We start from the raw sequence: 72089 nt of genomic DNA on the forward strand, positions 1-72089 counted from the left end.
AATAAGATTCATTCTCTAGGTTAAAGTAAAGTACTTCAGAACTGTATGGGTAAGGACTTACTAGGACCTTCGTTTCGGAACCTTGTAGAGCTGAGTGAACCCTAAGATAGGGAAACCCACTGAGATTAGTATCTCACCCCATTCCTATTATTATTATTTTGCAGGTGCTTCATCTCAGGATAAGGGAAAGAGCAAAGCGGTGTAGTGACGGGCGTGATGGATGTTTCGTGAAGCTTTCGTTGTAGTCTTTTGTTCTTTTAGCTATTTTATGTTTATGTATTTTGGTTAACTAGTGTTGTAACGAATACATAACTATTGGCCATTTAGGCGTATTGTATGTTTCAATACCATCTTTTGACTATGTAATACATTATTCTAGACATATGTTTTGCATAGTTGCTACAATTGGTATCAGAGCAGGTCGATTCTCGACCCAATCATGAAACATCAATAGTTGAGCTTTTCCACGCTTGTGTGTGTTGCTGTTATATGGATTCTGTCATATTACCTAGTATTGAGCCTGATTAACTCGATGTCTATGTATGTAACAGGAGACTTCATGTCTGAGCAACCAAGGAGGAGGGGAAGGCCGAGGACTAATGCTGCCCAGAATCAGAATGAGAATCCTGAAGGAGGAGCCGGTGGTAATCAATGGCCACAGTTGATGCAAATGCAATAACAACATCAACTGCAGATGCAACAACAACAACAACAACAACAATAAGAGTTTATGGCACAGATGATGCAACAGATGCAGGGTGCCCACCCACCTCCTCAACAGAATGATGGGAGTAAGGGGTTTCAAGAGTTTTATCGTATGAATCCTCCCGAGTTTCATGGTGACCTTGACCCTCTCAAAGATCATGATTGGCTCACCAATGTCGAAAGGATCTTTAAGGTAACTCCGTGTTCAAAAGAAGACAAAGTGGTTTGTGCTACTCAGATGTTGCGGGGACCAGCTGCCCGGTTGTGGACAAGTGCTTCTGCTAGAATGACTACCTTAGGAATTGACAAGACTTGAGGCCACTTTAAGGCCGCCGTGTTAGAGAAGTACTTTCTAGATAGCATGAGAACTCAAAAGGAGTTAGAGTTCCAAATGCTACGCCAAGGATCTATGATTGTGGCTGAATTTGCGGCGAAGTTTGAAGATATGGCAGCCTATTCAAATCAAGCTCTTTATGCCTCAAATGAACGTTGGAAGATTAACCATTTCAAGATTGGACTCAGAGGGGATATAGATTACTGTGTGGGGCAGCAACGTTATAACACTTATTTGGAGATACTTGAACAATGTTATATTGTTGAGCAAAGCCTGAAAAAGATTCAGCTAGAGAAGGAACAAGACAAGCCAAGTCAGGACAAGTATAAGAGGACAAGTCAGCACTTAAAACCAAGGGGATCACCATCTAAAGGCAAGCAAAACCAGAATGTGAGGCCATCACACCCGCCTCTTTGTAGAAGTTGCAAGCGAAACCACTCCGGGAGTTGTAAGACCGGCGAAGGGGGTAAGTGCTATATATGTAACAAGGAAGGACATTTTGCTAGGAGCTGCCCAAACAAGAATCGCCAAGGAGGGATTACAGGAAGGGTGTATACACTTAATGCAAGGAAGGCAAAAGGGAACCATGAGTTAATTGCTGGTACGTGTTGTGAGGGCAAATGTGTATTTTCATGATGTCAAAACATTGTGAACTTGATCAAATTTATGTGCAAACAAAGGAATCAAGTGGATGCATTAAGGAAAGGCAATTTTGGAAAAATTCAGTCAACAGGTCGACGCACCAGCACTACAGGTCGACCTAGTGGTGGACTTGAGAAAAATTCCATGTTGAGGCAGAATGCGTCGACGCATTGCCTGTTCAGGTCGACGCATGGCATTTTGAGGAAATCTCGGGTATGAGCACGCCGACCCTACAGGTCGACGCATGGAATTTTGGGGAAACCTCGGGTATGCGCATGCCGACCCTATAGGTCGACGCATGTGTCACATTTGATCCAAAAACAAGTTCAGGACTGCAATAGGTCGACCTACACAGATGGACAGGTCGACCTATCGCTAAAATTACTGGTTTTTCTGCTGAGTTTAAGTGGCTTATGCAAAGGGTGTGGTATATATTGTCTTTGATCATTCTCAAGCAAAATTAACAAGAAACGTGAAAGATAGACTCAAGCTTCTTCTCATTTTCAACCTTTCTCTTATTGATCGAAAATCTCACATAATAATCTTTTTCGATCGAAGTAAGGAATGTACGTTGATAAGGTTCGACGGTAGACTATTGTCTTGTTCGAGTGAAGATTGTTAAGGGTGTTTCTTGTATAAAACCTTAGGGTTTTTCCTTCTACATCAAGGGTTTGATTTGAAGGTTTTTGACGATCGCTTCGCTTTGGGTTCAATTCAGCCGAGCATAAGGAATTGAGGGATTGAAGATTCGCTCATCAAATTTGCTACAACCGGAGGATTTAAAAGGAAGGATCGGGGTCTTGATCGGTGAAGATCATTGACATTGAGTTGGTTTTACTTGAATCAAGGGGAGGAAAGAATTGTATTCAATTTTACTGCATGTGTGTAGTTGGTGATTGGTAAACTCTTTCCTTGTTAAACATTTTGCAATCAAATAAAACTTTCCTAATTTCATTTGAAATTAGGGGAAGACGTACTCCTGTGAGGACGATAGAGTAACTGCCTTAACAAATCTCGTGTTCTTTATCGTCTTTAGTTTTATCTTTTCAATATTCGTTTTCGGAAAAAAATCATAGTTGAGCAAAAATTGAAGCTTGGTGAAAAACGCTCACCAAGTGTTTGATAAAATTACACATTCAATTTTTGGTCAATTTAAGTTTAACAATTCATTGCGAGTAAGACTCTTTTAAGTGTGTATGCTAGCCAATTGATAATTTCGTTAAAGCGAGTAATTAAAATTCACGGTTTTCATCTGTTTCGGTTACTGCACATATCCGGTCCCCGATAACTTGATCATTCAAGACGATAAGTTTGATTCCGGGGAATCACGTTTCAAAAGCTAAATTTTTCTTAAGTCGGAAAAAGGTGGTCTATTCACCCCCCTCTAGACCATCCCTATCGTCTAACAAGTCGTATCAAGAGCGCCGGTTTATCTAGTGCTTGGCATATAACTTTTTAGAAAATGGAGAACGGTCAAAAAGGGGCACATAATAAAGCGCATGTTTTCACCGGAGAAAACTATAGTCATTGGAAAGACTGTATGTGCATTCATATCAACTCCGTTGATAGAAAAATCTGGGATGTCATCGTCAATGGTCCTATGGCTATCACCATAACCAACGATGCTGGCGTTACCAGACCTAAACCTCAAGCACAATGGGATGAAAAAATTGAAAAGAATTATGCATATGATTGGAAAGCTAGAAACATGATTATAGCTTCCTTAGGGGTTGATGATTACTTTCGCGTATCACATTGCCAAACGGCTAAGGCAATGTGGGATGCATTACAAATCGCCCATGAAGGAACTAATGATGTTAAGCTAGCTAGAATCAATACTTTGACGCAACAGTTTGATCTCTTTCACATGAAGCAAGGTGAAACCATTGCGGAAATGCAAAAGAGATTTTCTCATATTATCAATCGTTTACACACTTTAGGACACATTACTCCCAATGCTGTAGCTACTAATAAAGTTTTGAGATGTCTTAGTAGGGAATGGCAACCTAAGGTCACGACAACCAAAGAAGCCAACGATCTCTCTACATTGGATCTCACGGCTCTCTTTGGAAAGCTTGAAGAGCATGAGCAAGATCTCATGAACCTAAACAAGCACGAAAAGAAAGAAAAGAAAGAGAAGTCAAATGACACCGAAAAGAAGTTTATTGCTTTAAAGGCTTCAAGTTCAAAGTCATCCACCAAAGATGCGTGTGATAGTGAATCTAGTGATGAGGATGATAGTCCGGATGAAGATATGGGTTTGTTCGTGAGAAGGTATAATAAGTATCTTTGAAAGAATGAAATCAAACACTCGGACAACAATCTAGTCGACTATAGACGTCAAGCAAAGCCTAACAAGCAAGATGAGAGTAAGAAAACTAAACCTAGAGGATCTTGTTACAATTATGGTAACCTGGGTCATTACAAGCCGGATTGCCCCTCGCTTAAGAAAGATAAGGCAAAGAGCAAACCTCAAAAGAAGCAAACAAAAGGAAGAAGAGCCTATATCGCTTGGGAGAGTGATAGTGACTCATCTAGCAAAGAAAGCTCGAGTGATGAAGAGGAAACGGTCAACCTATGTCTCATGGCACATCAAAAGAAGAAAAAGATTGTAAGTCATGAAAAATATAATAATGTTGATGCTATGTCTTATTTTGAATTAAAACATGCCTTTGATACTTTACATCATGAAGCTAGGGAAGCCTTTCAACGCTTAGCTTCAAATAAAAATATTTTCAAATACCTTGAGAAGAAAGTTTCCGATTCCAAAAAGGAAGTAGAAACTCTCAAGGAATCTATGATTGAAAGTATCAAAGACAAAAGCGAAGATGACAAGAGTTCTTGATTTAGATGGGGAGGATGTGAAACTTGTCACATTTGGCAAAAAGAAGTTAAAACTATCAAAGCCAAATTAGAAAAGGCTTCACTACCCAAGATTACATATGCCATTGATCGATCACATTTCAAAAATAGTATGATAAATCCCTATCAATGATATACTTATGTGATAAGAGATCAATCTAGCAAATGTAATGACCATCCAAACTCAACATGTCTATATTGTTGCAAAAGGGGTCATACCATTAGGAAATGTCGCTTTAGGAGATTTTTGGTTCCCAAAGGCATTTTCAAATGGATTCCCATGACCAAACTTTGTTTCACTCACACACGAGGACCCAATGAAAATTAGGTACCTATTTCCCTTGTTTAAATTTATAGGTGGAATGTCTTGAGCCATCCGAGAGAAGATGGTTTCTAGATAGCGGATGCTCAAGACATATGACGGGTGACTTATCTTTATTCTATGACTTAGTGTCTAAGAAGAAAGGATTTGTGACCTATGGTGATAACAACAAGGGTGCAATACTCGGCAAAGGTAGTGTAGGTAATCCCTCTTCTACTACTATCTCAGACGTCCTTCTAGTTGAGGGCCTTAAACACAATCTTATTAGCATCAGTCAATTGTGCGACAAAGGATACTCGGTATCGTTTTCAAAGTAAAGTTGCACAATTAGAAACGATGATAAGAAAGATGATGTGTTCAAAGGCCTGAGGGTAAACAATGTTGACATGCTTAACCTAAATGAGGTATCTTTTACCGAGGCCAAATGTCTAGCAACTACGAGTGAAGACTCATGGCTTTGGCATAGACGTCTGGCTCATGTCAACTTTGACTTGCTTAATAAAATCGTTTCAAAAGACCTAGTAGTTGGCCTACCCAAAATTAAGTTCTCCAAAGATCACTTATGTGATGCGTGCCAAATGGGGAAGCAAACAAGGATCTCGTTTAAACCTAAAAACATTGTATCTAAAACGAGACCCCTTGAACCTCTTCATATGGATCTTTTTGGACCATCTAGAATAAAAAGTCTAGGTGGTAACTATTATGGGTTTGTCATAGTTGATGATTTCTCTAGGTATTGTTGGACGATCTTCTTGGCAAGCAAAAGTGACACCTTCTCCGCATTTGAGAAATTTGCCAAAATGTTTCAAAATAAGTTGAACACTAGCATTGTAACCATCCGAAGTGATCATGGGGGTGAGTTTGAAAATCATCTTTTTGAAAAGTTTTGTGGAAATCATGGCATTAATCATAACTTCTCCGCACCACAAAATCCACAACAAAATGGAGTAGTGGAACGTAAAAACCGTGTTTTGGAAGAACTAGGGAGAACTATGATTAATGAACATGGACTTCCAAAATATTTTTGGGCCGATGCCATAAATACGACTTGCTTTGTTTTAAATAGGATCTTGATACGACCTATTCTAAACAAAACACCGTATGAACTCTTAAAAGGAAGAAAGCCAAACATATCCCACTTTCACGTATTTGGATGTAAATGCTTTATTTTAAATAATGGAAAGGAAAACCTTGGTAAATTTGATGCAAAAGCGGATGAGGGTATCTTTCTAGGACACGCTCAATCTAGTAAAGCTTATAGAGTATACAACAAAAGGTTACATATTGTTTAAGAGTCCGTACATGTTTCGTTTGATGAGTCTTGTCCGAAAGTAGTCGGAAAAGGTAGTGTTCTTAATGGTGCAGGTATCTCAACTGAGAGCATACTTAAGGATCCGGATGCTAATCTTGAGAAAGATAAAGATTGCCTCTCACCCGAGAATATTAAAGAGGAAGTGGATCAAGCACCTAAAGAGAAAGTTGAAGATCAAACAAGTGACAAAAATGATCTTCCTCTTGAATGGAAATCTTCTAAGGACCATCCTATGGAGAACATTCTAGGAGACATATCAAAAGGAGTAACAACACGGTCAAGGATAAGTAACTTTTGTTTTTATTATTCTTTCGTCTCTCAAATTGAGCCTAAAAACTCCAAAGATGCATTAGTCGACGAGCATTGATATTTAGCTATGCAAGAAGAGCTAAACCAATTTAAGAGAAATGAGGTTTGGGACCTTGTCCCTCCTCCGCGAGACCATCGAGTAATTGGCACTAAATGGGTGTTTAGAAACAAACTAGACGAAAACGGGATTATTACTCGCAACAAGGCCCGTCTTGTTGCTCAAGGGTATAGCCAAAAGGAAGGGATCAATTATGAGGAAACTTATGCTCCGGTCGCTCGACTCGAAGCCATATGCTTGTTAATTGCATTTGCATGTTCACAAAACTTTAAGCTATATCAAATGGACGTTAAGAGTGCTTTTCTAAACGGGTTCATTAATGAAGAAGTTTATGTATCTCAACCTCCCGGTTTTGAAAACGTTGATTATCCCGACCATGTTTATAAACTTAAGCGTGCTTTGTACGGTCTTAAACAAGCTCCAAGAGCTTGGTACGAGCGGCTTAGTAATTTTTTGATCAATCAAGGTTTCTCAAGAGGGAAGGTGGGTACCACTCTATTCATTATAAGACATGAAAAGCATTCTATATTGGTTCAAGTGTATGTTGATGATATTATTTTTGGGTCTACTAACATGACTCTTGTCAAGGAGTTTTCTAAGCTTATGCAGGGAGAATTTGAGATGAGCATGATGGGTGAACTAAACTACTTTCTTGGACTCCAAATAAAGCAACTAAAGGAAGGCACATTTGTGAGTCAAACTAAGTATTGTCAAGAGCTTATCAAACGCTTTGACATGGCAAAGTCAAAGGCCATTGACACCCCAATGCCTACCGCGGTCAATCTTGATTGGGATGAACATGGTAAGCCGATTGATGTAAAAAGGTATAGAGGTATGATCGGTTCCCTACTTTACCTTACCGCTTCTCATCCCGATATTATGTTTAGTGTTTGCATGTGTGCAAGATACCAATCATGTCCTAAGGAGTCTCACTTAAAAGCCGTTAAGCGCATACTTAGGTATCTTGTTGGTACAACTAAGCATGGCTTATGGTTCTCCAAAGGTAGTGATTGTTCTTTGGTTGGGTATTCTGATTCCGATTTTGTCGGTTGCAAATTGGATAGGAAAAGCACTAGTGGTACATGTCATTTTTTCTCAAACTCCTTAGTAAGTTGGCATAGCAAGAAACAGGTTTTTGTTGCTTTGTCAACCGCCGAGGTGGAATATGTGGCGGCCGGTAATTGTTGTGCTCAAATCTTATGGCTCAAGCAACAATTACTTGACTTAAATGTCAAGCTTGATCATATTCCCATCTTTTGTGATAACACAAGTGCTATAAATTTAACTAAAAATCCGGTCTTGCACTCTCGCACTAAACACATAGAAATTCGACACCATTTTCTTAAAGACCATGTGGAGAAAGGTGATGTAGTGTTTGTGCATGTTGATAGCAAAAATCAACTTGCTGATATCTTTACAAAACCACTAGCTACCGAGCCTTTCTTTCACATTCGTAGGGAACTTGGTGTCCTTGATATATCGGATAGGTTGCAACTATGAGTGGTTGCATGTGCTCTATTTATTATTATTATCATTATCTATGCTCTCATAAATGTGTTGAAGTGTGTATTTAAGATATGTGAGGGCATATTTCTCTATCTCCCATGTGTAAAGGTAATATCGTTTCAATCTTATACTCTTCTTAAAATAATGCGTTAATATGGTAAACTTGCTACTTGTTCATAATTGTGTATGTGTCATGCATATTTTGGTAGTCTCATGCATACATACATACATTAAATTTAACTATTTTTGGAAAAATGCCAAAAATAGGTCTTTCCATTAGTCGACCTATTGAAAGAAATTTTTTAAAGTTTTAATGCTAATGCGTCGATGCATGACCTGCATAGGTCGATGCATCGGTCGCAAATTTTCAAAAATAGGTTAAATTTAAAATGGGTGAAGGGCAAAATCATTTCCTCCTCTTTCTCTCTGCGCCGACGACCTCTCCTATGCAAACCCTAATTTCCCAACTCAAATTTCTCTCAAAATCATCTCAATCCTTCATCCATGGCATCACACAAGTCTTCAAGGAAGAGAGCTCACAAGGGGGACTCCTCTTTTCAACAACCTGAATCGGTAACTGCCCTTTCTCTTGTTCCTGATGAACTAGTTGAATCCTACTCCTCTAAGTTTAGCAAGAGGAAGATTATTAAGCAATTCATGTTGTTTAGTGGCACCCTACGTAGATTACATCTGCAAGAGATTAATGATTTACTGGCTGTTCAAAAATTGGGTACATTTTTGGAATTGAGTCATGACTATAATGAGGAATTGGTTCGGATTTTCTATAATGGAATGGAAGGAACATTCAGTGGTAGTTCGTTTAGTTTTCAGATGGGCACTACTACATATGTTATTACTGACAATACGTGGAAGCATGTAGGTTTATTTCCGCTAAGTGATGATGCGGTAACCGTGATTGACACAAATGTGATAGCTAAATTTGACTACAATGTTGCCTTGAACAATATGTTGAGGCGCCCCCATGCTGATCATGTTGTTCGGAGCAATTTGTTTCTGAGAACTACCACTACTGGATTGCTGAAAATAGTTGATAGAATTTTGCAGTGGATTGTGGCACGAATTATCCGACCTAAGCAAGGTGGATACTCTCGTGTTGATCAACAAGAGGTATATTTGGTTTGGCTGATCAAGAGCAGAATTCAAGTGAATTGGCCTCACTTCTTCGCAAAGAGGATGTTGGAGTTGAAAGAATCCGGAAGGGGCACCGCACTTTGCTATGCCTCATTCATCCAATGGGTACTGAACAAGGCAAATATTGGGATTCAACATCTTCCCATGGTGACCATTCCAATGACCAAGAGTTCACCAAGAAAATTCTGAACATGATGGGATTCTTCTACGATCATACCTCGGGATCCTACCGAGTTGTGCCTCGAGATGTAGGACGCCACCAGCTGAGATTCGGTGAACACTTCTATCTCCTCGGCTCCGATATCCTCGGCGAGCCATAGGCCTGCAAGGAGTGCTTCACACTCTACCTGGTTGTTAGAGGTGGGGAACAATAGGGAGAGCGATACTTGAATCAGGGTTCCTTCTCTGTCTTCCAGGATGATGCCCGCTCCGCTTCCAGAGGAGCTTGATGCTCCGTCCACGTATATGATCCACTTCCGAGCGTTGCTCGTGGTCGTCTCGGCGAAGGCCATTTCGGCCACAAAATTTGCCAAAACTTGTGCTTTTAGTGCATTCCTGTCCTCGTATATTATCTCGAATTCTGATAATTCCAGCGACCAGCGGAGCATTCTCCCGGCCATATCTGGGCGTCCGAGCAACTGTTTTACGGGTTGCTCGGTGCACACGATTATGGTGTGTGCCAGGAAGTAATGTCTTAGCCTTCGGGCTGCGTTGATTAGGGCCAAGGCGACCTTTTTGATTTGCTGGTATCTGATCACGGGGCCCTGGAGTGCTTTGCTTGTGAAGTAGATCGATTTTTGTCCTTCAGGGGTTTCCCTTATGAGGGCGGCGCTGACGGCTTCCGTCGCGACTGCTATATATAGATAAAGGGTTTCCCCGGTGTCAGGCCTCGAGAGGACAGGTGGGGGCGACAGGGCCTGTTTGAGGTGGAAGAGGGCTTGTTCGCACTCGTCGGTCCATTCGAACGCGTCCTCTTTTTGCAGAAGTTTGAACAGTGGGAGTGTGTGCTGGGCGGACTTGGCTATGAATTTGGACAACGACGTGAGCATCCCATTCAAAGACTGGATGGATTTTTTTGAGTTTGGCGTGGGGAAGTCCGAGAAAGCCCTGCACTTTTCTGGGTTTGCTTCGATTCCTTTTTCTGTCAAGTAGAAGCCGAGGAATTTACCAGCTCGAACTCCGAACGTACACTTTTCGGGGTTGAATCTCATTTTGCACATCCGAAGGTGGAGCGCGTGATCGGTATCTTTGTGGGATTTAACGATCATGTCGTCCATGTATACTTCGAGCATATCACCTATTTCTACTCGGAATACTTTGTTCATCATTCGTTGGTACGTTGCCCCAGCATTTTTTAGGCCGAAGGGCATTACATTGTAGTAATAGTTGTCCAATTCGTTCATGAAAGCCGTGTATTTTTTGCCAGTTTTAGCCATGGGTATTTGGTTGTATCCCGAGTATGCGTCCATAAATGATAGTAATTTAAAACCGATAGAATTATCTACTAATTTATCTATGTTTGGAAAAAGATAAGCATTTTTGGGGCAAGCTCTATTAAGATCAGTGTAGTCAATGCACATTCGCCACTTCCATTAGATTTTTTCACAAGTACAATGTTGGAGAGCCAAGTAGTATACTTGGCTTCCAATATGAATTTAGCCTCTAGGAGGTCTTTAACAGCTAATTCTGCCGAGATTGTCTTTTCTGGGGATTGCTTCCTCCTCCTCCTCTGAGCAACGGCCTTGTAAGTCAGGTCGATCGTTAGATGGTGACAGGCTATTTTTGGGTCTAGGCGGGGCATTTCAGTTGTGCTCCAAGCAAATAAGTCGGTGTTTTCCTGGAGGCAAGCCTTGAGTTGTTTTCTGGCTAGTTCGGGCAGATTGATGCCGATCTTGACTCCTTTGTTCGGATCCTCTCCCAACGGTACCAACTCGAAATCGCTGTCGGGATAGGGCGCAAGCTTTCTTCAGTAGCTCTCCTTGCCTCCTCTTTGCCCTCAGTTTCTCTGTAGAAGCGGCTGTCCAGATCGACAGTGTCAATGCGCAGCAGGGGCTTCGGGACTTCCGAGCCGGCGGAGGCCATTGGCCTGTCTTGGGGTTGAGAAGCCATCTTTATCAAGTTGAGGCCCCTGGCGGATGCCTCAAAACATCTCCGACAGCTTCGATGTCTCCGTGGAGTGTGGCTACTTGCCCCTTTGTTGTATAATATTTGAGTTTGAGGTGGACCGTGGAGGGAACAACTATCAACTCAACCAATGTAGGTCGTCCCAAGATGCATTGGTAGATTGACGGGCAATCAATAACCAGGAACTAGACTATGACACCCCTGACCGTTTCTGCAGCTCCAATTGAGACAATCAACTCGACGAATCCCCACGGCTTCGTTACGGTGCCGTTGAAGCCTTGTAGGTCAGAGCCTACGTAGGGTGCAAGGTGGCGGTTATCCAGCTGTAATGTCTTGAATATATGGGAGTACATAATATCTATCGAGCTTCCTTGATCGACCAAAATTCGGCGCACGTCGAAGTTGGCCATTCGAGCTCGGATGAGGAGAGGGATGATGGCATTAGGGGCACCACTCGGCAATTATTCCCGGTAGAATGCAATGAGGGAGGAGCCGCCTTTGGCAAGGTCTAGCGTCGTTGATTTGCTTGAACTGGCTGAGATCAGCTCCTTGAACTTCCGCTTTACGGATCCAACTGTGAGCTTGCTGAATCCCCCTATGGAAATAACCATGACTGAGGGGAAGAGTTCCCCAGGCTATGTGAGGAGAGGTCGGAGGAGCTTTTGGCCCAACCAGGGAGATATAAATCCTATGGTCGTGTGACACTCAGGGCCACCTGTATGGCGGGTGTATCTTCTGCAGGTTTTTCTTCAGCAACGGATCTGGTTTCCTGTGCGGCTTCTTGTTTTTTTGCGTACTATTTCAAGTGCCCTTCCCTGATGAGTATCTCAATCGCATCCTTTAGGTGGATGAATTCTTCAGTATTGTGCCCGTGGCCCTTGTGGAAGCAGTAATACTTGGACTTTCCATGTTCGGCCGGGTTGGCAAAGATTTTCGAAAGCAAACCTTGCCCGCTTGAAACTTTGCGTTAGAGTTGCGGACTGTATGGGCAGCGTCCTTTTCTTCATAATGTATATATGCTTGGGCTTTGAGGAAAAACGCGTCCAAGGTGGGCGGCGTTTCGATTCCCACAGCTTTAGGGAAGCCAGAATGAGGTCGAAGGCCCCGTTCGAGCAGAAAATTTTTCATGTCGAAGGCCCCGTTCGAGCAGAAACCTCTTTGTTGAACCTCTCTACATAGGCTCAGAGTGATTTATCTTTCCCTTGGATGATGGCCTCTAAGAAGGCTTCTGACTTCGGGTGCCTGCGGGAGGCCGTGAAATGTCGTGAGAAAAGCTTTCCGAGCCCTTTCCACGATGTGATGGACTTGTCAGGAAGACTCTTGTACCATGTCATCGCGCCCATGCGCAGTGTGGTCGGGAACAACCGGCATTTGATCGCGCCGGAAACTCCTATGTAATCTAGGAGGGCATCGATGTTCTCAATGAGCTCGTCAGGGTCGATCGTTCCGTCATACGTGCCCAAAAGAGGGGGCTTCTCTAGACCGATCGGTAGAGGTGCTTCTAAAATGCCATGGGACAAGGGGCCCCGACGCTCCTCTTCATCATCACTGAGGACCGGGGTGAAGGACCGACTATGATTTCGTCTGTGATGTCTACGATTGTCAACGTGCCTTGGAGGAGGTGACTTAGACCTTCTTCTTGGTCGGGGAGACGGTGAACGTTGTCGGGAGCGATGGCCGTTATGTCCTTTCTTGGAAGTGGAAGAGGGGCGCTCTCTCTGGGAGGGAGACCGATGGCACTTCTTGGTGGCCATGGCCTCGTGCTGGGAGCGAGGGTGACGCTCGGGAGGAGTCTTAGAACGTCATTTCTATTCCAGCGCTCCAATCCGATCATTCTGTTGTTGGATCAGAGCGTTGGTCTGCACAAGGGCGGCCAACACGAGAGCCATGGTCTAGTTCGGGGGGGTTGGACCCTTGACCAAGAAAGGGTTCTTCAGAACCGTCTCTTGATGGTCTTTACCGCTGGTCTCTCCATGGTGGTGCGTAGTGTTGTTACATGCATCTTCCGAGGAGAGAGACTCCGTGAGACCGTCACGAGGATGAGGAGCAGTGTTGCTGGGGGAGGAACGACGAGATTGATGTTGTTTTTGTTGGTCATTGTTGCGTCTAAAGAAGGGAAGTCTTCGTTATTGCCGGCCATGAATGATTGTTGGATGAGAGCTTTGGTTTCTGAGTTCTTGTAGATGCTGGAAAGGGTCGAGAAGTGCAAGAAAAAGAATCGGGGAAGCAACTCTTTCCCACAGACGGCGCCACTGATCTCGACGATCAAAACAGGTGGCCAACAACGGTCAGGCTTGAAATTCGGGACGGTTGAGAGAAAAAAAAAGGGTTGTACCTGCAAGGCACTCCGATGCCAAAGTAAGTGTTTGAACAACGAGGTACAATAGTAAGAGATTTTTGGGTAGAATTGTGATTACCTTGCCCTTTAGGGTTAAAGGGCTATTTATAGGACAGCCCTATGCGAATGGACTCCATCTTTTGAAGGTCCACGCGTGGTTTACGGCCAGGAAACGCGGATAACTAGCCGTTGCCGAGCACGAGGCTTCAGTGTGTTCGGTTATGTCTTGCGTTTGCCCCGGAGCAAGTCGGGGAAGGCTGTCGCGCGTTTGGGCCAGGATGCATTGGGCCTAAGAGTGGATTGGGCCAATTGGGATAATTGGGCCAGTCCGGAACAAAATTCATCACAGTAAAAAATTATCTATCATACCTCAAAATCATCAAACCCAATTTCTAATCTAAAAACCCTAACCATAAATTAGTCCCTTTTCATTATCAACACCAACAAAATAAAACCCCTACATTTTCCGATTATCTATTTTTCACTTAATCATACCTTTCTATTTTACCTACAAATCCTTTGTTGTTGTTGACGGCGAAGAATGTTAGAAACCTATAGATTAAACCTGAAGAACCTGAAAAAAAATAGTGAAGTTAAAAATCAAATGGATGTTCTAAAATAGAGAGAAGAAATAGAGAAAAGAAAGAAGAAAGAAAAGGAAAAGAAAGAAGAAAGAAGCATGTGGAAAGAGAGAGAAGCAAAAGCGTACAATTTAATTGAAAAAGGTTTGTAAAATAAATATGGTTTTGAAGATTTGTGCAATAGATTTGTTTATGAGAAAAACTTCATGTGTTGGAACATGTGACAACAATAAATGAGGGCACGTAGAACACTGATCTAATATAAAAGAAATGTTACATTTTGAAAAAAAGAAAGTAGTACAAACAGAAAGAAGTGATCTTTGAGTCATAGAAGAAAAGCAATGGAAGCTTATAGTCTTAGAAAACAGAGGGGTAAAATTTGATTTTTAAGAACATTGAATTTCTTATATGGTAGATAACACATAATTTTCACCGTTTATTTTAACTTACATTTTCATATATATATATATATATATATATATATATATATATATATATATATATATATATTTATTATATATATAATAAATATATATATTTATTATATATATAATAAATATATATATTTATTATATATATTTTAAATATATATATTTTCTTTCCAAAAAGATCAACAATAATAGGATTAATACCCGTTGGCATCGCGCATGCGTTCTTTTTCCATTCCTCCCTTCCCCGACCAAACACGACAAAATAATACTCAGACCCCAAATCCCCCGTGGCACCCACCAAATGCGTAGATTCCTCACATCATTTTCCTCCCCAGTCTTCTCAAACTCCTCTACAACAAAATGATCCTCCATGCTCCCTCCTGAAACCCAAGAAAAAACAAAAATCACCATTCCCAAACCAAATCCCAACCCTTCTCCCATGGCTCACCGTCATCTCATCGACTCACTCACCTCCCACATCTCCCTCTACCATTCCCAATCCCCAAACCCTAACCCTAACCTTAACCTTAACCCTAACCCTAGATCCTCCATTCTCAAATGGTTCTCCTCTCTCTCAACTCACCAACGTCTATCTCATCTCACAATTCTCCATTCCAGTTTCGTCCAGATCCTACTCCAGATGCTGTCCAAGCTCCATTCCAACAACAACCACGGTTGCTTCATCCTCCTCCCTGATCTCCCCTCCCGCGATCCGCCTTTTCTCCCTACTCTCTGCTTCAAGAAATCTCACGGCCTCCTCGCTCGAATCGCCGATTCTGACGCTTCCGCGAAGCTGATCTTCGATTCGGTTAGACTTTTCGAGTCACGCGAAGGCGAGGATGGTGTCGCCGGATGCTCTTGCTCGGTAAGGAATCTCGACGCGGTGACGTTTTCTGTTGAGCTTGTGGAGGATGTGGAGAGATTTGTAGAGGCTATGGATAGGATCTCCGGCGGAGGGTTTCTTAGAGGGGAGGAAACCGAGCTTGGGGAGGATTGGATGGAGTTGAATTGGTTGAAATCGAAGGGATACTATGGGATTGAGGCTTTTATTGCGAATAGGATTGAGGTTTGTTTGAGGTTGGCTTGGTTGAATAGCTGTGGTGGGAAGAAGAGAGGTGTGAAATTGAAGGAGAAGTTGAATGTGGCTGGGGTGGCTGCTAATGTGTATTGGAGGAAAAAAGGTTGTCTGGATTGGTGGGGGAATTTGGATTCTGTCACAAGGAAGAAGGTGTTCGACACTATCATCATGAAATCCGCTAAAACTTTGGTATGCTTTCAATTTTTTGGGAATTCTTGCAAACTTTTGATTTTTTAGTTATATGATAAGATTAGAAATGAAAATATTAGAGATAGTGTTGAAGCCGCACCAATAGTAGAGAAATGGTGGAAAATAGGCTTAGGTAGTTTGATGATATAGAGAGAAGACATGTAGATTCAGTGGTAAGGAGAGTAGATCACACGGAGAGAAGTCAAACAACCAGAAGAAAATGAAGACCTAGAAAGACTATAAGTGAAGTTATTAAAAAAGATCTTGAGATTATCGATTTGGATAGAAATATGGTCCTGGATGGCGATAGTTGATCCTTATTGACCCCAGACCCCTTAGTGGGATAAGGCTCAATTGTTTTTGCTGTATAAGATTGGTAGACATTTTTCCATTTTGGCAAAATGAAAAGAGTCTAGTTTTTTGACACCCTGTAAGTGTAATTTACACTTTCAGTAGGTTAAAGCCAAACATTTCTTATAATATAAAGATAAAGATTATAATCATTGACAGTGTAAGAAACCATTACATCGACTGTATTAGATCTAGTCACACGGTTCACAATTCATCTTGGTACGTACGTGGTACGAATTTAGGTACGTGGTACGGAACTCTCAAAAAAGTAGGTATGTGAGGGGTATACATAGTCGATATGTTATTTAGGTTCGTGGTATGTTCAAATATAATATTTGGTACGTTATGATTAAAATAATTTAATTATTTTAAGATTAAGATGGAATGAGTAGTTGAATTTATACAGCTTATATTGAGTGAGAGATAACAGAATTGTCTAACATAATATATATAGCTGAGTCCCACATCGAATATTTTCTTAATATTAAGAGCCAGTATAGCTATAAATATAGAACACTGCAGCTTTACTTTGCAACTTACAAAGGCCTACTTGAATTTGTACCAGCACTCCAATTGAGCAAATGGTAGTTTAATAATTTTTTTTTTTACCTTTTTTAGTGGTTTGTGAGTTACTGTGGCATGCTTACGTTAGCTACCGAAAATCCCGTTGAATTAGTTTAATATTTTATAACTAGCTGCAGTGGTACTCTGGTTCGCTGGTTTATTTGAATTCCTAGAGAATTGTGGTGACCCAGTTCACAAAAGTACCTCGAACCGGTTCGCGCAAACAAATTCGCGGTTCTTTAGGGACCTGGCGAATTATGTGACTAGATGAATTAAATCCAAATGAAATCAAGAAAAGATGTTAATTTGAGAGTGACTTTGGTGGGATAGTAAGGGGAAATTGATTTTGGATGTTGATGGATGATTTATAGTGTAAAAGTTAATGTCCAGTTGGATAACGTAACATGGTATTATCATTATGTTGCATAAGTTGTGGACACATCATAACTTGCTTATAAATATTAACTTTAGTGGATTTACTATATATGTACATTGTCAAAATTTTACTACCTGCATAGGTGTGTGCGAGGGAGTCTAAATTTATTATCTGTGCACATTAAGTATATATTAAACAAAAAGTGAAGCATCATTACAAGTGTAGTACGCGATTGTGCATTTTTTGACAATTATATCAGAAAGTAATTATGATTTTACTAGATTCTTAGTACTTTTGAATCGGGTTTTTGCATTGTTAAGGATATGAATTCAATATAAAACTGACATATTCTGCAGTAATCTTCGTTATTTGAACACATGGTTCTGAGAAAGCAAAAATTTTTCCTTTCCCTTTGTGTTAAGCTTAAATGATGTGCAGACATTAGCGTAAAGATGCCGATCATGTTTTGTTGGCAGCGTTAATGTCTATAATGAAATAGAGAGAAGAATTTAACTGAATTGTCACTTTTTGCTAAATTGAAGTAAAATTTTGGGGGTGGGGGAATGAGGGTGAAAAAGTACTAGTCAATGGTTATGTATACCTTTATTTTTGAAATAGGACATGTTTCAAACAGTGGCTACATATTGTGGTACTTTGATTTGGCTAATAGATTAATATTATTAAAGATAGATCATAGGGTTAATGGGTGATATTGTGCATACATTAAAAAATAATATACTATTTCTTATTAAAACTTAGGTTTGTCTTGTAGAGTTTTATACTCCCTCTGTCCTACCAGTGATTATTTGTAAACAAGAATTGCCACAAAGTGAACTAGCCCTTTTAATTTTCAATATAATATTAATGAGAAAAATATATAACGATTCAGACATGTTTGTATTAAAGAGTAATCAGAAATATATATATATATATATATATATATATATATATATATATATATATATATATATTATCAAGAATAGTAAAAAATTGAATTTATTGGAGAGTAATCAGAAAAATATAGAAATATTATAATGGTTCATACATGTTTGTAATAAAGAGAATATTCAGTAGAAAGAATACACTGTTATAAAAGGCTTGGAAACTCCCATTTTCTAGTTTATCAAAAAGGAAATGATTACAGATTTTCCAAGATCAATAAACTATTCTGTAAGTGTTGTATTTGACGTTTCAAATCAGCTGCACAGTGGGTAAAACTTGGCTCTACCAATTTGTTGAGTTCACAATACAAGGGGAAAAAATTGGTTCCATAAATTGTCAGATTATTATATTTTTGAGGTCGGCTCTAAGTAATAGACTGACTTTTGATCCATAAGTTTTCAGACGAATGAGATTTTGAAAATGGCCAGCAGTGCCTCCAAAGATGAAGTTTGGCTATACAGTAGTGGGATGAGAGTTGATGAGCTACTTGGCTATAATTGTACTGCATCTTCTCAAAGGACCATCCGGACATTTTGCGATGATACAGAATTTGGCAGAATTATTACACCAGTCAACAGTTGTAAAAGGCCTGCAGCTTTAATCAGAGTCTTTAATTCCTTATCTGTGCTTCAAGACATTAACATAATGTTAACATCAAGTATTAATAGTGAATATGATATAGGAACTCTTTTCTTTAGTTCGTTGGGTTCTGTCTCTACAATATCTGATTGTATATTAAGAAAATTGAGAGGTTTTCTGATGGTTATTTCACTTGACTGCACAAAACGTGAGCTACTAGAGGAGGAACATGGCAAATCCTCGTCGGGTAAACCTAAGGAAAAGGTTGGTCTTTCTAACCGTAAAAAGAAGGGACGGACCCGCAATAAAAAGCAAAATCCTGCCCCAAAAACATCTGTGAGTGGTATTTCATGCGAAAATCATCATAAGGTATTAAATAATCTCTTTCATTTCACAGATGGCTGGAATAAGTTTATTGCATAAATGCTAGAATTTACAATTCTGGTTTATTCCATATGTTATTACAGGACATTGATTGTGTAATGGACAGTACAAAGAAGACTGATTTAACAAAACCTGGGGAACTTCCTCTGGGAAAGGATACTTCTAAGGGGAGTTCGTCATCAACTGTAAAAATTGTAGTAAGTCATTTTTTAAAAATCTGGATCATATTTCTTGCTAAAAATTTAATTGGTTTATAATAAGCCACTTGTCATCAGGATAATACTCGGGAATCAAATATTGGCAAACCTCGAACTACACCAAGAAGAAGTAGGAAAGAGAAAAATAAAAATAAAAGCGCCCTTATTGACAATGCAGTTGAAGATTCTCTTGACTCAATTATGCATGCTGCCTCTACCACTATTATTTCTAAAGGTGAGGTGGCAATATGCGATAGGTCTTTTGATAGTTCTACCATTCAGAATGTCAAACATGACGATTCAATTGGTAATGACACCCTTGCTTCAAATTCAAGCCTTAGTTGTTCTTTTAATAGACTTACTAAGGAGAACACCTCTATTGGGAATGTTGAAGGAGAGACTGTTGACAATCTTGCTGAAAGTTGCGATAGTTCAGGTTCTCCGTGTTGTTCATTGCCAAATGAACGGAAATTATTGTCTTCTGAATTAAATACTTGCAACGTAGAATGTGAAGCTATAACACCGCCTGTACCTGCATTGGAGCATGGTAGTTTCTCCAGCAATGACAATACCTGTTCTCTGAACACAACAGGTGCTGCCAAAGCTGATGTAAAGTCAACTATTCATGACAAACCGATTCGAGAGGTTAATGTAAAAGAATTTAGTAAGTTAAGAGAGAGAGATAGATGTCTATTTGATAGTAGAAATTCTGCTTTCTCAAAATGCAGTCCATATGAATGGCCTGGTATACCCTCTATCTATTTTCCATCTTTTAACTCACATCTCCCTCCCGCGACTGACAGATTGCATCTGGATGTTGGGCGCAATTGGCATAATCACTTCTGCCAACCATTTGTTCCCACATTACAGCAAACAAGAAATACACCAATTGAAGGTGGATGCAACCAAATCCTGTCTCGTTCAATTCCTATGAGTTTTGACTGGCCACCAGTTTTCCGTGGTGGTGTGACCCCATCACCAAATTGTAATTATGACTCCAGTTTCATATCTAGGCGGCAATGTAAAGTTTCAAAAGGGTTGGCTGTTCACAGCATGCATGTTGATGCAACAATTCCTGATGATGAAAGGAAGTACTCTGGGGATACATTGGATTTACCTGACCTAGTAACTACACAGGAGTTCACAGATGACTTTGACAACCTCTGTGTATCAGAGGAAGAGTATGATTTTCATGCTGTTTCCGGTATAGATTATAATCAATATTTTGGCGGCGGTGTAATGTACTGGAACCCTTCTGATCATTCAGGAAAAGGTTTCTCTCGGCCTCCCTCTCTCAGCTCTGATGACAGTCTATGGGCTTTGCGTGAAGCTGACATGAATAGGACAGTAGATGATATGGTTGCTTTCTCATCTTCATATAGTACAAATGGTTTAACATCACCAACTGCTGCGACATTTTGCTCTCCCTTTGATCCTGTAGGGACTGGGGCTCAGGCTGTTGGCTATGTAATGTCAGGTAATGAAATTCCTGGGAAAGTGATGCATTCTTCATCAGTTACAGATGCAGCAGTGGATGATGATACTTCTGGTTCTTTGGGTAGTAACTTATCTGGAGAAACTGAAGGGAAGACGGGTGATTCACATCCGTATCCCATTCTACGGCCAATAATTATTCCTAACTTTTCAAGGGAAAGGTCTATATGTGTTGATCATAAAAGCCCTTGTGTTCCTCCTACTAGGCGGGAGCAGCCTCGCATAAAGCGGCCACCATCCCCTGTGGTGCTTTGTGTACCGCGTGCACCACGTCCTCCCCCACCCTCCCCTGTGAGTGATTCCAGGAAACAAAGGGGTTTTCCAACTGTTCGATCTGGTAGTTCCAGCCCAAGACACTGGGGAATGAGAGGTTGGTATCATGATGGAAGTAATTTAGAGGATGCTTGTTTGAGAATGGATGGTGCTGAAGTTGTGTGGCCTTCCTGGAGAAATAAAAACCTTGCAGTGCAACCTCTGATCCAACCTTTACCTGCTGCCTTGCTGCAGGACCGCCTGATTGCAATGTCACAGATAGCACGTGACCAGGAACATGTAAGAAAGATTGTTGCTTAAGTCCCTATTAGATACATATGCGTTGGTGTTCATTGTGGGTGTTTAATTATACAGCCGGATGTCACTATTCCTCTGCAACCTGCCGAGTTACGAAGCTGTTCTGCAACAAGTGCATCTTTATCTTTGATGCATGGAATGCTCCATGATGAGATTGACTCTTTCTGTAAACAGGTATATAGTATATTTTATGGGTGATGTTACAAACACACACTTGAACTTGCACAGTTCTCACATAATCTTTTGCAAACCAGTGGAAAACACTGTTACATTGTAACTTATTCCTAAATGATCCCGACTTTGGATTTAGTACATATCTTTATCCTTAATTTGTCACCATTGTTTCCTTATTTGAATTTTTTCCAATTGGAATCATTATTGAAAATATAGAGGCGTTGTCTTTCTTAATACTGTCATCGGAAAACAACATTCTAATGTAATCAATATTATAATTATATGATGGAATCCAAGGTTGCCGCAGAAAACATGGCAAGGAGGCCTTACATTAATTGGGCTGTCAAGAGAGTTACCCGATCTCTGCAGGTTCTATGGCCCAGATCCAGGACAAACATATTTGGTTCCAACGCCACTGGTATGGCTCTTCCAACAAGTGATGTTGACCTTGTGGTTTCTCTCCCTCCAGTGAGGAACCTGGTAATGTTTTTGTTTAGTTTCTTGTGTTTCTTGGTAGACCATTACCTTATTGGATTAACTTTTGATTCTTTTAAATTATGATAAAATGTTCAGGAACCTATTAAAGAAGCTGGAATATTGGAAGGTCGTAATGGTATTAAAGAAACATGTCTTCAGGTATATTGACAATAAGTACCTACACTCTGTACTTCCAATGTGCACATCTATGATAAGTAGGATCTTTATAGAACTTGTGACACCTACCATGAACATATATGAAGTGCGCTACTCAATAATTTGAGGCTTGGCGACTGATGGGAGACTGGCGTCTCTCTCATTTGAAGTTAGCAAAATGATTGTTATTTGAAATAATAGAAAATACCATATGGTGAGATAATTGACGACAAGAGATATTGATATGATGTTAATTGTTGGTGGATCTATATGCTTCGGTTAGAATTGTCCCAAACATGCCTAAGAAAATGAGACATTATGGACCTTATTAATTGATTGTTTCAATTCTGTTAGAATGAGGTTTGATTTGATTGACATTAAAAAGTAATTTATTGTTTTGTAACTTATTCACTTTTTCTTAATTTTTTGTGAACATGTGATTAAAAGATGAAGTGATATTTACTTTCTAAATATTTTTACAATAAACACAAGTTTTTCAGTATGTCAGACGATTGACACAACTATGTTTATGTGCCAGCACGCAGCGAGGTATCTTGCCAATCAGGAATGGGTAAAAAATGATTCTCTAAAGACAGTGGAAAATACTGCTGTAATACCTCTTCTCTTTGATGTTAATTATTAATCTCAACTTATGCAGTATACACCACTCATTTCTAATACAAATATCTGTATCCTTATATTAGATTCCTATTATTATGCTCGTGGTGGAAGTACCCCAGGATGTTATCACTTCATCAGCTCCCACGTTAAATTCATTAAAGGAAGAGCCACAATGTACAACTGGTGAACATGGTAATGACAGTCATTGTGATACTATCCAGTTAGAAGATCCAGCTTTGCTGAAAAGGTCTCAAACTAATTTTTATGCTGTAAAAGATTCCAAATCAGTTCGTGTTGACATCAGCTTTAAGTCCCCATCACATACAGGACTCCAAACTACAGGAATGGTAATTTCTCGTGACTAGGGCTTTCAATTTTATATAATTTTTGGGTTGCCGTTCTTTTTGATATAGATTTATTTTCTGTTGCAATGGTCTATCCATCTTAACATAGGCACATACATAAACATACATATGAAGCTTCTAGGCTACTGCCTAGTATTTGACTTTTTCCTAGTTCAAGAAGGCGACAGACTTTATTTGTTTGTTATAAATTTTATTCAAAATTTATCTTTATTTGTGGGTTTTATTGAATTTTCTTATTTCTCAAATTTATGTTTTCATTCCAACAGGAAACTTAGTGCCGGTCACCTGTGAAGCAGTCTGCTTGTTTTTTTATTCATTTATGAAGAGAAATATTAAACTAAGCAGCCCAATGCTATGTCTATACTTTGCTTGATTTTTAGTTGAACAATGCATGTTAAGTTTCTGTCGTACATCCTTGACATGTTTCCCAGTAATTCAGCCGCAGGCTCCCGTAGTTGTTAGTAAACATTTCCTGCAAAATTGGGTTAGACCAGCAGAACACCATTATCCCCCATAAGAAATTGGATCCAGTCAGTCCATTAGTTGGAACTGTTCAGACCCAACTGGCTATCGCATAATTCTAAGTGGAAGAGCCATAACTCTATATTCAGATTTGATACTGTATTTGGTGGGATGTAGACCTGATACCCCTACTACACGAGACTCTGCGATGGTTAGTAGTTTTACTGGCAAGTCAAATACTTTCCCATTTCTGCATGACCCACCTAGTGTGTTCAATCATATTTGTGGATCCCTCACTCCTCTTAAGAGTATGAACTGAAAGCCCCTCCCTCTACCGACCCCCACTTTTTATGACAGGCCTTATTCCACTCCATCACTTATTGCCTACTTCAATTTCTGTACATGGTTTGTTACTGTCTGTTGGTTGTTCTGGTCTGTTGGCCATCTCTCCCACTGTTTTTTTCTTGTCACATGTCTGTGAGCTTTATTCTATATTTGCATAACTTATGTTCTTTTTTTGTGTGTAGTGTTGTGTAATTTAAACTTCACCGCCCTCCGTTTTTGCAGTCTTTTACGTCCTCTGTTTTATTAAAAGACCTCTTTTATTCCGCTCTTTCTATTATTTTTTCTACCTTACCTGTTTTGTATTTTGCACATAGCAGCCTAATCTTATTGAGTTAACATTCATGCCTTCAATTTTGCCAAAAAAAATATTATGCATTCAATTTATTCTTTAACTTTTCAGCATTAATTGCATGTATTGTAAATTACTCATTGTTGACATGTTGTTTATATAAACTTCAGTTGACTTATTGATTATCACATATGTTTTCTGGTTTGCGTACTTTACAATTTTAAGCTCTATCCTAATGACTTGTCATCTATGCCTGAAATTTTGAATTTTTAAAAACATTTGTGTGTAATAATATAAATATAAATTACTTGTCCTGTATAAAAAATCTCCAGTTATTGGTATATAAGTTAACCTGGTATATAGTGTATGCTTTTGGGATCGAACGCTCCACACTTCTATTTGAGATTGACAACCGTAATTATAGCTCTCTGTTTGGGTGGACATTAAACCAATCTCCACCCTTGAGCTAAAGTGAAGCTTGACTGACTAGGTTCTAGGCTGCACGTAGGATCACCTTCATATTCTGTTCTCCAACCTATTTGGTTCAATCATAAATATTGAGTTTGAAAGTATTATTGGTTTCACAATTTCATTGCTTAACCATGCAAATTATGATACTTCTGCCTGTAGGTTAAGGAGTTGACGGAACAATTTCCTGCTGCTACTCCTCTTGCTTTGGTGCTGAAACAGTTTTTGGCAGATCGAAGCCTTGACCAGTCCTACTCTGGTGGCTTAAGTTCTTACTGTTTGGTATGTATTTTCTCCCTTTACATAAAATTTTCATCCCTTAATGAATTACTCATATCTCCTTTATGTTAGAGTAACAAATTGCCATGGCTAATGTAATGCCATTCTCTGTTACTTGATTGTAACTAATTTGTACACTAGTAATGATTTTATTTTCTCATTAGGACATGGTTACCAATAATCTGTGGTTATAATTTATTCATATGATCAATCTGCAAATATGTCATCAATTTCTTTCTACATCTGTTATATGTGTGTTTGTCATCCTTAGTGCCATGCTCTTTATCAATTGCCTTTGTCATCAGTTGTATTTAATTTCTCTATGCCACTATGTTTCTTGAGAAGTATTCTTTCAGGATTTAAGGAGGCTGCCTGTATTTTATAATCTTGTTTATTGTTATTTTGTATGTAGGTACTGCTAATTATACGTTTTCTTCAGCATGAGCACCATCTTGGCCGGCCGATCAACCAAGTAAACTTTGAGCTTTTTATTTGTTTAAGTCTATATATGTTGATAGCCACCTAGGACCAAGTAGAAAGGAACATCAATCCAGAATTTGTTATTTTTTAATCAATGACTGTGGCATAAAAACACCCTAACTGGGTTGTAAAGTGTTGTAGTTCTTACTTTCTCGGTTCCTTTTTACTTACAGTTACACTACTGCCACTGAATGGATTTTCTTCCATTTTCTTGCAGAATTACGGAAGTCTTATGGTTGATTTTCTTTATTTTTTTGGGTGAGAGAACTAAATATAATTTTATTTTTTTCTTGTTGCTATTGGGCATTGCATAATCATGAACAATTTTTGGTTAAATATCATTACAATTATTTTTCTTCTAGGAATGTGTTTGATCCCCGTCAAATGCGGATATCAGTGCAAGGAAGTGGACTTTATATAAAAAGAGAAAGAGGTTGCAGGTAATAGATAAATCAAACAATCTGTGTACAGTGTGACATCATTTTAATTTACTTTTCTCCAACTAATTGAAAATTGCCTTATTTGCAGCATTGATCCAATTCACATAGATGATCCTCTTTTTCCAACAAATAATGTGGGAAGGAATTGCTTCAGAATCCATCAATGTATTAAGGTAATATAATGCAGACAACATAATGCAGACATTATTTACAAATTTTCCTTGGCCAAGTCTCTGACAAAAAGAAACATGTGGTGTAAATTATCCTTTGGCATTTATGCTAATCTGTCTTGTGCTTAATGCTGAGAATGATAATGCTTAGCGGATTGTGGTATTATTACTTTTTTGAGTTAACTGATATTGCGGGGTTTTCCGCCATAGTTCGCTATAACGGTGCAACAAAGCGGGATTTTGGCTCTCCACCACAGACCGCCATCGACAAAACTGCTCCGGTCATTATTATAAGCCAAGTTGATTTTTTTGAGTCATTGAAAAACTAATGTATCCGGTCTCTATATAGATCAGATACATCAGCTGATCAATGAACCGAATAAGTCAAATTTGCTTATAATAGTGATAGGAAGAAGTATGTTATTTTGAGGATTCTCATGCTAAATATTTTTCTTACGTTTAGGAAATTAAAATGCTAATTTGGTAACAAACGTGATTCTTGTTGTTATTTATGCTTTTGTTGGTTGCCAATTCATCTTATTCCTGCACCATGTTTATCTTAAGATTTATGCCTTAATGAATTTGTTTTTACTGGTACTGCAGCTCATAAATTTTAACAATGGTGCAGGCATTTTCAGAAGCTTATATTGTTCTTGAAAATGAACTGACGCTCATAAATGGTGATGGCGAGTCATGCTCGAAACCATCTTACAGACTGCTTCCAAAAATAATCTCAAGTCTTGATGTATCGTAAAGATTCTTGTTACATGAAGACCGATTAGTTTTGTCTGAAAGGTACGTTCATGTCACCAGTAACTTGTGACAATCATCATGATATTTCGACTCGCTTTGGTTCATTCCTCACAATAATAAATGTTCAATTTAGAGTAATATCTTTGTTAGAAATGAAATAACTGGACTAGAGGTGTATGACAGTCTGTCACTTTTTTCTTTTTTATTTGAAGTTAAGGATACTGGTTTTTTGTTGAGAATGTAGTCTATTATATAAAACGTAGACCGGTCATTGACTCAATCTAGGCATTGGATCAATGGGCCTCTGATTGAATCAATGAGTCGCCGGTGGAATAAGTTATACTAAAAAATATATTGAAAACAAATAAAATATATTCTTTCATCCGAGTTATGTGTGTTTCTTATAGAAAGAAATATGCACAAATTGATAGTACTTACAGAAAATATATTCTTTCATCAGAGTTATGTGTGTTCTATCGCACCACCTCTTTAGTTAAAATCTCAACAACTTTTCTTGTTGTATACGGATGTTTTGGGAAATTAAATGTCGATATTAGATAGTCTATCCACTACTACAAAAACAGCTTCATACCCCTTTGATTTTGGAAGACCAGTTATGAAATCAATTGAGATGTCCTCCCAAACTCTCTGGAATTGGCAGTGGATGCAACAGACCCATCGGAGAAGACCCAGAGTACTTTTGACGTTTGCAAATAAGGGGTCACGACCACTAACAATAGACCATGGAACACCATGGAGACGCACCACCTTTTTAGTTAAAATCTCAGCCACTTTTCATGTTGTATATGGGTGTTTTGGAGGAATAAAATATCCACATTTAGATAGTCTATCCACTACTACAAAAACAGCTTCATACCCCTTTGATTTTGGAAGACCAGTTATGAAATCCATTGAGAAGTCTTCCCAAACTCTCCGGAATTGGCAGTGGCTGCAAGAGACCCATCGGAGAAGACACAGTACTTTTGACGTTTGCAGTTAAGGGGTCACGAACACTAACAATAGACCATGGAACACCATGGAGATGCACCACCACCTCTTCAGTTAAAATCTGAACACCATGGAGATGCACCACCACCTCTTCAGTTAAAATCTCAGCCACTTTTCGTGTTGTATTTGGGTGTTTTGGGGGAATAAAATGTCCATATTTAGATAGTTTATTCACCACTACAAAAAACAGCTTCATACCCCTTTGATTTTGGAAGACCAGTTATGAAATCCATTGAGATGACCTCCCAAACTCTGGAATCCGCAGTGGCTGCAACAGACCCATCGGAGAAGACGCAGAGTACCTTTGACGTTTGCACACGTCACGATTCTGTAGAAAATTTTGAGCTGACTTCCTCATTCCTATCTAGTTAAGATTCCCTGTTAATATCTCCAATATATACCAAAAAACCCGAGTGGCCACCAGTACTGGATGAATGGAATTCCTTCAACATTAAGGGTACGTACTCAGAGTCTGAAGGCAACACCAACCTACCATGCTAGAACAGCCTCCCTTAGATCAACTGGAAACCCGGTTGAGATGTAGGTTTCTATTGCAAATCAGCCATCACTTTCTTCAAATAAGGATCATTCCTTCATGTTGGATTTGTGGGAATGACGTTATTCCCTTTAGTTCCATCTCACTCGGCAAACCAAACACAATTTTAAAATCCCATCTCTTCTCTCACCTCCTTTCCCCTTCAATCCATTAAAATCCCTCCTCTCTATTGGATTAAGCAGACCCCTAATGAAGGGGAAGTCTCCCCTTCCCATGCAAACCAAAAAATCTTCACCCCCACGTCTTTGGGATACAGTTCATTAGATCTTTGCACACCCACAGCTTGTTTTATTCTGGTTAACATTTATTTTGGGTAGCATGTATTTTTGATTAATAAGCTAGCAATCTATTACTATCCTGATGTTATGATATACATTAACCTACATTTTTTCATTGTTGGTGTAAAACAATTTTTGAAATTCTGGGTGTGCATACAATAAAAAAACAGTAGTGCTAATCATGCATGTAGCGCTTCTACCATGTTGTTGCTTCTATATGGAAGCTTACTTAGAAAACTCAAATACAAGCTAAATCAAGTTATTCCTAAAGTCAGAGTGTTATTATGAGATGATTTGATCTTCTGTCTCCAGATGGAATGTTCATGACTTATTATAATGTTTCCGTATGTTTTACATTGTGATATACTCCCTCCGTCCCATATATAAGCAAATTTCACTTTTTAGGTTCATTGAATAATTAATGTATTTGGGCTATGTGTCGATCAGATACATTAATTATTCAATGAACCTAAAAAGTAAAATTTGCTTATAATATGAGACGGAGGGAGTACATGGGTATATATGATGATGATATACATTACAAATTGTTGCCCTTGATATGTGTGTTGGCTCACATGATTCTAGTCTGCATATACTTTGAAGTGGAAAACTTATTGATTACCATGGGTCCATAGCTTTCAAGATTTATTGATTTTTATTCATGTACATACATTCTTTCACATAATTTGAATGATTATATTCAGTTTTCTGTTGGGCAGGTTCGTTCTTGGGTTTGTGCAAAGTTGTGCATGCCAAGAAGATATTGGGTTGTTACTCTAGTGACGTGGAGTATACATGGAATGATGGAAACTGAATCACTATCCAAAGGCTTGCATTCCATGCGGGTGGGTCAAAACTTAAACAATGCAAATATTTATGAGTTGATCTCCAGGCACTGCCTAAGATGATTACAAGATTTTTCACTGTACTTGGTGCCAAGAACTAGCTTAGGACTTTATCATTCTGGTATGGTGGATCATCTATGGACTTTAAACTTGTTACTGGCTTGATTACTGGTTCTCTGTCCTCTGCCGGTGAGTTATTTAATTCCTAGTGAATAGCATCAGTGGAGTTTCTCAGAACATAAGGCATATTGCTGATGCCACCACAATTGTATGCATACTTATTGTTTTGTACTAAGTTGGAAGCAGTTTCTGTGTCATTTGCTTATTAATTTTTTTATCTTTAGTTTCTTTTGAACATTTTCTTCTCAACATCTAAGCTCTTCTGTATTTATATAGTTTCAGGATTTGTAGGGCGGCACGCAGAAGGAAATTTCTGATAAGCACCTAAACACTGCTGCTCGTGAAATCCTATCTTAAAAGTTTGCAGACAAGGACAATGAATCAAGCCATTTAAGTGTCTGTCTGGATGGACGGTGAATTTGGTAAAATCACTGTTGCACAGTGATATTGTTGAAGTTTTAGCTTTTGCCAAAATGGTAATGACTCATCATGATTCTGCCAATCTCACTGGTAAGTGGTAACCCAAATATGCGCCAAGTACTCTCCAACAAGCATCATAGACTACATGATGCTGGATTTAGACACCCCTTATTGCCCAAATTCCCACCATAATGCTACCTTTGAGAGCCGATGTTTCGCGGCGGCACTCTACAATGCTTCATATTTTTCAAGTTAGCTCCTATATATGTAGCCCTTTTTGCGTCACTGATAATCAACTCTGATACCATATGATAAACATCCAAACACTTGGTATTCCTTCCCTTAAACGCCAGCTGTCAAACAACTTAAGGGCCCTTTGCTACATGATGTTGGACTTAGGCACCTCTTAATACTCAAGTCCCAATCAACTTATTGCATGTTTTTCTCTAGATATTTTATCTTTCTGTAATTATTTTCATATCAAAATAAACTCTGAACTCAGCAAAACATAACAATTGTTGTCAACTTTATTTTGCACTTTAACTAAATTTCGCAATTTCTTAGTCTAAATTCATTTTGAAATTAAGATAGTTGTTGCCTTTCAACTCATTGGATAAATGATCTTATTATTAACTCAAATTTATTTATGAATATGACATGTCCCTGTTTCGTTTACTGGATCTCCATTTATTTTATGCGACACTTATGCTGAAAATGATGTCACTTATTCGAACCCAAAGTGAAGGAGTGGATGTTTTTAGTTATTATCATATTATTAGTAACAGCATATCCCTTAATATCCCAGCATGTAAATTTAACACATTTTAGAAAATGACAAGAAAAGTATTTACAGAGAAAACAAAATCTTTAATTTTAAACTGATGAGTAATGCACAAGCCTGATTTATAAGAAAAAAAAGGCAACTTTTACAAGGTGTGTTTGTGGGTTGGGTTGGGTCTGATTTGATTAAATCAAATATTTGACTCAACCAATAGTCTTTGGTTTAAGTTGAGTGTTCAACTCGTACTTCTAAAAATAAACTCGAACTAAATCAACTAGCTCATCAATGGGTTGAGCTGAGTTGGTTCGTAAGTCACCTATTAAATATAATTTTTAAATTCTAAATAAAATATCAATTTAATTAACACATTTATTTTATAAAAACATTAAAAAATCATAAAATTTTGTATTTAATTTAAATAAAATTTATTATTTAATATCTAAAAATTCTTTTACGATTCCGATCAAGTAAAAGAAAATATACAAATGGTGTAAAGTATAATTTAAAAGATAAGATATATCTCCGAATAAATAAATTTGATCTTTTAAATTTGATTTAGACTTAGACTTTTACAATTATTAAGAACTATAATTATATTAAAAAAAAATGCATGGTAAGATTTATGCTTGATAATTTATAAATAAAATAAATAAAAATAGATTGACATGTCAACGAGTTTGGTTCGCGGGTTCGTGGGTTTAAAACTTTAAACTCGTTACCCGAACCAAATACTAATGGTTTTGAATGTGTTGGTTCGGATTAAACCCGTACATGATTGGGTTGGGTAAAAATAAGGGTTGAGTTGGGTGAGTGGGTTCGCAGGTTGGCCCGTATCCATGAACACCCCTAACTTTCACGCTTAAAGATAGGGTTGACCCTCTTCGGAATAATGTAGTGTCTCCAGCAGAGTCGCCACTTTTCTGTAGCGGTTAACTCAAACATTTTAGTAAAGTCGCCACCGCGCTTTATTGTTTCCAAAATAAATGGGAAAAAGAGCGAAATAAAATCCACATAAATTTTTAAAATCAAAACTAATAAATTTATCAGAGATATTTGATTCGGGGGTTGGTTATGCGAGGGGAAGGTATTAACACCCCTCACATCTACGGTACTCTGAAGGAACCTCTTTGAAATACATATTTGTTATTACTATTATAAAACCATTTTTTTTTGTGTTTTGTTTAAAAATAGTGGGAGGATGAGAAAAAAAGATTTTAAAAGTGTGTTCGACACGACATCACATCGTGTGCCTACATACCCCTTAAGTGCAATAGGGAAGTCAAAGTATTTGTAGTTCCCCTTAAAAGGAAAATAAAGAGTCAAATGACAAAATCTTTTTGGGTGTTGAGCTTTAACAATACTCAACAGGTTTTTAAAATGTTAAGCTTTAACAATACTTAACAAAATTTAAAAGATGCCAAACTTTAACAATACAAGGCAAGGGTTGATTTTAAAAGAGGTTGGTCGAACTTTAATAATACAAATCCAAGGGGTTTGAGTTTAAAAAGGTCGAGCTTTAACAATACAAAACCATTTTTAAAACAAGGAGAAAAGTGTTAAGCTTTAACAATACAAAGCACAAAGTAAAAGAGTTGGAAAAGAGAGCGAGTACCTTGACAATTTTAGTCAATACCATTTCCATTTATTTGGAGTTTAGGCAACATCTTAAGCAATCATTCATGGTGAATATCTCATGTGGTGTGTGTGATATAACATGTGTATCATGGATACAATCAAAGATGAGTTCAAGATAAACCAAGATATCAATGTATAAACATCTCATGGATATATATATATATATATATATATATATATATATATATATATATATATATATATATATATATATATATATATATATATATATATATATATATATATAGAAACATAACCAAACTATAAATATACAAAGATGTAAATTAACAAGCATATGTACGAGTGAATGAAAAAGGAGATCATAGCAACTTGTTAATAATAACATGGTATTGCTTAGGGATAAAAAAGATCAAGGGATCACAAGATTAGGGTTTTGTATGTACATCTAAACCTAATCATTTTATTTTTTATTCACAAAATTTTAGATAAAACCCTAAGTGAATCAACTAAGGGATCATGCTTCTCTTCTCAAGGTTGACTAATCTAAGCCCTAGTTAGTTCCTATCAAATCAACTGATGAAAAGTATTAAAGAGAGTTTGATTTAAAAGGCCTTTAAAAGGATTAAAAACATTATTTTTGTTTTAATTTAAAATTGATTAAATAATAAATATTTTTGGGTTTTTAAAATATGGTCTAAAAATATATCACATAATCAAGGTGTGTACAAAAAATTAGACAAAAATAAGTTGATTTGATTTGTTCAATTATTAATCAATGTTGTAAAGAAAAACAATAAAAATATAGGAATGCAGTTGGTAGGTCTTGAACCCACACCACTATGATTGTCAGCTTAAAACATAACCATTGAGCCAACGTGCTTCAACTGTTAACCAAATGCGCGTAATAATATATAATAAAAAACATGTTCTAAAGACAAATTGAACTTCATCTTCAACCTCTAGCTCATGATTTTCCAGAAATGCATCATGCTCAAAACTCAACCATTTTGGAAAGTGCAAACATGAAAATCACTCCATTTTTCCTCACGATTCCAAATATGTATCAATCATTCATTTATTTTAACTGTGACTCAATAATTTTTGAGAAAACCTCAAGAACCCTAAAACTTCAATTTCAAATTAAATGGTATATACAAACGATAAACGAACACAAATAGAGGGGCTTTGATCCTTACATTGTGCTGAAAAGGATGCAGAATCAAAGAAGTTCAAGTTTTGAAAGTTACCTATGAGGCTGGAAATCGAAACCTGGATTAATGGATTTTTAAAAGTGAAATGATGATCTGAATAGCTTCCTTGGACCTTGGTGAAGCTATTTGATTGCTTAGAACACTTTGAAGTTGCTGAAATTGCTCTACCCAAATCCTCTTGCAAATGGCAAAAGTTGAAAATGTGGAATGATGTTCAAGGTGTTACATATGAAATCTTAAGGCTTGAACAGTTCTGATGAGGTGTATGGAAGGTGTTTGGATGGTTGTTTGACACAGAAAACACTTGGAACTTAAAAATGCTAAGTTTATGCAAAGTGACAAATTTAAAGTTTCAAGTGAGGTAGTGAATTGGAGAATTTCTATGTGTTTGATTTCAGAGGCAAGACCCTCTTCAAATAATTTCATGTATGGTGTTTCTTCAAATTCTAAAGAAAGCTTGATGGAAAGTGGCCTCAAAGATGACTATTTTTCAAGAATAAATCTGCCTTGGAAAATTTTCTAAGTGTTAGAGAAAAAGTAGACAACTTCAAAGCTCCATAACTTAAAAACCATTCATATTTTGGAAAATATTTCACACTGACAAAGTTGTAGATTTTGACTTTTTATTCATGCGAGGCTTTTGAGCACAAAATTTGGCCAAGTATTGAGGAAGTTATGGCCTTTCAAAGTTGAGTAAAAAACATGTATTTCTCATGAAAAAGTCAAAACCTTAATTGTTGACTTTTTGATTCTTGATTGATTTTCTTGATTTTTATTGATCAAATGACTTCAATAATCATATATTCATGATTTTGATCTTCAAAAGTCCATGGTTGACCAAATTTCTCAAAAGTCAAAGGTGATCTTGAATAGTTGACTTTTTCCAAATGATTTGATTTCTTCCAACCATCAATTGAATCAAGCTCTTCTAGATAAATGGATGATATGAGTGTATTATAATGAGGAATTGGAGATACTTGAATCATAATTTGATCCATGGAACCATGCTTTGACCAAAAGTCAACTTTCCAGAGAATTAGGTCAAAAATCCTACTTGTGTACCAGATGAATTTGAAAGTTGTTGATCTTGAATTTAACCACACTTGGGCTTGGATATTGATGAGAGGGATCAATTGAGCATATGAAAATTTTTGAGCTTCTTTGTGAGCCTCAAAACCGTAATTGCTTGAGTTCCTTGATCAACCACCTATCTTGGGACAAGCAACAAGCAAGCACAATCTTTTTGTATATTTTGGTTAGTAAATGATGCATGGATAATTATGTATAATGATAATGATGATGATGATGAAACTCTTGGTGCTTAATACAAAATGAGGTGGAATCTCAGGGTCAAAAATTGGGGTACAACAGGAGATTATTACAACTTAGTTCTAAGTATTCTCTGTTGAAGTTTTCATTCTGTATTTGGATAAGCAATCTTGCTGGCATAATTTGGAACAGTTCTGAAGCAATTGTCATTTACAGTATTATTGCATTTTATATCAGGTTCTATTTAATTACTTTCTATCAATTTATGATTGTTTTGATATCCTTGTTGTACAGCTGCCCCAATAATTATTATTTATGTTGAAATCATGTTTTATTCCAAGATTAATAATTGCGATAACATGTTTAAGTTTAAAACAATGTCTGACTAAATATTTTGATACCGATATGTGATAACCGTCGTATGGACGAGATTCGGTAATAATTGGCGTTAATTTTTATAAACTATTTTTCTGGTTTTAGTTTCTGATCTTACCGGGCAGATCAGATGACCAACAACAATGAAGGCTTGAAGTTCGGGATGACGAATATGGAGAAAAAGGTGTTGTACCTGCAAGGCACTCCGATGCCAAAGTAAGTATGTATTCCACAAGGTACAACAAAGTAATGGGATTTTAGTGGTAAGAAAAAGATTACCTTGCCCTCTGTATGTAGAGGGTTATTTATAGGATGTTTTTGGAACGGATTGGACACCTCCTTCTAGGGCGGATACTTAGGAGACGCGTGGCTTGGTTGTTTACCGAGCACGAGGGGTCCTCGTGGTCGGTTACTTGGCAAGTTTGCCCAGTCTGGTTGGATGGAAACCCCCACGTGCATTCTGAAGTGTATTGGGCCGAAGGTGGGAATGGCCCAATTGATTGGATTGGGCCGGTCCAGAACAGGAGCCCCCCAAGTCGTTGCTTCCGGTTAGAGGAGTGACGACTTATAGGAAGTTGATCCGAGGGTCCGAGCCCAGGCTATCCAAGGGAGGTAGGCCGTGCGTTTCCGGGGAGAAGAAGGGTTAGGCCGGGAGTAAGGAAGCGTGTTGTTTCAAAAATTTAATAGGGGGCGTGTCGCATTTAATGTGAAATGATGGCTAATCTATTCCCTAGGCTATAGGGTTAATGATTGCCATTCCTCTGAATAGTACAGCACGTGCGGCGCGCGTGGTACCTTATGCCTCTTATAAATAGCAGAACCCCTCATCTTTCCAAACTTTTCAAGTTTCAGTTGATTCGTTCTCTCTTCGCCGGCCTTTCTTCTTGCAGTGGGGTTTGTTACATATTCTTCAGTCTTTCCTCAAAATCGTACCTGTAAGTTACCTTTTAATCTTTACGTTTTGTATTTTTATGCTTCGATCACTGTTTAGAACCTGATTGCATGTGGTTAGGGTAGGTTTTTAGGAAGATTTTGATGAGGATAAATGATGAATGTGGTGGCGTATGGCGGAGATATGGGGTTTCTCCGTCATCCACGGTAGCATTTTGATGAGTTTATCTTTAGATTCCAGCTTTTTGTACCGTCGAAAGACGTTTGATTATGCTTTTGGTGTTTTCTCTTCGTATGCGCGCGTCATAGTTAGATGTTCTGCGTTTTTGCCCTTTTCTCGGGCGCGAACTTTATCTGGCTCGGAATTTGTGTTTATGGAGGGGCAAGGACGTGGTTCATCTGGTCTATGGGCCGTTGATGTGCCCTTTCACTCTGGACGATGGTGGAAGGGTGGATTTGATTTAATTGTCGAATTCACTGTTCTCTCATGTGTTTCAGGTGAAAATGACCGATGAAACTCGTCCGATGGCGTCGGACTCGTCGTCCTCAACCCCTCCGGCCCGGCAAGAGGCGCCTCAGCGGGCCTGGGTGCACCAAGAGGCACTGGACATAGAGAGCCATTTTGTGGAGGATGACTCTGATATTTTCACCGAGGTGGGCGAAGGGTGGTCGGTTTTGATTCCGGCCGAAGACGACCGAATCTGCGATGTCCCTGGATTTAATTCCTATGTACGAGGTGGTGTTCCGGGAAATGGGTTTTCGTGCCCCTTTTACTGAATTCCAAGTGGCGGTGCTCAACCATTTGGAGGTGGCCTCTGGGCAGCTTCACCCTAATTCAATTGCTTTTATTCGAGCCTTTGAATTCGTTTGTGCCCATTTGAAGATAGCGGCGACGCTTTCTCTGTTTTTCTATATATTTTGTGTTCAGCGTACGGTGAAGGACGACCGCTATGGATGGGTGTCTCTGAAGCAGTCTAGAAAGGTTTTCAAGTCTTATTCTGACTCTTTGAAGGGCTATAAGTCCCGCTTCTTCCTCATCCGCCCTCACTCTCGGGAAGCTCAGGAAAGTGTCTTTGATCGCGTGCCGACTTTGGATATTAATGGTCGTCTGGTGCTTAATGACATTGGGGAGCCCGTCACCTCTCGTCGGTATAAGTTCAGGTTTTTCTGGTCACGGGACCACTTTAGGTATGGGACCGACCAATACATCACCCGACTCTCAGATTTGGACGATGATGCTCGAAGGGATTATGCTGCTCTTCAGCAGTTCGTGCAGGGTCTTCCCGTCGTTGCTAAGGTGGACCGCTCAGGGGTGATTAGTATTAAGGAGCTTCTAGCTGGGGGTACCGACGAGGGAGCGTTTTCTTATTTGGGTACCATCTTTATGTTGTTTTGTTTTTTGTTTTAGCTCTGTTGTTTTAGTAGCTTCTCTCCTTACTGGTTTTATGAGGGGCAGAATTCTCACATTTTTTCCTTTTCTTTTCGCAGAGTCAATGGATCGTGCCCGTCATGACCGGATGCTGAGGCAAGCCAGCAAGTTGAAAGGAGTTGTTAAGAAAAGTGCCAGTCCTCGGTTGGCAGCTGTGCAAAGGTCCCCAGTTGCAGGTTCGGGTGCTTCTTCCTCCTCTGCTGGCGTCCCTGGTTCCCCTTCCAGGACTCCAGATTAGGGTGAATCCTTGAGGCCAGTCACGGTGCTTCCTTCTCCTCTCCGCCCAGAGCCTGATCCGGATGTCTTGGTCTGCCGCAAGCGCCAAAGAACCGAAGCCGTGGATCTTACTCAGGATGAGGTTGCTGACATTTTTACCCTTCCTTCGTGCTTTCTTCAGCCCAGATTCTTCGAAGGTGGTCCTTCCTTGACTATTCCGCGTGCTGAATCTTTGCATATTGAGGGTTTGGATCCTTCTGTTCGTCAAAGGGTCCTCGTGCAGGATGCTTCGGCCGTGGTCCGTCTTCTGCAAATGGCCACTCTCTATGCTCGCTCGGCACCTTTGTCAGCGGAAGCAGCGAAGTAGCTTCAGGAGCAAGTCAATATGAGAGCCTCTGCCTCGGAGGAGAAGGACCGATTGCTGAAGGAGCAGGGCGAGGAACTGGACACGGTGAAGGCTCGGCTGAACCAAAAGGAGGCTGCTCTGATGGACGTGCAAGGTCAATACACCTTGCTTTCCAGGACTTTGTATGGAACAATGCTGTCTTATTCGGTTAGGGAGGCATCTCTTCGTCGTTCTCAGACTCCTGCTGAGGACGAGTCGGAAGAGGAGAGGGCTCTTTTAACCCGGGCATAATTGATTCAATATATCAGAGTTTTGGGGAGCGATTGTGTGGCGGCTGCCGAGGATACCTATAACTCCACTGTGGCCCAACTTAAATTGAAGAATCCGGGGGTGGAGTTGGTGATCGAAGGTACCGGGCCTTAACACCGTGTGGAGGGCGACCAGATTGTTTCTCCGGCCTTCGGGGAGGATCCCGGGACCCAGGGAGCCGAGGATGTCCAAGTCGAGGAAGGTGTTTGAAGATTTTCTGTCTAAGTGTGGGGCCTGCGTGCCCATATTTTGTAAAGTTGTTTTTCTGGGGGGTATGCCCCCCGTTTTGATTTTGTATGCACATTAACCGGCTCGACCTAGATGGCCGTAGTTGGGCACATTTGCAGGTTTTTTACCCGTTTTTTATTTATCGTACTTAGTTTTTAACGCTTATGTTTTGTTTTCTTTGAAACTTTGTGCGCATGTGTTTTCTTTTTTGGGAAACGTGTTTATTGGTTCCCAACGTATTTTCTCTTTAATGTTTTGTTTGCTTCCCGATATTGCTGTTCCCCTTCTTCCCATATAAAAAAGAGGTCTTATGGACCTCTCTTTCTTCATTTCTCGCAGGGATGGGTGGAGCTAACAAGAAAAAGGTATCCTCAACCTCGTGTTCCCGTGGAGTGAAAAATGTGAAGGAGAAGAAGCAGGCTTCGACCGGCTCCGCTTCTCGTTCTCGTGGCTCTCTTAGTTAGATGCTCGTGCTCGGGCGACTGGTGTGAGAGTCGTGGTTGACGCTAATGGTTCTGAGACCGAGTGGGATGAAGATTGGTATCAGTATATTCACTCGGAGGAATTTGCCAATCGGGAGGAGTGAAGCGTTTTCTTTTCAATTGTTTGTTTTTTAATTTCTCATGAATGGATGAATAAAACACCGTTGCTGTTCCTTTGTGTATTTATGTTGCATTTTATGAAGATTTGCTCGACTTATAACGTATTGATCGCCCAGTGTGTGGAACTGTGGTCGATTGCCGGGGACGTATGCCTGGCATATGGTGAGTCTCGGATTTCGTTGTATAGAGCTCCGGGGCTCATGGCGTGAACGGTCCCCTCGCGAGCGGGGCGTTCTGCCATCACGGTACTTGTTTACAACGGGGATGCTCGGTATTCGGGCCCCCCCCGAAGGACTAGGAGTCTGTTCGTTTAATAGAGCAGGCTTCTGTCGTATTGTAATATTTATAGGTGCTCGGCGCGTACCATGCCGCACCTGTGTTTCTAACTTTAATACTGTTTAAGTTTTTCAGCGTTCCAAGGTCGAGCGAGTTCTTCTCCTTGCAAATTCTCTCAGTAATATACCCCGTTTTCTGTCTTTGCCCGGACACGATAGGGGCCTTCCCAATTCGCGGCCAGTTTGCCTTCGCGGGAATCTTTGTGGTTTCTTTTTAGTACTAGGCTGTCTATTTTAAATTCCCGTTTAATGACCTTAGCGTCATGTCTTAGGGCGATTTTTTGCTTAAGTGAAGCTTCGCGTAGATCGGCCCCAGTGCGAATTTCTTCGACCAGGTCGAGCTCTTCCCTGATTTCCTCGGTGTTACCCTCTGTCTCGAGTGGCTCTTCGATGCGTCTAGAGGGCATATGTATTTCGACGGGGATCACGACCTCCGTTCCGTACGTCAGTCGGAAGGGGGTTTCCCCAGTAGTAGAATGTGGGGTAGTGCGATAAGCCCATAGGACGCTGTGCAGCTCTTCTACCCATCCCCTTTTTATTTCGTCTAGTCTTCTTTTGAGGCCCCTCAAAATTACTCTGTTGGCGGCCTCTGCTTGCCCGTTCGTTTGTGGGTGCTCGACTGACGCGAAATGTTGCTTCGTACCTAATTTCGTGACGAATTCTTGGAAGCGTCCGTCTGTGAACTGGGTGCCGTTGTCGGTGATGATAGCTAATGGTACCCCGAACCGGGCGATGATGTTTATTTTGTAGAAGCGAAGTACGTTCAAGGATATGATTTTGGCCAGTGGCTCGGCCTAGATCCATTTGGTAAAATAGTCGACCGCAACTATGAGATACTTGTTCTGATTGCTTCCGGTCACGAACGGACCGAGGAGATCCATTCTCCACCACGCAAATGGCCAGGGAGACGATAAGGATTTGAGTTCGTTGGGGGGCGCGAGGTGCATGTCCCCGAAACGCTGGCATTTGTCGCATCTCTTAACGTATTCTTTGGCATCGTCTTGCATCGTCGGCCAATAGTAGCCTGCTCGGAGAGCCTTCCGAGCGAGTGATCTTCCTCCTAAATGTTGGGAATTGATTCCTTCGTGTATCTCTCGGAGTATGTGAGGGACTGTGCCCTCGTCTATACATTTGAGGAGAGGTATGGAAAATCCTCGCCGGTAGAGGCGATTTTCGACTAAGACGTACGAGCAAGCTCGTCTTCGGATGGTGGAGGCCTCTTTCGGATCGGCGGGCAAGAGGTCACTTGTTAAGTAATTGTATACGGGGGTCATCCAGCAGGACGCGTCTCCAATTGTGTTTACGAGTGAGAGGGAGGATGAGGTCTCGGTGCTGGGTTTTGGCAATATCTCTTGGATTACGGATTTGTTACCTCCCTTCTTTCTTGTGCTCGCTAGTTTTGATAGGACGTCTGCCCGAGCGTTGTGTTCCCTTGGGATGTGTTTTACTTTGGCGCTCCTGAATCGGGCCAGTCTTTCTTTTACAAGGGCTAGGTATTCGGCGAGGGCTTCACTCTTGACCTGATATTCGCCCGAGATGTGTGATGCGACCAATTGAGAGTCGGTGAATACCTCAATGTCTTCGGATTCTAAGTCGTTTGCGAGGCGCAGCCCGGCTAGTAGGGCCTCATACTCTGCTTGGTTGTTGGATGTTGGGAATGATAGTGAAAGGGATACCTCTATGAGGGTTCCTTCTCCATTTTCAAGAATGATCCCTGCTCCGCTGCCGGTTGAGCTTGAAGCACCGTCCACGTATAAGGTCCACCTTTGGGCGTTGTTGTTTGTTGTTTCGGGGAAGGCCATTTTGGCTATGAAGTTTGCCAAGACCCGTGCTTTAAGGGCTTTTCTTCCCTCGTATTTGATGTCGAACTCCGCAAGTTCCAACGACCACCAGAGCATTCTCCCGGCCATGTCAGGGCGTGCAAACAATTGTTTTACGGGTTGCTCAGTTCGTACGACTATGGTATGTGCTAGGAAATAGTGTTTGAGTCTTCGGGCTGCGGTTATTAACGCGAGTCCGACCTTTTCGATTTGTTGATATCTGATCTCGGGGCCCTGGAGTGCTTTGCTTGTGAAGTAAATGGGTTTCTGGCCTTCCGAGGTTTCTCGTATCAAGGCCGCGCTAACGGCCTCGGTGGCTACAGCGAGATAGAGGTATAAGATTTCTCCAGTTTCCGGTCTAGATAAAACTGGTGGGCTGGATAATGCCAGCTTGAGATGGGAGAGGGCGCGTTCGCACTCTTCCGTCCATTCGAATGTGGTCTCTTTGTGGAGGAGTTTGAATAGTGGTAGGGCATGCTGCGCGGATTTGGCCATGAATCTGGATAGTGATGTGAGCCTGCCGTTCGAGTTTTGGATTGACTTTTTTGAATTTGGAGTGGGAAAGTCTGAGAAGGCCCTGCACTTATCCGGGTTGGCTTCGATTCCTCTTTCTGTTAAGTAGAAACCGAGGAATTTTCCCGCGCGGACGCCGAATGTGCATTTTTCCGGATTGAATCTCATTTTACACTTTCGGGCTTGCTCGAAAACCTTTTTAAGGTGAGCGGCGTGATCGGTTTTCTGTTGGGATTTGACGATCATATCGTCCATATAGACTTCGAGCATATCACCTATCTCTGCTTGAAAGACATTGTTCATCATGCGCTGGTACGTCGCACCAGTGTTCTTCAGACCGAAGGGCATTACGTTGTAGTAATAGTTGCCCGATTCGGTCATGAAGGGCGTATATTTCTTATCAGTTTTAGCCATGGGTATTTGATTATACCCGGAATATGCGTCCATAAATGAAAGTAATTTAAAACCAACGGAATTATCGACTAGTTTATCTATGTTAGGGAGAGGATAAGCATCTTTTGGGCAAGCCCTATTAAGATCGGTGTAGTCAGTGCACATGCGCCATTTTCCATTTGATTTTTTAACAAGTACAACATTGGAGAGCCAAGTAGTGTACTTGGCCTCGGATATAAACTTGGCCTCTAGGAGGTCTTTTACAGCTAGTTCAGTCGCAACCGTTTTTTCCGGTGATTGTTTTCTTCTCCTCTGAGCGACGGTCTTGCAGGTCGGGTCGATGGTCAGGTGATGGCAAGCCACTTCTGGGTCAAGTCCGGGCATTTCTGCAGCGTTCCAGGCGAATAGGTCGGCGTTCTCACGGAGGCAAGCTTTGAGTTGCCTTTTGGCCAGGTCTGGCAGGTCTAATCCGATCTTGACTCCCCTGGTCGGATCTTCTCCGAGGGCTACGAGCTCAAAGTCTCCGTCCGGAATTGGCCGGAGGATCTCTTCTGATGCGCCTGAGTTGATGCTCTGCTCGGGTTCTCCCAGAAAATGACTGTCGAGGTCGACAGTGTCGATGCGGGGCATAGATTTGTTGGTTTCTGAGGTAGCGCTGGTCGCTGTCTTCTCTTGGGCCGGTGTCTTTATCGCGCTCAGGCCCTTAGTGGAGGCTTCGAAACACCTCCTGGCTGCTTCGATGTCGCCGTTGAGTGTCGCTACTTGTCCTTTGGTCGTATAGTATTTGAGCTTGAGGTGTACGGTTGAGGGAACCGCGATTAGTTCGGCCAGAGTGGGGCGTCCGAGGATGCACTGGTATATTGATGGGCAGTCGATGACCATAAATTGGACTTTCACTGCCCTGGTGGTCTCTGCCGACCCAATCGAAACTATGAGTTCCACGAATCCCCACGACTTGGTTACTGTGCCATTGAATCCTTGTAAGTCCGATCCTACGTATGGTGTAAGGTGACTGTCGTTCAGCTGCAATGTTTTGAACAATTGGGAGTACATGATGTCCACTGAACTTCCCTGGTCGACCAATATGCATCGCACGTCAAAATTAGCCATCCGGGCTCGGATGAGGAGAGGGATGGTCGCGTTAGGTGCTCCTCCGGGCAACTCTTCTTTATAGAAAGATATTGAGGAGGGACTGCCTTTGGCGTGGTCGAAGGTCAAGGCTACGTTCACGCTGGCCGAGATTAGCTCGTCGAACTTGCGTTTTACGGATCCGACGGTCAGTTTGCTGAAACCCCCGCCTGATATAACCATTACGGAATGGAACCTCTCCCATGTGCTATGGGAGGAATAGGTGGTTGCTGCGTTGGCCCAGTCAGGGAGGTAAAAATCTTCCGGCCTGATAACGCTCATGGCCACTTGCATGGTGGACGTATCTTCCGCCAGCTTTTCCTCGGTGACTGGTTTAGCTTCTCTAGTGGCCTCCTGCTTCTTCGCATACTGTTTCAGATGTCCCTCCCTGATTAATATCTCTATGGCATCCTTAAGATGGATGCAATCCTCGGTGTTGTGCCCGTGGCCTTTGTGGAATCTGCAGAATTTCGATTTATCAACGTTTGGCCGGGCGGGCATGCTCTTAGGGAATCAGACCTTGCCCGTCTGAAACTCGGCGTTTGCGCATTCGTTCAAGATGCGCTCCCTTGAGGCGTTCAGCGGGGTGTACTCTCGGAATTTCCCCGCAGGGGATTTGTAGTCCTTGGGGTCCCGAGTTTTATCATCTTTCTCCTCATATTGAATGTAGGCTTGGGCTTTGAGGAAGAATTCATCAAGAGTGGCTGGAGTTTCAATTCCGACGACTTTAGCGAAGTCCGAGCGTGGTCGGAGGCCGCGCTCGAGCAAGAACTTCTTCATATGGGCAGTGGTGGATACCTGTACAGCTTCTTTATTGAATCTTTCTATGTACGCCCGTAGAGACTCGTCGTTTCCTTGGATAATGGCTTCCAAGGAGGCTTCTGACTTTGGGTGTCTTCGGGAGGCCGTGAAATGTCTGGAAAAAAGTTTTCCGAGCACCCTCTATGATGTGATGGACTCATCTGGCAAAATTTTATACCAAGTCATGGCTCCTTTTCGCAGGGTGGTCGGGAACAAACGACATTTGATGGCGCCGGGCACTCCTCTGTAATCGAGAAGGGCGTCGATATTCTCAATGTGCTCGTCCGGATCCGTGGTCCCGTCGTAGGTCCCTAACGGAGGGGGTTTTTCGAGGCCAGTTGGCAGGGGAGCCTCTAAAATTGCCTGGGATAGAGGATCATGGCGCTCTTCTTCGTCATAGCTGGCGGAGGGAGAAAAAGATCGGCTCTGGCTACGCCTGCGTCGCCTCCGGTTGTCGTGTTTGCCCGGGGGTGATCTAGATTTCCTTCTTGGCCGAGGGGACTGTGAGTGGTGGCGGGAACGCTGATCGCTCGATCCTTTCTTGGATGAGGGATCCCCATTCTTCTTGGGAGAAGGGGAACATGGACGTTTCTTGGTCAACACTTCGTTTTGAGAACGAGTTTTGTGATCGGGGGAGTTCTTGAACGGCATTTTTGTTCGAGGGCCCCGATTCGGTTACTTTGCTGTTGCAAGAGCGCATTGGTCTGGGCAAGAGCAGCTAGAACATCGTTTATGGTCTGGTCCGGAGGAGTCTGCTCTTTGAGGAGGAAAGGGTTGTCCAGACTCTCTTCGCGGGTGTCCTTCCCGCTTGTATCTTCGAAGCGATGAGATTGATCGTCTTGGAGATCTTTAGGGGAAGGGGATGCTGTGACACCGTCTCGAGGGACGGTTTTTCTGGAAGGAGGAATGATTGAGATGTCGTTTTTCATGAGAATTGCAGCGTCCAATGACGAGGGATCTTCGTTATTGCCGGCCATGAGTATGATTTGGTTAAAGCTTTGGTTCCTGGGTTCTTGCAGGATGCAAGAATGGATCACGAAGGTGCAAGAAAGAGGAACGGGGGAGCTAGATTTCCCACAAACGGCGCCACTGATCTTACCGGGCAGATCAAATGACCAGCAACAATGAAGGCTTGAAGTTCGGGATGACGAATATGGAGAAAAAGGTGTTGTACCTGCAAGGCACTCCGATGCCAAAGTAAGTATGTATTCCACAAGGTACAACAAAGTAATGGGGTTTTAGTGGTAAGAAAAAGATTACCTTGCCCTCTGTATTTAGAGGGTTATTTATAGGATGTTTTTGGAATGGATTGGACACCTCCTTCTAGGGCGGATATTTAGGAGACGCGTGGATTGGTTGTTTACCGAGCACGAGGGGTCCTCGTGGTCGGTTACTTGGCCAGTTTGCCCAGTCTGGTCGGATGGAAACCCCTACGTGCGTTCTGAAGTGTATTGGGCCGAAGGCGGGAATGGCCCAATTGATTGGATTGGGCCGGTCCAGAACAGTTTCTAATTCTAAAATTAAAACGACTTTTGTAACGAGAATAAAAAGTCAATAAAAGTTACGGTCAATAGAGCGGCAATTTTAGATTTTAACCGGATAGTAGAAACTAGGCAATAATCCTAAACACAGCGAGAACACTTTAGAATTAATTAGAACTTATTAATTTTCAAAAATTTATTTTAATTCAAATGAGTGAGCGACAACAAAGCATTCTGGTTTAAGAGTATAGTTAGAGTCAATAGCACGACAGTGTGAGATAAAGTCTTTTAAATTATTACTTTCTGCTGAAAATTATTTTGACACATCTTACGCCAATATTTTACCGAGTCCTCGAAGTATGATGCGAGTATCATATCGGTGTCTCATTATTGAATATTTCTATTAAAGTTTTATTTCCTCGTTCAAATTTATATATCGTTTCCCTCAACCTCAACAAGAATCATTAGCCTTAGATTTAAGTAGTAGCATTAGATAACGATAGTTTTGAAGGATAGAAAAACACTTAGAAAGGGGGGGTTTGAATAAGTGTAACTTTAAAAACTCTTAAGATAAAAACAATTGCACAATGATTTTTATCCTGGTTCGTTGTTAACGAAACTACTCCAGTCCACCCCCTTAGAGTGATTTACCTCACCTGAGGATTTAATCCACTAATCAATCTTGATTACAATGGTTTTCCACTTAGATACCTTCTAAGTCTTCTAGAGTATTCTGATCACAACTTGATCACTCTAGGAAATCAATGTTTAGATACCCTCTAAGACTTCTAGAGAATCCGATTACAACTTGATCTTCTCTAGTTCCTTTACAAATGAATGTAAACAAATTCTTACAAGAGTTTTACAATGCTTCTTAATAAGCTATAATCACAACTGTGATATTTCTCTTAAGTTCTAAGCTTAATCTCACTAAGATATTACAACATCAATGTGAGGTTGGAGATGAAGTTTGAGAGCTTTTCAATTTGACAGCGTTTCTGTATTTTGCGTGAAAGTGTTGTATTCAGATTTTCATCAGAACTTCTATTTATAGGCGTTTTGAGAAGATGACCGTTGGGAGCATTTAATGCGTTGCGTGATCCGTACAGCATTGCATTTAATGTTTCACTCTTTTATCAACTACCTCGAGCCTTGCTTTTCCTGCTTTAACTGACTTTGCCTTTAATAGCTTCTAACGTTCCTTTTGTCAGTCAGTGTAGCCTGCCATCTTGTACTTGCTTTTGATCTGTTCTTTATAGTTATGACGTTTGAATTAATCAGAGTCAAACAGCTTGGTGCAGAGCATCTTCTTGTCTTTTGACTTTGAAGTGCTTCTAGCGTGATACCATAAGAAATTCAATGCTTCTGCTTCTGATCTCAGGTTCTTCTGATGCTTCAATAGACCATGTTCTGATTCTGCTTGACCATCTTCTGATGTCTTGCGAAAGCATGTTCTGATGTTGCATACTGAACCTTCTGAGTCAGTGCTTCTTAGCGCTGAATTGTGCATACTCTTCATATATTTCCTGAAATGGAAAATGCATAGGATTAGAGTACAACATTTTCTTATACAAAATTCATATACATTGTTATCATCAAAACTAAGAATATTGATCATAACAAATCTTGTTCTAACAATCTCCCCCTTTTTGATGATGACAAAAACATATATAATTGATATGAATTTGCAATCAGAATATCATATGACCAAAGACAATTACACAGTTATAGCATAAGCATATAAACATGGTGTGTGAATATGTCTCCCCCTGAGATTAACAATCTCTCCCTGAGATTAACAATCTCCCCCTGAAATAAATACTGGAAGAATTTATAAGTAAAAGATTTCCCTGAGTATTTTCCATTTCAGTCGAGACGTTCACATTTGCCTAGAACTTCAGAACATTCAGAGCTTCTGCTTCTTGCTTCCATAGGACAGCTTCAGAGCTTTGAATTTCTTCTTGAATCATTGCATGCTTGATTGTATCAGAACATTCTTGAATGTACCAGAGCATCATCAGAGCACCTTTACATCCTGAAATGTTTCAGAACAAACTATACGACAAAAGTCAGAGCATGAATGAGTCAGAACATTCTTTTAAGAAGGAACATGTATCAGAGCAAAAACTCTGGTAAGTTCTTAAACAGAATGTGTATCAGAACATATGAGAGAGGAGAATGTATTAGAGCATATTCTTCCACGAGAATATCAGAACATTCTTCCTTCTTGCTTCTGATCTTGAAGCTTCACAGCACTAAGCTTGCTTCACATTCTAAGAACATGTTTTGCTTCTTGAATAGCATATTCTTCACGTATTTGCTTCTTATGCCAATCCTGCAAATCCTGCAAAGAATCTTAGCAACATAGAACTTGCAAATATTGTTAGGAATGTTGAGATTTAATCCCAGCAACTGATAATATAATTAAAATCAATTATCACGTTTTCTCCCCCTTTTTGTCATAACATCAAAAAGCATTTAAAAGATTCAGATGAAAAACAAACAATATGAGAGAAGATAATGTTTCATTGATTCATCAAAACATATCAGAAGATACAGAAGGAGAGAAGCAGATGCAGGAAACAGATGCAAGAAACAAGAAACAACTAAGACCAAAGGACTACGACTAGCCTAGCTTAGAAACTATCTTTGCCAGAAGGCTTTGAATCTCAGAAGTGCTTTCAGACTGCTTCTTCATAAAGGTTCTGAACTCCTTATGAGTTTCCTCATGCTTATCCAAACGAGAAGCAAGATCAGCTTGGTTCTGTTGAAGAGCCTTCACAGCTTTCACCAGAACAGAAGGTCCAGCAGAAGAAGCTTCACAACTATCGTTCAAAGGAATAGCATGCTCAACAACAGCATCTATCATGAGAACGTCATCTAGATTTTCTTGAACAGGAAGTTTCTCAGCAGGATGATTCTCAGCACTTTGTTTCTCAGCATCAGCTTCTGACATATAAGCATCTTTAGCATAATCTGGAACAGAAAGATCAGAATCTTCATTCTCAAGAGCCTTGATAGGAAAATAGCAAGTGTACTATTTTTGCCTATGTAGTAGTAATGGGAAAATCCCAAGTATCGAATCTCAAGGACTGCTTGACGATATAGAGTTTCACAGCAATTTCAATTAAACAAAAAGTAATAAAGGTTTTTGTTGGTTTTGCAAATAATGTAAATACGCAGAATGTTAAAACGATGAACAGAGATGAGTAGGTTGCTAGGGGTCGGTGAATGATTCTTCCTGTAACAACTATCCTTCTCAATGCAATAACATAGTTTCACAATTGATTACCGGTTCTCAAGAATATCTAATCCTAAGGCCTTAGTGAAAAGATATTTGACGTCACAACCTAATTACTATGTCCATAGATAATTATAATTATGATCAAGCATTCCAATACCAAGAATTTCCGGTTAAGATAAAATATCCCTAGTTCTAGGTGATAATTATTATCCTATGTTCTTACTCATGTCAATGAACAATTGCTGTCCAGCTAAATTTATTCATACAAATTCATTATCCGTTTTTCCGACGGTTAAAGCATAAAGAACAGATGTAAAACAAACCAATAGTAGGAAAACCAAATTGTTATTGCATCAAAGAAATAAAGTTATCACATTCAGAATCAAGATCACCCCCTAGCAACGGGGGGTTTAGCTACTCATAAAAATAACAAAAACCATAGTGTAAATTGTAGACATTACAGATAAATGAAGGAAATCCAATCTTCAATGGCAAAAGCTCATAGAATTCTTCAATCCTTGCATAAAATCTGAGTTCTCCAGCCTTCTACAGTGTATTTTCGCTCCCAAAATTCGTCGAACCCTTGTCCAAACGCATTCTGGTCCTTTTATTTCTGTCTGAATGGGCTTTTCAGCAAGAAAGCCCAAATCTTCACGTGCACACGCGTGTGGGGACGCGTTTGATGGTGGCGACACGCGTCCCGGGACGCGTTTGGGCAGAGAGGCAGTTTCCTTTGCAATTCTGGCTTCTGGGATGCGTGTAGGCACGCGTCTGGTGGTCTGGGACGCGTCTGGGAACGCGTTTGGTCAGTAGACCTCAATATTTCACTTCCACACGCGTATGGGGACGCGTTTGAGCAGCAGGATGCACTTTTACAAGCTCCACACGCGTGTGGAGACGCGTCTAGCCAGGCCATGTGCTTTTTTCATCAGTTTCTTCACGTTTTGCACTGATTTTCCCATTTCATTCATCTGAGCCTACAAACACTTAAACACAAAACCAAAGCATAAAATGACGAAAAAAGAAATAAAACATAAAATAAAATACTTCAAAGACAACTAAAAATAACAGTAAAAACATGTGTAAAAACCACTGATCAAACGCCCCCAAACTTAAACCGTTGCTTGACCTCAAGCGACAATTACAAGAGTTTATGACCTTTAAAGCACCCCGGTGTTCATACGTGAGATATCCGTTTGTATTGATCAAGAAACAGTTGGTCCGGCATTCACATGACGCGACGAGTTTCTGCTACCACTTTAAACCTTAAGCTCCCCTTTTGGATACCTCTCCAACTATGCTTTGCACTTAAGTCTCTTTCCGATTTTTCTCCTCTTTCATTCGGAAAATCACATTAAGGCACTGTATTTCTTATAATAATCATCACATGCATGAAACAAATCAAGGCTTTATTTTTTTCTTGACACCAAACGAGCAGCATTTGCTAGCTTTTTATTACCGATGAAATTTTCAAACTTTGCCGTTATATATTGTCCTTTTGGACGACGTTTGGGGATCAACCTCCTTTGGGCTGAATAACCGGGTGAGGGCTATCCAACTTAGCGAGCCGGTTGCCTTTTACCGCCTTTTCATCATCTGGTGCCAACTTATATATATTTTTTTTCAACCAGTCATCATGCACGTGAATCTGACTTATGCCCGACTGTATCAATAAACTACTCGAGGAGTACTTCTTAGGATACAAGTACTATGGTGCAAATCTACACGTTGGACTCATATTTCTTTTAGGGAACCAAGGGTGTTTAAACAAACCTCTTCTTGTCACATTATTCCGAACTTCCTGTCCTCAAACAATCCTCCCTTCATCTCTATATACTCTTCCCGATCACTTTTTAAGATCAAAACTCTTCAAAAATAAAAATTTTGGTCAAAATTTGGGACAAATATGATTCTGTAGGTCTTACACATATTATAGCAGCAATATAAATTAAAATGCAAAGAGTAAAACCTCCCCCAAACTTGAACGAAACATTGACCTCAATGTTTTAGAACAAGCCCGAGAGAGGTGACTCACAGAGGGTCATGCACTCCATAGCTTCCACTTGAAATGCCCCTTTTATTTCCTGAAATAAAATAAACAAGAAGACAAAGTAATTATTAAAACCGTGGGTTGCCTCCCACGAAGCGCTTCGTTTAACGTCGCATGGCTCGACGGTCCATTACCCTTTATTATGAAGGGTATTTTCTATTCCACACCTGGTTGCTTTTCACCTCCGCAACCAAATACTCATGAAGATGAAAGGCATGGACACATTTTCTCTTCAATTCACTTTCCACATTCTTCTCGACTTTTTTATTCTTTTTAGGACTTTTGCTAGCTCCTTGAGTTGTTTCCACCCGAGAAGCTATGCTTGAAATTTTCTCTTGGAGCTGCTCAGGCCTTTTGTCTTTTTTCTCACTTTCTATCATACCACCAGAAGTTTGATCATTTACAACCGCCCTATGTTTCTTAACTCCTAACATCTTCAAGGTTACTTCTTCATCAAAAGATCTCAGCGTTAGTCTCCCTTTTTCAATGTCGAGGTTGCAGCGGCCTGTCGAAAAAAATGGCCTCCCAAGAAGGATAGGAGTTTCTTCGTCTTCCGGAATGTCCATGATGTGGAAGTCAACAGGGAATACAAACTTATCAACTTCCACTAGTACATCTTCAGCTACCTCATATGATTTTTTAATGGTGTGATCAGCGAACCTTAATTGTGTCTTACTCTCACTAATCTTTTCCAATTCAAGCTTTTTGAAAATGGACAAAGGCATTAAACTCACACTAGAACCAGAATCGAGGCGTACCTTTTTAAACATTATATTATTGATAGTGCATGGTATCGCCACCGCTCCAGGGTCTTTCCTCTTTATTGGGATCTTTCTTGCCGACGAGACTATTCCGCACTTCTCAATTGCCATTTTTGATTCTCCTTCCACTGATCTCTTCTTTGTCATTACCTCCTTCAGAAATTTCTTATACAATGGCATGTGCTCAAGTGCTTCGAAGAAGGGTAAATTCACCTCTAGCCTTTTGAACAATGCAGTAAACTTCTTAAAGTCTTTCTCTTTTGAATTCTTCTTTGTCACTCTGGAAGGGAAAGGTAGTTTGATCACCGGTTCAGCATCTTTCTTATTTTTTTCTTCAACTGGTTTAACCGATGGTATCACAACTTCTGGTTCTTTCGGGTTCTCTCTTATTTCCAAATCCACCTCTATTACCATAGGGTCATCTATTTCCTCTTTTTCTTTTTCAGTTTCAGCCACTCTTTTGCTCCTTGTTGTAACTGCATTAATCTTCTCTTGGTCTTTCGGATTTTTCACAGTTGAACTCAGAAAGTTACCTTGTGCCTGTAGAGTGAGGTGCTGTGCTATTTGACCCACCTGAACTTCTAAATTTTTGATTGAAGCTATGGTGTTCCTATGGTTGTTTCTTGTCTCTTCTTGAAACTGAGAGCATTGTCCAGCCAATCTCTCGATAGCTACTCCCACTCCGCCTTCTGAGGGCCTTGTTGTTGTTGTTGATCTTTCCAAGCGAAGTTGGGATGATTCTTCCACCCAGGATTATAGGTGTTAGAATAAGGATTATTTTGCCTCAAGAATTTGATTTCTTCAATTTGCTTGGGAGAAGCAACACAACAAACAGTTTGATGAGGACCATTGAAAATTTCACAGATCACAGGTTGAGCTTGTTGGATTTGACAAACCTGTTGAGTACCTATATTCATAGCCTTTAATCTCTTATCTACCTCTGCAGCTATCGCATCTTCAACTCGGATTTTTGAGGTTTCCAGCTTGAGATCAATGATTCCTTCTGGTTTTCTAGCACACCTATCATATAACTCCAAATGCTCATTTGCAGCTATTGCTTCAATGATTTTTGTGATGCCGGAGGCTGTTGTGAAATTTGTTGAGCCTCCCGCTGCTGTATCAATCAACTGCTTTATTTTCATTCTGAGCCCATTGACAAATACTTGCATCTGTTCAGTCTTGTCCATATTATGAGTGGGACATGCTACTAGAATTCTTTTGAATATTTTGTAAGCATCTCCTAAAGGCTCACCCCCCTTCTGCTTGAAGTTCAAAATATCATACCTCTTTCTTATAAAGACCGAGGCGGGGAAATTCTCATTCAAGAAGGCCTTCTCCATCTCTTCCCATGATGTAATACTGCCTGCTGGAAGAGAATAGAACCACTCTTCTGCTTCTTCGGCTAATGTGAACGGGAACATTCTCAGCTTCTTCGCTTCTTCTGTATGCCCTTCAATTTTTAGAGTTGTGCTCATGGTCAGAAATCTCTGTAAGTGCTTGTTTGCATCTTCATTAACCTTTCCGGTGAAAGGTTTTCTTTCCAGCTGATTTATTGTGCTCGGATGCAATTGAAAATTTTCCGCATTTACCGGTTGGTTGACAATTGTGAGTCTACCACCCAGTGTGTTCGCAGCACCATAGTCTCCGAGAAGTCTCTCAGGTGGAGGTGGGTTTTCACCCATGACTTCTTCTTCACTTTCAGAATCTGAACCTGAATGAACTGAAACAATTTCTTCTTCAGATTCCAGCTTAACCAACTGAGCTTGCCTACGCCTTGCGTGCAAGGTTCTTTCAATTTCTGCGTCAAAAAGAAATTCAGCTGAGGCCTTACCTCGCATACACAGATTAGACAAATATTAGAATTAGGAAAAATAAATAGTCCAGAAAATAAAATTTTAGTCGCAGAGCAACACAATTTTAATTGAAATAAATCTAAAACTCAATTATCTTCGGCAGTCCCCGGCAACGGCGCCAAAAACTTGATAGGAAAATAGCAAGTGTACTATTTTTGCCTATGTAGTAGTAATGGGAAAATCCCAAGTATCGAATCTCAAGGATTGCTTGACGATACAGAGTTTCACAACAATTTCAATTAAACAAAAAGTAATAAAGGTTTTTGTTGGTTTTGCAAATAATGTAAATACGTAGAATGTTAAAACGATGAACAGAGATGAGTAGGTTGCTAGGGGTTGGTGAATGATTCTTCCTGTAACAACTATCCTTCTCAATGCAATAACATAGTTTCACAATTGATTACCGGTTCTCAAGAATATCTAGTCCTAAGGCCTTAGTGAAAAGATCTTTGACGTCACAACCTAATTACTATGTCCATAGATAATTATAATTATGATCAAGCATTCCAATACCAGGAATTTCCGGTTAAGATAAAATATCCCTAGTCCTAGGTGATAATTATTATCCTATGTTCTTACTCATGTCAATGAACAATTGCTGTCCAGCTAAATTTATTCATACAAATTCATTATCCGTTTTTCCGACGGTTAAGGCATAAAGAACAGATGTAAAACAAACCAATAGTAGGAAAACCAAATTGTTATTGCATCAAAGAAATAAAGTTATCACATTCAGAATCAAGATCACCCCCCTAGCAATGGGGGGTTTAGCTACTCATAAAAATAACAAAAACCATAGTGTAAATTGTAGACATTACAAATAAATGAAGGAAATCCAATCTTCAATGGCAAAAGCTCATAGAATTCTTCAATCCTTGCATAAAATCTGAGTTCTCCAGCCTTCTACAGTGTATTTTCGCTCCCAAAATTCGCCGAACCCTTGTCCAAACGCATTCTGGTCCTTTTATTTCTGTATGAATGGACTTTTCAGCAAGAAAGCCCAAATCTTCACTTGCACACGCGTGTGGGGACGTGTTTGATGCTGGCGACACGCGTCCCGGGACGCGTTTGGGCAGAAGGGCAGTTTCCTTTGCAATTCTGGCTTGTGGGACGCGTGTGGGCACGCGTCTGGTGGTCTGGGACGCGTCTGGGAACGCGTTTGGTGGTCTGGGACGCGTCTGGGCACGCGTTTGGTCAGTAGACCTCAATATTTCACTTCCACACGCGTCTGGGGACGCGTTTGAGCAGCAGGATGCACTTTTACAAGCTCCACACGCGTGTGGAGACGCGTCTAGCCCGACCATGTGCTTTTTTCATCAGTTTCTTCACGTTTCGCACTGATTTTCCCATTTCATTCATCCGAGCCTACAAACACTTAAACACAAAACCAAAGCATAAAATGACGAAAAAAGAAATAAAACATAAAATAAAATACTTCAAAGACAACTAAAAATAACGGTAAAAACATGTGTAAAAACCACTGATCATGCCTTAAGAATCTCTGCCAGATTCCTTGGAGGTGTAGGAGCAACAACTTCTGATGGATATTCAACTTCTGGATATACCATATCTGGTGCTTTCTTGGAGGCAAGGTTGTCAGAATCGAGTTTTTACCTTAACACGTTTTGCCTAGGTAAAATCGAAACGTAAAATCGAAACGTAAAATCGTCGATTTTACCTCACATTAAAATAGTATTATATATATATATATATTCACTTCATTTTACGTAGCTTAATGCAAAAAAAAGAGTATTAACATTTACATTTACAGTAATATACTAGAACTATGGTAACTCAATGTAGAAAATAATAGATACATTTATAATTTACATATCCATCAAGATGCAAGAACTTTTAGTTTCTCATGTTTACATCATTTTACACTTGTTTTGCACAATTTTAAAACTCAATTACCATTTCAAATGCACTCCAGTAACGTTCACATCCAGAAGAGCTACAAGTCAAACTTAAAACACGAATAGCAAAACTCTTTAGCTCTGGAGTATAATCTCCATACATATCCCACCATTGTGCCAGATGCATATTTGTCCTAGCTTTTTTTGCATATTCAGTACCAAACAGAGGCCCTTGACAAAAATGAAAGTCAACAAGCTGCATGTTTATCTTGTCCCTTTCAGTAGCATCACTTACTAATCTAGACACACAACCATATAATCCATTTTTGACATCAATATTATCACCTTTAAACTCTTTTCCAAAGTGATATCGAGGATTAAGATAATACGCAGCCGCATGCAAAGGCCTATGGAGCTGACCCTTCCAACGTTCATCAATAATTTTCCATACTGGTTCATAGCTACGATGCAAACAAAGAACATATATCTTTTCTCAAACATATTTCATAGCTACGATGCAAACAAAGAACATATATCTTTTATCAAACAGTAAACAATTTAGTGACTAAAGAATACATTAAATTAGAATAATATTCATGGCTTAATCATAATGAATTTTTTTCATATTAAATATCAAATGACATAATATTATGAGAAATTGTGGACTTACTATTTCTGAATATTACCGAAGTTGCTTTGAATACGTTTTTTGCAAGAATCCATCGCCTCGTAAATGAAACCCATGGCAGGCTTTGCATCAGAATCCACCAACCTAAGCACCTCCGTGAGAGGAGCAGCAGTCTTGAGACACACAACAATATTCTTCCAGAAACGATGATCCAAAGCACCCTTTGCAATTTTTCTTCCCTCTTCTGTAGTTGCAAACCTACTAGACTTCCATTCATCTGAGCCAAACATGTTGAGCAATGAAGATTTGAGATCATTGAGACAACCAAGAGTCAAATAGGCAGTGGCAAATCTTGTCATAGCAGGCCTAATCAAATCCCTCCCATTTGTGAACTTCCTCACCATAGTAATTAGCATCGTTCTAGAGTAAATATAAGTTGTCAACTTTCTTGCATTCTTTATAGTGACCTGATGAATAATCAACTCTTTTTCAAAATCCTCAAATATCAAATCAATGCAATGTGCTGCACATGGAGTCCAATACAAATTCTTTCGCTTTAGCATCAACTGTTCCCCACCAGCTTTGAAATTTGCAGCATTATCAGTGACCACTTGGATTACATTCTCCTCTCCCACAAATTCTACCGCATCATCTAACATCTTACAAACTTTATCGGTTGTTTTAGAAATATCAGAAGTGTCCAATGAATAGAGGAAGATTGTCCCGTTAGGACTATTTACCATAAAGTTGCAAATCGAACATTTTTTCCTATCTGTCCACCCATCAGACCTGATTGAACAGCCGGTTCTCTTCCACTCATCCTTAAAATCTTCAACAATTTTTTCAGTTTCATGTACTGCTCTTTTCAATAGCTTGTCTCTGATATCATGATAAGTAGGAGGTTTGTAGCCAATTCCGTATTTTGCAATTCCATCACATATTTTTGCAAAGGCAGGATTTTTGATACAATTAAATGGAATGGCACTTGTGTAAAAAAACATTGCAACAAGATCATCTGCTTCCTCCTTTAGAGGTTTTTTCATCATTTGATTAATTGTTGATTGAATCCTCTTTCCTTTTTGTTGATTATTGTTGTGTATCTCCGATGTTGGAATTCCCCCATCCTCAACAATTTCAGCCATTTTTCTTTTCTTCATTGATGTCTCTTTTCCCGTAGCAACTACATTTAGCATTATTAATTTCACATCATCCAGAACTTGTGCACATGGCTAAGAACCTTCACTAGTCCCCGCAAGATGATGTTTGAATCTGAAAATTCCTCCGCTAATGATTTTTGAGCAATAACGACATTTTACTTTTTTAGCATCACCGAAAACATCCGTCCCATAATTCCACCCAATATCAGTCCTATTACCCTTAATAATCTTCCTCCCTTTCCCTCTGAATGAACAAGAACCAGAGCCTTCAACACTAGCCTCATTCTCAGCCATGGATGTGAATCTAACCAATAAAAAAGAATCGAATTTAAATAAGAAATTTTAACTAACAAAGTACAACATTGAAGAAATTTTATCAAATATATACACAGTAAATAAAAGAAACTTCTTTTAAGTTCTTACTTTTATTAAGTTCTTACTTCTGTTAAGTTCTTACTTAGTATATTAGTATAATAAAACTATAAAAATTCTAATGTAACAATTGCTTTACACTTAGATAACAAAACCATAGCACTAATAACCAAAGTTCACGCACAGAATAGGAAAACTAGAAACACTGTAATATTAATAGTAAAAGTAGCACCTATGTTTACTTAGACAGTACCATTCAAAGAAGAAAGCTCACAGAGACACAAAGAAAAATCATCCCACATACACAAAGAAAATGCATCACAAACATAGTAACATTAACTTTGTTTTTTGATTTGAGAAGAGAGCTCACTTAGATACTTACAAATCAAAAAAAGCTTACAAAATCTTGCTGTTGAAGTTCGGCGTCGGATTCGAACAGAGATGATGAATTTCAGCGTTAGATGCTAACGGTGATGATGAACTCCGGCGTCGTAGACGTGATGTTAGGGTTCAAACGTTTCAGTTTCCATTCCTTTTCTCTAGTATGTTAAATGAAAAATGAATATAAAGTTGGTTTAAAATGAATAAAATAAAAACATGGGTCAAGTTTTATTGGCTGGGCTTTTTAAAAACTGGAAGAAAAAAAAGGTAAAATCCAATGAAAGAGTAAACTCCTATGATTTTACACGATTTCAAAGATTTTAGAGTGATTTAAATCGTGTAAAATCGGTTTTGTCTATGATTTTACTTAAAAACGATTTTACCTACGATTTAACACCAAATGCCTACCTAGAAACGTGAAATCTATGGATTTTAGGTTTTAAATCGCGATTTTAACAACCATGCTTGGAGGGATTCTCCCTTAGCCAGTTGAACAATGACTGAAAGTCTCTAGTCAGAACAGAATATGGGGGCTTCCACACGACCATGGCAAGACAAGGCGCTTGGTCAGACACATCTTCTGCAAGCTCATCCAGAAAAGATTTTTCTTCAAGACAAAACCTGCCCTTGAGAGACTGACCCAGAATTCTTCATAGGATCTTAGAAATCCAAGATGAACTGGAGCTTCTGCTACACACGCCTTCTGAAGCTTCAGAAACTCAGAGTGCATCTTTCTTCTGAAAATCCTCCAGAGATTTCTCAATTCAACATCATCCATTCTGGCATGATGTGATGCCTTCAATGTCTCCAAACCTGTCTCCATTTACAGATTTAATAATTCAAAACGTACACCAATCAGAAAATTCCCGGCCGGATTTGAGTCTGGTGATAGCAGAATCTGGGTTCAGAAAGAAGTAGGGTTGAGGTTCTCTATCAAGAGAGAGATGTGATTCTACTTCTTCTGACTCAGCGTCTAACACCACAAGCTCAGGTTTAGGACGGGGTTTAGGAGTGAAATTGCAGTCACGAAACAATTGAGCCAAAGAACCTGTACTTTTAGATTCTGATTCAGGTGAATTGTTGGTAACTGGGTTAGCAATGGGGGAATGGTTTGCATGAGGAGGAGGTTGAGAAATGGATATATTTGTTTGAGGAGGAAGGAGAGTTTGAAGGGGTTGAATATCTAGAACGAGTGTATCAATGGGATGGTCAGAAGTAGTGTTGGTTAAGGGTGAAGAAGGAGGGGTGAGAACTTTGGTAATTTGAGGTGGTTCAATAGGGGCTGTTTGTGGTGGATTTTCTGGTTGAGAAGGTTGAGGAACTTCTGTTGGTATAGATTATGAATTTAAAACAGAAACATAGTTAGGTTCAGAAACATGAATATCTGAAGAGCTCTTCTTCTGAGGCCTCTCAGAGACATCTTCCATAGCCTTTCGCTTCTTCTTCTCAGAAACCGCCTTTATCTTTTCTAGAGCAAGTTCTCTCTTTCTGGAAGCTTCCTTCTCTTCTTCTTCCTTATTCACTTCTTCTTGAATCATTTCTTCTTCTGACCTCTTTTCAACTTCAACAGTTTTCTTTTTTTTCTTCTTATCTTTCTTCTTCTTCTTCTTCTTCTCTACTTCCTTCTCAGCATTATTCTCAACATCTTCTTTCTTTTCTTTCTTTGACTTCTTCTTTTTCTTCTTTTTCTCAGCATCTTCTTGTTGTATATTCTCAATTTCAACAACAACGTTTTCATCAACTTCTGTAGCAACTTCTTCTTGATTGTCGTTTTCCTCATTGACAGAAGGAAGTTCATGCTTGCGCTTTGTTCTTCTTTCCTTATGATGAGCAACTTCTGGGACATCTTCAGATACTCCAGCCTTGGAAGTAGAAGGCTTCTGACGACTTACTCCAGCAGGAGCATCATTAGCATTACCCTTCTTGAGAGTCTTACGATAATTAACCTCAACTTCTGATAGTTCTTTACTGAAAAACATTTCAAATTCAGCTAGAACATGGCCTCTTCTGATCCTAATTCTTGGAATAGGTTGAGGAGCATGTTCAACAGCTCGAATAATATTCATCTTTCTCAAAGTGTTGGCATTCAAGATGCTTCCAGTGACAGTGACCAGATCCTTGATGACACCATCAGATTCCAGTTTTTCAACCATCTTAGTTTGGACCAGAATATTAGTAATGATTCTTCCAAAAGGAATAACATTGCCTTTCTTAGTTCTGTGCGTATCCCTAGAGTCTCTTACAGCATTCCACATGTGATTAAAAATGATGTAAGGAGCATCAACCTTCTTCTGAGTACCAATATAATACATGATGTATTGTTGGTCTTTGTTTATGAAGTTTGGTGAACAGGTTGATTTTCTGTGATAGAAACACCCTAGAAGAATCTTTGTCCACACTTTGTAGATGTTCTTCAAATCCCTAACATCCTTGGTTTTCGTCACATCTGGGCAGGGACGGACCCAAGTTGAAGAGTGTGTAGGCTGAGGCCCCCACAAAGTTTTTAGTAATGTTCCATTAATATTAGATATGCTACTTACATATTACTTAGAAATGTTCCATTAATACTAGATATGCTACTTATATATTACTTACATATGTACACAAGTTACTTATATTTTTAGAAAAGAACGTTAATATAAACCTTTAATCAAGATATAAAATAATAACAAACTTATATTTCGATGTGTTTATAATTTCGATAAATTTAAATATTATAGTAAATATGTATCAACTATTTTGAAGATTTAAATGACAATTTTTAATTGTTTTTTATATTATATATTTGATACTTGTTGTAAAACAAATATTGCCCCCACTACCCAAATTTTCTGGGTCCGTCCCTGCATCTGGGTATAGTTCAGCAAGAACATCTTCCCAGTTTGCTCTGCGAGAAAGTTCATAAGCGCCAACAGGCTCTTTCAAATCAAACAATATTCTCAGAGTATCTTCAGTGATAGCAAAGAATGTTCCATGAACAAAAGATACAACTGCTTTAGGAATGACGAAAGCATAAGCCCATAATTCTTTTACCAAGTCAGGATAGACTGGTCCACAGAACTCATGAAAGAATGATGACCATCCTTGAAATACCATATTATCTTTGACATGAAACTCATGTTCTTCAAGGTTATCAAAATCAACCATCAACTCACAAATAACTTCTAAATCTTTCCGAGGAATCGAACACGTGACCGGAGGAAAGAATAGTTGTTCTTCTTCTTGTTGATGTTGTTGAGGAGGAGATGAAGAATCAGCAATATGCGATGAAGAAGCAGCCATTTTTACACCACTGAGATTTCTGGGTTTCTTTCTTTTAGGGTAAGAAAATAGGGCAAAAAGGTTGCAGAAGTGCATAAACAGGAGAGAGAAAGGATGCGTAAAAGAGAAAATGTTATGATGAGAGATGTATATATAGATACGAATTTGAAAAAGAATGCAATGACTTTATGAGAATGAACAGTTACAGAATCAAAAGAATCAAATGCATTTAATGATGAATGACGTTAGGTGGGATAACGTGAAATTTGAAATGATTTGCACAGTTACCTAGGGCGGTGTCTCATCAGTTGCACGCATGCCTGTCCAAATAGAGTGAACACGTGTTCAACTTCTGGAGCAGTTGGTGATAGCTATTTTTCTTTGACTTTGATTCTGGCAGAGTTAGAACTTCTCATCTTCTTATTCTGATAATAAGTTCTTATTGACATCCTTTAGAAAGGATCTTGTTCTAATAGGATCTTCTTTCTTTCCAAGAATGACATCTTCTGAGTGAGAAGAGGTGAGTCTTGAAGATCTTCTGAAAGTTGGTTCTTCAAAAATTCTGAGATTCTCTAAAGAGGCAGCAACTTGATCTTCTGACGCCTTGCTTCTGGATTCTCCAGCTTCTGAGTCACAGACTTCAATATCTGCAAAATTCTCAAACTGCTTTGACTTTTCAAGACCAAGCTTATCATCAAATCTGATGTTAATTGATTCTTCAACAATCAATGTTTCATTATTGTATACTCTGTAGCCTTTTGAGCGTTCAGAATATCCAAGAAGGAAACACTTCTGTGCCTTAGAATCAAACTTACTCAGATGATCCTTAGTGTTCAGAATATAGCAAATACATCCAAAAGGATGAAAATATGAAATGTTGGGCTTTCTGTTCATCCACAATTCATAAGGAGTCTTATTAAGAATAGGTCTTATAGAGATTCTATTCTGAATATAACATGCAGATTTTTTGCTTCTGCCCAGAAATGCTTAGCCATATTGGTTTCGTTGATCATGGTTCTGGCCATTTCTTGTAGAGTCCTATTCTTTCGCTCTACAACTCCATTTTGCTATGGAGTTCTAGGGAAAGAGAAATCATGGGCAATACCATTTTCTTTGAAATAAATCTCAAAGAATCTGTTCTCAAATTCGCCACCATGATCACTTCTGACCTTTATGATTTTACACTCTTTCTCAGATTGAATCTGAGTGCAGAAGTCAAAGAACACTGAATGAGACTCATCCTTGTGTTTCAAGAACTTTACTCATGTCCAGCGACTATAATCATCTACGACGACTAATCCATATTTCTTCCCTCTAACAGAAGCTGTTTCGACTGGGCCAAACAGATCAATGTGCAGAAGTTCTAGAGGCCTAGAGGAAGAAACAACATTCTTAGACTTGAATGCAGGTTTGGAGAACTTTCCCTTCTGACATGCTTTGCAAAGAGCATCTGATTTATATTTCAGATTTGGGAGTCCTCTGACCAGATTTAGTTTGTTAATCTGAGAAATCTTTCTCAAACTAGCATGGCCTAATCTTCTGTGCCAGACCCATTGCTCTTCACTAACAGACATGAGGCAAGTCACCTTCTGATTCTTAAGATCTTGAAGATCAATCTTGTAAATGTTGTTCTTTCTCTTGCCTGTAAATAGGATTGAGCCATCATTCTGACTTACAGCCTTGCAAGACTTTTGATTGAAGATTATGTCATAACCATTGTCACTCAATTGAATTATGGACAATAAGTTATGATCTAATCCTTCTACAAGAAGTACATTAGATATGGAAGGAGAGTTACCAGTACTTATGGTTCCAGAGCCAATCATCTTGCCCTTCTGATCTCCTCCAAACTTTACTTAACCAGCGGACTTAAGCACCAGGTCTTGGAACATAGACCTTCTTCCTGTCATGTTCCGCGAGCACCCAAAGTCCAGGTACCATGACATGTTTTGTACCCATAACTTCTTGGGTCCTTTCTTGTTAGTTTTCCTCAAGTTTTGATTGAACTTGGGTTTAGCATGATAAACAACAAGAGGTACAACATGATATTCCTTAGGTTTAGCAACATGATATTTTCTAGGTTGTGTCACATGCTTCTTAGTGTGTGTAACATGAAAGCTTTTGGCATGTGAGGTGAGCCTAATATCATGTGAGTGGCCATACATGAGCTGATCATACAATGGCTTGTATGTGATTTTCATATCATCAACAGGTTCAAGTTTGTATGGGGTATCACCCTCATAGCCAATGTCAACTCTCTTGTTTCCATAAACATCATATATCATAGAAGCAAGATGACTTCTACCAATACTTCTAGATAAGAATTTCCTGAAACTCAAGTCATATTCTTTAAGAATATTGTTCAAGCTTGGAATAGATTCTTCTGAACCAGAAGATGACTCAGCACCTTTGGATAGTTTTTAAAACCTTTTCTTTAAGTTCAGAATTTTCTAATACAAGCTTCTCAGTTTCAGATACAAAGAGCTTTCTCAGCTTTTTGTACTTGATACTGAGCTTAGCCTTGATTTCAAGAATTTCAGCTAAACTGGAAGCAAGCTCTTCTCTAGATAGATCAGAAAATACCTCTTCAGAGTCAGATTCTGATTCTGATGTAGATTCTGCTTCATCATCCACAGTGGCCATCAGCTCAATGTTAGCCTGCTCGCCTTTAGAGTCTGATTCCGATTCTGATGAATCTGAATCATCCCAAGTTGCCATAAGACCCTTCTTCTTATTAAACTTCTTCTTGGGCTTCTCCTTCTGAAGCTTTGGACACTCATTCTTGTAGTGACCTGGCTCATTGCACTCGAAGCAAGTGACCTTCTTCTTGTCAGATCTTCTGTTTCCAGAAGATTCTCCTCTTTCAGGCTTCTTTGAACTTATGAAGTTCTTGAACTTCCTTTGTTTGCTCTTCCAGAGTTGGTTTACCCTTCTGGAGATCATGGACAGTTCATCTTCTTCTTCTTCTTCTTCTTCTTCTGATTCTGATTCTTCAGAATCTTCTTCTTTAGCCTGAAATGCGTTAGTACATTTTTTATAATTAGATTTTAACGCAATAGACTTACCTTTCTTTTGAGGTTCATTAGCATCTAGCTCAATTTCATGACTCCTCAGAGCACTGATCAACTCTTCAAGAGAGACTTCATTCAGGTTCTTGGCAATTTTGAATGCAGTCACCATAGGACCCCATCTTCTTGGCAAGCTTCTGATGATCTTCTTGACGTAATCAGCCTTGGTGTATCCCTTGTCAAGAACTCTTAATCCAGCAGTTAGAGTTTGAAATCTTGAGAACATTGTTTCAAAGTTTTCATCGTCCTCCATCTTGAAGGCTTCATATTTCTGGATTAAAGCAAGAGCGTTTTCTCCTTGACTTGGGCATTTACTTCATGAGTCATTTTCAATGATTCATATATGTCATAGGCAGATTCTCTGTTTGATATCTTCTCATATTCAGCATGAGAAATAGCATTCAGCAGAATAGTCCTACACTTGTGATGATTTTTGAATTGCTTCTTTTGATCATTACTTATTTCTTGTCTTGTGAGCTTTGCTCCACTAGCTTTCAATGGATGTTTGTAACCATCCACTAGAAGATCCCATAAGTCACCATCTAATCCAAGAAAGTAACTTTCGAGTCTATCTTTCCAATATTCAAAGTTTTCACCATCTAATACTGGTGGTCTAGTGTAGCCATTGTTTCCATTTCCATTGTGTTGCTCAGTGTAACACCCCATATTTTCTAATTTTAATTTAATAGGAAATTAAATTATTATTTAAAATTATTTGGTATTTTTGTTGAACTAATTGGAGGAATTATGGAATATTGGTCTTTGGGCCAAGTGTAGTATTTAGTAATGAGGGGGTGTTAAGTTGTGGAGTCCATTACTAAATTATGTTATGTTTTCATAAAACAAGGAAATAAGAGAATATTGGACTTTTGGGGTGTGAGGGATAATTAGGGGGTGTATGGAGTAAAAAGCTCTACACTTAGTCCTAATTCTATTATTATTTTATTTTTGGAAAAATAGAAAAGAAGGAACAAGAGAAGAGTTGGGAGAAAAGATTTTGATCGTAGAAGTGAGAAGAGCAAAGGAAGGAGGAAAACCTCAAAGTTCAAGGATCAATTCAAGAATCTCCATCAAGGTAAGGGGTGATTACTCTAATTATATGGTATTATGATTTTGATGATAATAGGATTGAATTAAGGAATTAGAATCTCTATTTGGGATGTTAGGTTTTGTGAAATACCAATACTGACATGCATGATTTGATGAATCGACTGCAATTGATGATGTAGTATTGTTACATGGTGTTATGGTATGTTGTTTGTGCATTAGAATCATGTACTTGGAGTATTTTGATGTTATTGGTGATCAATTTCGTAATGGTATGAGTTGGTATGTGTTTGGGATGCATAAAAGCCTTAAAAATCATGTTTTTCCAGCTACTGGGTTCGTGGGAACCGGTTCCCATGTGGGAGGAACCGGGTTCCACTGTTTTAAAACGTTAAAAATAGCATTTTGGGTCCAGGAACCAGATCCCACATGGGGAGGAACCGGGTTCCAGTACAAATTCCAGCAGCAGGCTTTGAAAACTATTCTAACTTCAAACAGCTCTAATTTTCAAACCGTAAGTCCGTTTTAGACGCCGTTTTGGAAGTTGTTCCTTAAATTGAATGCTCTACCATATGAAATAAAGAAAACAACAATAACTTGATTTTATTTTGAAAAGTATCATTTTCTCCAAATGTGGTTTATTCTTGTATTGTATAATTGATGAGGTACAACAATTTATTGTTTGCATAATTGAATATATGCAAAGATGTGTGTTGTGATAATATGATTGCTTCCGCTTGTTATGCAAATAGATGTTGTTCGTGGTAGATATGGTTATCATGTGTTTTGATGAATGTTTTATCTGTTATGATGTCGTGGTTGTAACCGGTGATTGTTTTGATCGCATGATGATGATTGATTTGGTTTGAATGATGCATGATACATGTACATACTTGTTGGTGATAACTATGTTGAGTTATGTGAGACGATGTTGTTCATCAGATCGGTGATATTGTAAGTATGACATATGTGTGCATTCATTCATACGCATTTTGGTGATGGATCCCGGTGATGTTGTGGATCAAATGGTGGGCATAATTCCCATTGTGTGGAATTTGTGCTGGTTGGGCTGTATCTTGGTGAGGAATAGATCAGTCGGATGGATTTAGCCCATGTTTGGTAACACATGCATAAGAATCTGCATGGTCTTTGTATAAATTGTGACATGTTAGGATGAAATCCGGTGTTATGATTGTGTTGTGTTATTGGTTCATACTATTGACTTGTGCTTGTGATTAGTATGAATTGGTAAATTTGAATATGCTAAGTAGGGTGGATAATTTCTTATGAATTCTATATCTGACGATTTATAATGCTATTTAATTTATGATGTATTCTCACCCTTACTTTGCTAAGTAGGGTGGATAGTTGAATATTGTCGGCATATTATCCATTGGTACGCGACATGTGAGTGGATCACTGTCTGTACTTGGTTGTTTGTTGCGGAAGTTGGTTTGAAAAAAGTGGGGGAGAAGCTTCGCTTCTCGGCTATGTTTCAGTTGTAAGATGATTGATTCAGTAGGCTGTTGTTGGCAACAACGCAAGCGTCGTTGGAGTGTTGTTTTCCGAATCGAAGGTGACTTGAAATTAAGGCTTGACTGGTAATTAAGTTGGAACATCTTGAAGGAAGATGATTAGAGGTAATTGATGATTATTTGTAGGAGAGGAAATTAGGAAGTTGCAATGTATCAGCTCTGCTGAGGGGCTGCAAAGTTGTTAGTTGAGTAGCCTTGCGTCTCGGATGGGGTTCAGCTGCAAGTTGCAAAGAGGATTGCGGTCATAATGTTTCAGAAATCGCACTTCGGCGATGGGATGTGTTGCTCAAGTTATAAGAATGTTTGGAAGTGAAGAGATATGATAAGGAGCTGTTTAGAATGTGACTGATTTGAAGATGATGAGTTTTAGAGCGGAATTTCCGTAAGAAAAACGCAGGAAAGTTGTTGATTCGTCACAAAACTTCAAAAATTCATAACTGGAGTTCTGGCCATCCGATTTGACTTCCGTTTGAAGCGTCGGAAAGCTAACGAGATGAACTTTGTTATAAAAATGGTTGCAGCAGCTGTAACATATTTAACTGTGATAGGTTGATGTTGGAAAGAGGTGAAGTTGCGGTTACTCTTGTCTTAGAACTAGACTTGTTTATTGGTACTGCACGGGATGTTAGCGTCAGCGTTGAACAGATTGAAGGAATAATTAAAAGGTTTGTCGAGAAGCAATTTTAGGAATTAAATGTGCCAATTGAGGAGTTTTGGAGATGTCGTATAGAGTGTCGCTGCATGGCGTCGGTATTGCATTTTTGGATAACGACCTGAAACATTCATATCTTGAGCTCTGAGTGTCGGATTAATGTGTCGTTTGAACCCATGGAGGAGAGAGATTATGGAAGAGTTATAAATAAAGTAGAGTGGTCCTATGAGGAGATATTATGATGTCGGTTAAAGAAGCATGAAAAAGTGTTGAATAGGAATGCCTACTACTGCGATTGTTTGAAACGAATTTAAGTAGAATATGTTGTTGATGAATAAGTTGATAAAGATGATTTGAGTGCTGATGGATTTTAGTGAGGAGTGAATTAGTAGTAAAGGTGGAACAAACTTTGGGAACAGTTGAAGTCGTAGTTGTGATGCCAAAGTAACGACAAGTATAAAAGAATAATTGTAGAGAATTTCTAACACCTATTGATGTGAGGAAGACTTTGTTGAAATTCCGAGTGGAATGATATTTGGACGCAAAAGACATCATGGGATTGGGAGAAAAACCACGAGTTATGAATGTTATCGCGGTGTAGCGGGGAAAATCTGAGATTGAAGCCATAAGATTGACTCGACTCAATATTTCAGTGAAAGTCGCCACCGCGCTTTATTGTTTCCAAAGGAAAAGGGAAAAGAACGAAAAAACCCAAACTTTGTTTTTAAACCAAAAAGAAGAGATCTTAGGTACGGGTGTTGCTTATACAAGGGGAAGGTTTTAAGCACTCCTCATATCTGTGGTACTCCACAGGAACCTTTTTGAAAATCCGTGTCGTGTGTGCTAAAAAAGAGTTTGTTTTATTTTTAAAATAAGCTCTGCAAGACATTAAGCCTTGTGCCTACATACCTCCTCGGTGCAATGGAGAAGTCAAAGCTAATGTAGTTCCGCTTTAAAAGGTAAAACGTTTTAAAACCGAAAAAACACTTTATCATCGTCGGAGAGAGATACTCAGCCATTGATCTTGAGCATGAGAACAAATGAGTTCTTTGCATCGCAAATGAAAGAAGGGCTCCAACTCGGATAGAAATCAACAAGTATGCCACTAGCTCTCTCACGCGGAAAAGATCTCATTATATCAATCAATTTCAAAATCGTGGGGTATCGCCACTCGTTTCAATAATTAGTCGTGTCTAAACTTTTTTAAGAAAAAGCCACTAAGGGCAAAAGACATTTTTAAGAAAAAAGGCTTAAAAGAGGTTTTGCAAACATAAGGAGGTTTTTTGAAAAAGGGAGAGGATTTTGAAAATTAAAGAAGGGGAGGAGATGAAGAGGCTAACCTAGTGCGTAAAATAAAGCTAAGGAAAAGAACGGTCTAACCGAAATAAGAAGCCAACACTTGACATTGCGAGTCAAGGTAGATTTCCCATCCTTTGGACTATTAATACCAACACATTTCCACTTGGGGTTCCAGATGAACTTATTATCTTAGCACCACTTTGCATTAAGCACATTAAAATTCTGACGAAAATCGGGCAGAGTAACGACTGTTTTCGGGTAAAATCCTTATATCAATGCCTTGGAATTAACCATCAAGGGCTTTCAAGGAAATACCTGCATACACAAACAGACAATAATCCAATGCCAGACAGACAGAATAACAACAGAGTGATAATATCGTAAGGGTCCAGAGGTACTAAGTCCATAAGTCCGAATCTCCAAAATGCTCGGGATAGTAACCAATAGTCCGAAATAGAGCCTTAAACGTTTTTTAGATTTTTGTTGTTTATTAGTGTTTTAGCACAAAAGTAAAGTATGGTCCAAGTGGACAAAAAGAAAATAGCGGAAACATATACATGATGAAATAATAAAATAAAGCAATAAAGCGAGAAGTAAAGAGCGGTATAATAAATTGCGGAAATTAAAGTCAATTGTTAGATGTTAAAGATAACCATCTTGAAACTTGTCAAGTATGTTATCAAAGTTAGTAATAAAGATCGATAGTGAGTGAAGGATGTTCTCGGATTTAAATTCAATGGACATTTATCAGAAGCTTGATAAAATCATAGCGACTACACGATAAACCTCCATATGTCTTAAATCAACCGCATACAATTCTCTTCCATATTTGATCTTTTTTGATTTGGGACACGAAATATTGCGCTATGTTAAGCAGATCGCTAAGTGATTTATGTAGAAATCACCCTACAACGAGGCCGGTCAAGACTTTATGTGCTAATGCATGCGAGAGAAGCGATATGTAGATCACTCTCCAAAAGCAATACCGCACGAAAAGAAAATAGGTAACGATCTAGTCTTTACCAAGAATCCATAAGAATTCTCAAGGTATTAAGACTTTCATCGATCAAAAGAAAAGGAAATAAAAGATGGAACCACATTCAAAAGCTCCTTTCATCCATAATTTCAATCACTTAATATTGCGGATTCGGATTTTCATCCTATCGACGCCCTAAGTCCATTGATATTAGAGAGAAATTAGGCCTCTAATTGGTGATTCAAAGAAAATATCAAAAGAATGGAGTAGAAGAAGAGTTAGAACCAAAAACAAGTCAAAAATAGTAAAAACAAGCATTCTGCCTCACTGGAAATCGATTTACCTCTGTAGGAAATCGATTTCCTGAGTGCAGAGTTCAAAATTGGCATAAAAACAAGGTGGAAATCGATTTCCTACAGAGGGAAATTGATTTCCTCCACGCAGCTTTCAAAAAATCAGCATTAGAAAGCATAAAACTTGACTTAAGCAAACATACAAACACCTTATGATCACATATCAATTGGAGCACGAATTTTCCATCAATTCACCATCAAATAGGACTAATATAGCATCAAAGATGCATCACACACAAACACAAAAGAATCACATTATGATAGATGAAAAAGGATGAAGAAAATTACCAAGTCTTGAACAAAACTTAGATCCACTTCAAAAATCACCAACACAAATCTTGATCTCTCAACAATTTGAAGAAAAAAGAGTGAAATGGATGGTGGTTTAGCTCAAAGTTTGTGAGGTTCAAGATGTGACTCACAAACTTTATGAAAGAAAAAGAGCTTTGGTGAATTTGGTAGGGATGTGGAGAGAAATTGCAAGGGGTTTGTTGGCTTTCCAAGCTTGAGAAATGAGGGAGTAGAGACCTCTATTTATAGGATGGGAGCAAGAGTAGTGGCAATTTGGTCTTTTTGCTTTTGGTTAATTAACTTGTGTTTAATTGGTGTTTAAATGGTATTTAAATGGTAAAAAGGGGTTTAAGTGGGTTTAATGAAGGGAATTAATTTTTGTGAGGTGGAAAATTGGTAAAATGACAAAAATGATCAAAGAAAATAGGTGCCAAAATGATGTCACACTTCCCTCCTTATTTTTTTTGAATTTCGCCCCAGGGAAATCGATTTCCTGTATGGGTAAATCGATTTCCATAGTGAAATTTTCAAAAATCCATTTTCTTGCACTGTTTTGATTTTTGCTCGATCTTTTTCCTGCAAAACACAAACAAAGGGAAAAAATGCATATTTTTGGATTTTGGTTAGTATAAAAAAAATTAAAAGCTAAAAGTGCTTGATGATTCCCCTCAGAGATAGAGTGAGCATAAAAGAAAAAAGAAAATGATACCTCAAGATTGTGATCTTGATTGATAATTGAAATGCAAATGATGTATGATCTTAGGGTCAAAAATTGAGGTATGACACGCGGTTTTTTGCTAGATGAGGATTTTGATTCAGAACGAGATGAATAGAAAGGTACGAGTATATTAGTGATTATGAAGTTGGAAGTACTTAACAGGTGTGTGATGCTATGTGACTATGAAGCAGATTATGTAAAATGTTTGGATGTTGGTATCTCACTGACAAGATCCAATGAGAGGGAAGTGTGCGAGTTGTAAAGACTCAGAGTGAACTATTGGACTATGACGATGTTAATGAGTTTGGGTGCAAGCTCGGAAAGGGACACTATTATGTAGTGACGACGGTTTATTCTTAAATATGGTTGTCAACTATCTATTGACAAATTTAGGACTTGATCACCCTAAATCTCTTGTTGGTAGTAGATGGAATCATATAAATGGGATGAACTTGTTTTGTTACCTTAATGGTATAAGTTGTGATGGATATTAAACCGTGCAAATAATCACTCAGCATGTTGTGTGAACTTATGAAGAAGTGAATATGAAAGAGTGCAATATAATGGAGAATGACTTAAGACGGGTAATCAGAGTCGCGCAGCGAAAGTGTGATGTGGAGTAGTGTTATGAGTACTACTCGTGAGTAGTGAGGAATTAATAGGTCGGAAGCCTACGTAGAGAGCATGTATTGATCTATATGTTGGATTAGGATCTAGTAGATGTAAGGATGTTGTGATGTGGAGTAGTGTTATGAGT

General features: G+C 39.3%; 2 protein-coding genes across 6 annotated transcripts; one reads left to right on the forward strand and one right to left on the reverse strand.

The window, feature by feature from the left end:
* The first annotated feature begins 14902 nt into the window (after positions 1-14902).
* LOC131601545 (uncharacterized) lies at positions 14903-30631 on the forward strand. Of its 5 annotated transcripts, none has more exons than XR_009283688.1 (17): positions 14903-15943; positions 18579-19124; positions 19223-19336; positions 19415-21382; positions 21458-21574; positions 21872-22054; positions 22148-22210; positions 22746-22817; positions 22912-23175; positions 24920-25039; positions 25449-25508; positions 25734-25774; positions 25879-25956; positions 26045-26129; positions 26755-26921; positions 29441-29834; positions 29963-30631. XR_009283688.1 is itself a non-coding variant. In XM_058873395.1 (17 exons), exons 1-16 carry the CDS (start codon positions 15047-15049, stop codon positions 26878-26880), a joined length of 4650 nt encoding a protein of 1549 aa, XP_058729378.1. In that variant the 5' UTR covers positions 14903-15046; the 3' UTR covers positions 26881-26921; positions 29441-30631. The 5 variants fall into 5 exon arrangements, 3 of the variants coding, with proteins under 3 accessions (XP_058729378.1, XP_058729377.1, XP_058729379.1); XR_009283687.1 differs by having other exon boundaries at positions 29441-29755; XM_058873395.1 differs by having other exon boundaries at positions 22912-23020; positions 23105-23175; positions 29441-30631.
* A 25006-nt stretch (positions 30632-55637) lies between these two features.
* LOC131604487 (uncharacterized) lies at positions 55638-58266 on the reverse strand. The gene is made up of 3 exons (XM_058876922.1): positions 58134-58266; positions 56265-57683; positions 55638-56055 (listed from the first exon to the last, which is right to left on the reverse strand). The coding sequence occupies exons 2-3, from the start codon at positions 57413-57415 to the stop codon at positions 55638-55640; spliced, it is 1569 nt and encodes a 522-aa protein (XP_058732905.1). The 5' UTR covers positions 57416-57683; positions 58134-58266.
* Positions 58267-72089: the final 13823 nt, after the last annotated feature.

This window comes from Vicia villosa, linkage group LG5, assembly GCF_029867415.1.
Source record: "Vicia villosa cultivar HV-30 ecotype Madison, WI linkage group LG5, Vvil1.0, whole genome shotgun sequence".
NCBI classification, from domain to species: Eukaryota; Viridiplantae; Streptophyta; class Magnoliopsida; order Fabales; family Fabaceae; genus Vicia; species Vicia villosa.

Excerpts from the sequence above, each read along its gene's own strand:
- LOC131604487 (XM_058876922.1), bottom strand. The coding sequence starts at position 57,415 with ATGCTAAATGTAGTTGCTACGGGAAAAGAGACATCAATGAAGAAAAGA. Across the intron at positions 56,056-56,264 it reads TTCGGTAATATTCAGAAATA|CTATGAACCAGTATGGAAAA; the intron begins GTAAGTCCACAA and ends TTTGCATCGTAG.
- LOC131601545 (XM_058873394.1), top strand. The coding sequence starts at position 15,047 with ATGCTCCCTCCTGAAACCCAAGAAAAAACAAAAATCACCATTCCCAAA. Across the intron at positions 15,944-18,578 it reads TGAAATCCGCTAAAACTTTG|ACGAATGAGATTTTGAAAAT; the intron begins GTATGCTTTCAA and ends ATAAGTTTTCAG. Across the intron at positions 25,040-25,448 it reads GCTTAAGTTCTTACTGTTTG|GTACTGCTAATTATACGTTT; the intron begins GTATGTATTTTC and ends TTTTGTATGTAG.